Source organism: Triticum aestivum, chromosome 2B (genome assembly GCF_018294505.1).
Source record: "Triticum aestivum cultivar Chinese Spring chromosome 2B, IWGSC CS RefSeq v2.1, whole genome shotgun sequence".
NCBI classification, from domain to species: Eukaryota; Viridiplantae; Streptophyta; class Magnoliopsida; order Poales; family Poaceae; genus Triticum; species Triticum aestivum.
The window spans coordinates 66,466,241-66,527,188 of record NC_057798.1 but is presented as its reverse complement, the minus strand read 5'-3'; the positions used below and the strand labels follow the sequence as shown (position 1 = coordinate 66,527,188).

The window sequence follows — 60,948 nt, the reverse complement described above, 5'->3', positions numbered from 1 at the left end:
GTGTATATAAGCGCTTGTGTCTGTACTGATGTTCAAAAAAAAGTTAAAGAAAAGTTTATTTCCATTAGAGAATATATCTTGACATGTTAACAAATATTTGCTCTTTCAAGTTAAATGTAGAAAAATGTTTCTTATCATTTAAGAAATGTACACCATGTATTTGGAAAAATGTTACCATGCATTCATTTTTTAAAACACATATTTTTTTAAAATATCATGTATTATATTTGAAAAATGTCCAACATGTATACAAAAAAATGTTTCACATGTGCTCTAAAAATTTACGTTCTGTTCTAAAAAAATTACTCCCTTCGTTCCTAGATATAAGTCTCTCTAGAGATTCCAAAAGGGACTACGTACGTAGTAAAATGAGTGAATCTACACTTTAAAATATGTCTTTATACATTTGTATGTAGTCCGCATTGAAATCTTTAAAATGACTTATACTCCCTCCGTTCCACAATGCAGTGCCTATAGATTTTTTGAGAAGTCAAACTTTACAAACTTTGACCAAGTTTATAAAGAAAAATATTTATATCTATACAATAGCAAAAAAAAAAAAATGTGAAACTACATCTTATGATGAATCTAGTGATATATGTTTCGCACTCTAGATGTAAATATTTTTCTCCACAAACTTGGTTAAAGTTTGTGAGGTTTGACTTTTCAAAAAATCTATAGGCACTACATTATGGAACGGAGGGAGTAGACATGTGTTGAAAGAAAGTAAAACCGAAAAGAGCCAACAAAGAAACAAAAAGAAATCGAGAAAAACCAAAAAAGGAACAAAGAAAACCAAATGTGGAAAAGCGAGAGAAGGAAAACGAAAAAGGCTCCTACGATGCCTTTGGGTTGACCAGACATGGGCCGCAGCGGGCCCATCTCGGTACGTGGTTGGGCCTCCGACTGGTTCCGGTGAGCCCCACCCCCCACCGGCACGTCTGCGTTGCCGTACCCGCTTACCATAGTCGCTCTCGCCCCCTTTCGTCTTCACCTCACCTGCTCCCCCTGCGAACCAGTCACCAGTCCTCGCCGCCGTCGCCGCCGCCGCCGCCGCCGGCATCGAACCGCCCCGTCCCCGATGTTCGCGAAGCGCTTCTTGCTGAAGAAGCTGCACCAGGTCTCGCCCCGTCCCCTCTCCCACTCTATCCCGCCAGATTTGGGGGAACCCCTCCCCTGGGGTCGGCCAGATCATCTTCGCCGGGGCTGGCCGTCGGGGCTTTCCTCTGGCGCTGCCCGTGGACGTGGTGGTGATTCCGTGTGCTTTGGCTGTTGCTGCAGGGAGGAGGCGGAGAAAAAGGAGGAGGTGGAGGAGGAGGAGGAGGGGCGGCCGGCGATGTGGCCCAGCTGGACGCGCAGATCGCGCTCCACTACGGCGTCCCCTACGCCGCCTCCGTCATGGCGTTCGACCCCGTGCAGCGGCTCCTCGCCGTCGGGACGCTGTGAGTCCCCAACCTCCCTCCACTCGTCCCAACTTTGCCTACACTGCAAAATAAGTAAAACCGAAGCTGATATCTCTGTCAAGTTGTGTTACCACCCTCTGAATCCGAGCAACAAGCCATTTCTTGTGTCATATAGCAAGACATCCAAACACGCATGTAAATTAGGTCATTTGTAGTGTGCGGTCATGCGTTCAACTCTTAAGCTTGAGGCCTTATGCGGTTCAGATCGTTGCTCGAGTCGAGTGCTCAAGTTAATACAACATACCAGCAAGCCCTTGAGCACGCACATTTTCTGCGTCCATGTTATGTTCGCCTCATGTTGAATTGATGGTGACTGCGCTTCAAACTGCAGGGATGGCAGGATAAAAATCTTTGGAGGTGATAATATCGAAGGCATCCTCATATCGCCAAAGAGCATGCCATACAAGTATCTTCAGGTTTGGCACTCCATCCAATGACTGGTCATTCTCTACTTTCACAATGCGTGTGTGTAGACAATGAACTCCATGGAAAAATGTCGAGTCGTTTTTCCCCCTGTTTGGGTTGGTATGAAGTGGATGATGGTGTTCCTGTTCTAGTGAAGTCGATTTTATCTTTGACTGAAACTCTAGCCAGTACAGTCCTTGGGGTTCCTTCCATGTTACTTGCCTCAGTAAATTATACACTTTCACCGTCTGCCTTAATTATATAGTTCTCTGAAGCAACTGTATGCCACCAGAAGCTACTTTTGCATGTTACACTAGTAACTAGCTACTTTGTACTTGCTTGCGTTTTTCGTAATCTCTAAAACCATAAATCTGATTGCCAGTTGTAAAAGTGAGTAATGGATTGTTATGTATTGCAGTTTATACAAAACCAGGGGCTACTAATTGCAGTTTCTAATGAGAATGAAATCCAGGTATGGCATTGAGAGATAGCTCTTTGTTGTATTCAATTTTCTTTCCTTTTTCACCCTTCTGCTATTTTGAGAAAGTTTTTCCCTTTTACTTTGGAGGTTACCACTACTCTTATATGTACAAATAAGGTGTGCAATGCATTCATGCTCATGGATTGGTTCACCCACCAACTTTCCACATTATATGCTGTTTAAATACAACATGTGAAGATTCGAGGCTCATTTCAGCATGTCAGAATGCATTCTGCTTATTGATTTGGGGCAATTTTTCTGTGTCCCCACAAGGTCCTTGCCATCTTTTTATAGTGCCTAAAGTGCAGTTAGATATCGACAGTAATTCTTGTTAGAATATAATTCACCAAAAATATAGATAATCCTCAATCTGAATTGTGCAATATTGGGAAAGAGGCTCCGAAGGAAATAACTATTTATATGGTGCTGAAGAAGCGCATACGATACAAAAAAAATTGCTACATGCTCAGCCTATGTGACTTTGCAAAATCACTTGCACATCACCTGTACCTTTGACTAAATAGCATGTTCATAATGTTAAAATATTATGATGTTCATACAGTATGGTTTGCTCTATCTTGTTTTAGAAGTTTGCATGTAATATAAGTGTCCTTTTTACTCTTGTAGGTATGGAACCTTGAATTTAGGCAGCTATTTCATTCTTCCCAGTGGGATGCCAATATAACTGCTTTTTCAGTCATAGAGGGGACCTTTCTGATGTGAGCTCTGAACAGATTTTTGTTTGTTTCACATTCTTAAGTTAGTAGCTGTCTGGACCACTTTCTAACCTTTTATTCGTATCTTAAATTTGTCCATCACATTCAGGTACCTTGGAGATGAGAATGGCCTGCTTTCTGTATTAAAGTATGATGTATATGATGGGAAGCTTCAAAAGATGCCTTACAATGTTTCTATACATTCCTTAGCTGGTATACTGCTGTTTTTACGTGTCTCCCTCAACAGATGTTAAGTACCATTTTTTATATTTGCTTCTGTTTATGTATCAAAGTTCATGTTGATATTATAGCAGCATGAAGTCAAAATTGTGAACAAAACGCCATCAGTTCATCTCACCTTTTACATCTGGACTTGAAAGTGTTAAATAAACCAACACAACATATTTTTTGCCTATCTTATACTGCTTTGAGGCTTAATCATGCTTTTATTGGTCCAATTTCTTCACAGAAGCAGCTGGTGTTCCCTTGCTTGATACTCAACCTATTGTTGGAATATTGCCTCAACCTAACACCTTGGGCACCAGGTAAGATCATCATGAAATGGAACTCCTGGATTTTTTGTTATAACCGTGAACTATATGAGTTTTTTTATTAGTAAATAGTGTGCATGCTGATATTACATCATATTAGGATGGTCAATTATATGAAAAAACACAGATAGATTCTCAGCTACCTTCGTTACTATGCAAACAATTCGTGAATAATCAATGTTTTGAAGCAGAAAATTTGAAAGATGAACTTTCCATTGTTTTCATCAAATTCCTCTAATGAGAGGGACAAGTCATCACAATTCAGTTCGCCAATCTGAAACACATGAATGAACTGCTTTTTTATATGCTTCAGGGTGCTAATTGCATACGAGAAAGGATTCTTAGTTCTTTGGGATGTGTCAGAGGACCATGCAATTGCTGTTCGAGGCTACGGTGACTTGCATATGAAGGGTCAAGTCACTGGCGCTCAAACACATGCTAGTGAAGATCAAGTAGATAATTTTGATGAGAATGAGGAAGAGAGAGAAATCTGCTCTCTTTGTTGGGCATCGAGAGGGGGTTCAACTGTTGCTGTTGGCTATATAACTGGAGACATACTTCTATGGGATATGACTGCAGCATCCTCTAGACAAGGCAAACAAACTGATGTTTCGTCTAATGTTGTTAAGCTGCAGCTGGCTTCTGGAAGTCGCAGGCTTCCTGTTATTGTCTTGCACTGGTCTGCTGGGTCAGCAAAAGACACCACTAAAGGCGGAAAACTTTTTGTATATGGTGGCGATGATATGGGGTCTGAAGAAGTTCTGACGGTTTGTGTCTTGTTTCATTCTCATCCATTTTTTCTATTTCATGTAATCTTCTAGGCAGGCATGCAACTGATGCATCAAAAAGTGTACTCAAATATAGCTATTTGTTCCTTTACCAACTTGCAAAAAACTATTTCTTGCTCATCTGAACTCAATTAGAACACCCACATTTGGTTCATCTGGCTGTTGATATGTTAATGTAGAACCACTAAACTAATTTGCATGGCTACATGGCGTACACAGGTTAGGGCAAATGTTTCCCATATAAGATAATTTCCAGCGATAGCAAATATGGACATGAGTGTATGCCTTAAGAGGCAACCAATTTGGAGGTCGAAACAACTTGGTAGATATGTTTTGTTCAGATGCGAGCAATTATGTATCTAGATTTTGCTTTACAAATATATGTGTATCATATATCTAGCAAAGTTACTTTTCTGAGCACAGAAAAATAGTATGACATATTGTTTTTCAGCGGTTGACTGTGGAAAACTTTACCTTGTTCAATGAAAAATTGTATTCTCTTGTAGGTTCTTAGTCTGGAATCATCTAATGGACTAGAGTCAGTAAGATGCGCGTCGCGGGTGGACCTCAAGCTTGATGGATCCTTTGCTGATATGATTCTTATTCCAGATACTGGTGTTCCAGATAAAATACGAACTTCTGCACTTTTTATATTGACAAATCCTGGACAGTTAAATTTCTATGATGGTGGTGCTCTATTTTCTGCGCGGAAATCAGAAGAGGAATATGCTCAGCCTGAGGCACAGAAATTTCCAGTCGTAGTTCCTACAATTGATCCCAGCATAACAGTTACGAATATGTATTCACTAAATGGGAGAAAGCATCCAAGTATTTCACTGAAGGTACATTGTTGTGTGGATTCTCGACATTTTACTCTACTTAACTTAACTGCAACCTTTTTACCAGATCGTATATTCATGTTTTTTGGTAGAAATTTTGTGCTAGGCAAATTGTCGCACCTCCAATATCAGGGAATATGAAATGGCCTTTGACTGGTGGGGTTCCTAGTGAAATGTCACTGAAGAAAGATCATGCAGTTGAAAGAATATACGTTGCAGGCTATCAAGATGGTTCTGTGAGAATATGGGATGCAACTTTTCCCATTCTGATGCCAATGTTTGTCTTGGATGCAAAGGTCACTTCTACCGTGTTCTTAGTTGTTGACTGATGACTACTAGATCAATGCAAGAATACTAAAACTATTATTACTTCAGGTGCCTGATGTTATTTTGGATGGAGCAAATGCCTCTGTATCATCGCTGGCTTTTTGTTCATTAAACATGACTTTTGCTGTTGGCACAACAAGTGGTCTGGTTAGTCTACTATTAAAATTTATGGGTCAGTCCAAGTTATTGGTTGTCAGCAGCATATTCAATACTGTCTAGTATTTATTTTTGTAACATTGTAGGTCCGTATGTATAAACTTCAAGAGAACACTGGGGATTCCAGCTTTCACTTTGTGAGTGGATCTAAGCAGGAAGGTAAATACTGCACATGAAGGCATAAGTGCAAATTAAATTATATTTGCACTTCCTCTTTCTTTGTTTGTTTCCTCTCCATCATCCCGTATGTATTAAAAAAATTAGGTCAGTCAATACGAGACAACAGCGAAGTTGCCCTCATGATGTTGCCTTCTGGGCTTCCAGTTTGCTTTGATTGTCACACACTCTTTCTTGATGGTCAGTCTGAGAGATGGCAATATATTTGTAGAGGCAGTGAGGCACAGATGCAACCTGTCTATAGGCAGGAAACGGTCTCACCTGCACCATACTCACTGTCAAGCTATATGCAGAGAAAATAAATCTTTTGAGTGCTTAATCATTGTATAATGATAGTATAGGCCATTATATCCTACTCCCTCTGTACTGAGATATATGTCGCTGGAGTAGCTGATTCAGCTATCAGCTACTCCAGCGACATATATTTCGGTACAGAGGGAGTAGTAATTTTGCTGGTATTCTGGTAAAAATGTGTTTGGTGCTGCCTGTTTTACTATTCAACATCTGGTTCAGTCGCAATCCAAGTCTATGTAAAACCCTGATAACAAGATAATGCGTAAGTGCCATCTCGTAAAAGGACATATTTCCAAGTGTTCTTTTTTGTTCAAGATATATTTTCCATGTGCTCTTTTTGCTGCCAGATCCTTATGAAAACAAGTTCATGTCAAATTTGCCTTCTTTTGTTATGGTATAAGAGGCATCCATAAAACAGGACCTGCTCATGTTTGTGTTTACTTTTTTCCGTGCTAGAGAATCTCACCAGGGCAGTTATAAAAACCACTTCTGGTGGGTATGTCCGTATGTGGTTCATTTCGTTTTTCTTAACCTTCTGGTGTTTTCCTTTCAGTTCATGCTGTTCATCATGGGAGAGGGTTCCATTGCCATATTGCCTTTGTGGCATCAAATTCCCCTGTGCAATCTCTCAGATTTACATCTTCAGGAGAGGCCCTTGCAGTAGGGTATCAAAATGGCCAGGTATATTTTCCTTAAGGTCTCTGAAGTTTCACTATTTATTTGAAGCTTGTACGTACCATTTGCTATTAACTAATTATTATTATTATGTTTTGGTTTGTCTTCTCAAAGGTGGCAATGTTTGATGCAAGTCAACTGTCCGTGATGTTCTCTGTGGATTGTACATCAGGAACAAATTCTCCTGCGGTTTCAGTAAGCATCTACAGCGTAGGTGCATCTGCTGCAAAAGCAGGCCCATCCCAGAAAGAGATTGCTACAAGTGCAAAATTTCCAACAGATGTTGTACTTTCCTTAAGTAAGGATGCACGTCTTACTGTAGTTGACAGCACAAGTGGTTTGATCATAAATTCACTTCTGCTAGATGAGAAGCAATCTTCTGCACTTTTGATGTATGTCCTCATAGGTAAGTGATTTCTATTCACTATGCTAATTTCTACCCCCACCCCCCTAGATCAACTCATAATTTCTGCAAGTTCTGGGTTTAGATGGAGCTTCAGATGAAGAGCAAGCCCAATTACCAGAAGACAAGCTCCCATGTCAAAGTCAGACAGGGAAAGAAGAACATGTTCTTGACCAAAAGCAAGTACAAGGAGCCGAAACTAACAAGAAAAATGCTTCTCTACATCCACAGAGTGGCGGTTCAGATTCACTTCTTTTGGTCTGCTTTGAGGATGTGGTGCTTTTATTTTCTCTGGCATCATTGATTCAGGTGCATACTTGGCATATGCGAACTACTTCTTAGAAATTTCAAACTTCTAAAGCTTATTTGTGATGTTCTTTTTTCCATCAGGGAAGCAACAAGCATCTACATAAAACCAAGCTCACAAAAAAATGCTGCTGGTCAGCAATTTTCAAGAATAAGGATGATAAAGCTTGTGGGTTGATATTATTTTATCAGACAGGCATCATAGAATTGAGGTAGTTACTATTTTGTCATGTTATTGGCTTCGTATGCTAGAAATTTTGATACGAAGGTGTTTGCCATGTTGTCTTTATAATTACATATTATAATCATGTGGATTATCTAATACGACACTTATTGTCAAAGTATGATGGTGGAGAGCGGATCCCCCCTTTACATTTATATCCTCTTACTGCAAGTTTACATTGACTTCTTTTTTCACATGCTTGTCAAAATTTAGATTGCTAATAGTTAATAAATCTATAAAGTACAACCTGGTAATACGATCATCATCATATTTGTTGTTCCCTATGTCTCATGTGCATCACCATGAAGAATCTCTTGGGAATATGAGTTTGTTATAGATAAAAGACAGTCTTTGATTGTAAATCTTCACGGTATTGTTTCTTTTAGAACATCTTGGTATATTTTAAAGATTTCAAAAGGAAGACTTTTCAGGTGTCATCATCTGTTACCTGTAGGTGTGTACATCCATGCAAGGGCCTCGTGAAGTTATGCACATACCTTAACTGTTTTACGTTTCTCATGACAGATCTTTGCCAAGCCTAGATATTCTCGCTGAGAGCTCCTTGATGGAGTTACTAAGGTGGAGTTACAAGACAGGCATGGATAAAACCATGAGCTCCTCAAATGGACAAATTGCTCTGGTAAATTGTTCTGCTTGCTTAACTTGATGTTCAACTTTTGACTGTTCACTAAATTTTAGCACCACATTGTATCTTAACATTATTTTGGATTATGTTCTATACTAGTGTTGGTTTTCCACATCAATAGCTGGGTAACCTTAGCTTAGTTCTCCGCATAAATAGCCAGAATAACGGAGATAATCCACTTCTGAGCCCAGGCTCAGCTTGCACCCAGGCTGATGAAAAAGAATCAAAACAAATACAAGGAATATTAAAAAAATTCCAAAAAAAATTGTATGGTAGACAATTTGATGCGTGAGGTCCGCTCCAATTTTCAAGTCATTTGGACATCTGAGCAGCTCTCGGCAAAAAAGACAAATTCGGGGTCTGTAAAAAAGTTTACTATTCACGCAATGTTCTGACCCGATTTGTATTTTTTGCTGAGAGCTACTCAAATGTCTAAATAACCTGAAAATTGGAGCGGACCTCACGCAATAAATTTTCTACCACCCAATTTTTGTAGAATTTTTTAGAATTTTTTGTGATTTTTTTTCTGACCGGGTGCAGATGAGCCTGGGCGCCGAAACGCTGCACTCGAATAACGGTCCCTAAAATGAGTGACATGTTTTCTTTGTGGCAAGCACAGTTGAGGGTGCCCAACTTTGTTTCATCTCTATTCATTAATTCAGATTCGTTCAGTTATGTTAGCTTCAATTTCGACTGTGCTGTAAAATACCTCCCTCACTTTTCTCGTATGTCCCCCGCCACAGGTTAATGGATCTGAATTTGCAATCATCTCTCTTATAAACTCAGAGAATGACTTCAGGTACTTGAATTTTTCTTGCTTGCTTCCCACGTCTGGTTCAGTTTGAGTCTATTTAACTCAATAGTTCTGATGCCCGACCCAGTGGTATTAAACTAATGTTTCGTATCCATGATAATCATTTTAGGATTCCAGAATCATTGCCATGCCTTCATGATAAGGTACTTGCAGCAGCAGCTGAAGCAGCTATGAGCATCTCAATAGACCAGAAAGGAAAGCAGGTAGGCAATTGTCTAATCTCCTCAAACCTATATGATACTCTCTCCGTACCAAAATAATTGTCTCAACTTTGTACTAGCTTTAGTACAAAGTTGTACTAAGCTTGAGACACTTATTTTGGGACGGATGGAGTACTCTGTACAGTTTGACTTAACATGAAACTTCTGGTGCAGAATCCAGCAGCAGGAGTTATTGGTGGTATTATTAAAGGATTAAAAGGAAAAGCGGATGAAAATGCAAACCTGAGAAAAAGTTTCAATTCCCAAACCCCCAGTGAACTATTGGAGTCAATTTTCTTGAAAGGACCATATGTTGAACCATCACTAGCGAATCCTGATGATCAAATAGAAGAACTGTCAATTGGTCTCGCCCCCTCTCCTTGTTTTTGTAAAGCATTTGCCTGTAGTGCTGCCTATTTATCCAAAAGTGTTTCAATGCAGATGACATAGAAATTGATGATGAAGTGCCCCTACCCCCTCCGCCAGCATCATCCTCTGCTTCTCACATGAATAAGAAAGCAACAGGTTGGGCATATGTCTTGATTTTTGGAAACATGCCTTTTGAACTCTTCATGTTTATCAGTTTATGCCTACACTTCTGCAGTAGAGGACGAGAGAGCGAAACTGTTTGAAGGATCAAGTGATGCTGACAAACCAAGAATGAGAAGTACCCAAGAAATTCTCACCAAATATAAGTTTGGCGGGGTAATTCCATCAACATTGCGATTCGTCATGATCTCTCTCTCTCTCTCTCTCTCTCTCTCTCAGCTGACTCTTAAGGTCCTTTTGCAGGATGCAACAGCAGCAGCTGCCCATGCGAAGGATAAGCTCATGCAGCGACAGGAGAAACTCGAGGTAAAATAATGAATTCCGTAACGCACTCTTTACGCGCTAGTAGCCCCAGACTATATGTTTCTGATTTTCGTTGGTCAACTCGTCTTCTCTTGTAACCATTTCTTGAACAAGAAAAGCCTCATTAGCTAATCGCCTCTGTACCAGAGAATAAGCCAGCGGACCGCGGAGCTTCAAGACGGGGCGGAAAATTTTGCTTCGCTCGCCCAGGAGCTCGCGAAAACAATGGAGAACAAGAAGTGGTGGAAACTGTAACCTATTCGGGGTTTTCACATCACTGCATCCTACGCAAAGCACGTCTGTCCAGCTCTCGGTACTTGGGAATGCCTTATTTGCGGGTTGTTATTTATCGTGGCATGGTTCGGCCCATTCGGCCCCGTCTTTGTGCTGTGTATATTATGTTCATGGACAACAAGGTGATTGTCTACCTTGCCACTAGGTTGACAGACAGACAGACAGACAGCATGGCTTGTTTAGATGCATTAGCTTAGGTTTATGTTGTATATCACCATGTGATCATATGTACCATGGGTGGAAAGCGTGGGGCGGAACCTACTTCCCGTACATGATTTCTTTTGTGTGGTCATTCAGTCGTTCGTTCTGTCTGTAAAGGTAAAAGGAGACAATAAACCGAACGGCTTACATTGAGAAACTTCAGAGAGCCCGTGTGGCATTGTTAGTTGGTGGTATCTGATGTGGCACCTTCTGTTGACTAATACTCCCTCATTCCGGAAATACTTGTCCTCGAAATGGACGTATCTATAACTAAAATAAGTCTAGATACAACCATTTCGAGGACAAGTATTTCCGGACGGAGGGAGTACTTGAACTGTGGTTGTCAAGTTGCAATGTGTATGTTTATTTTTTGTTTCGATTCATTGATCGTCACGTGTGGGTGTGGGTGCGGTGCCATATACTCCTTCCGTAAAGAAATGTAAGAGCGTTTAGATTACTAGAGTAGTGATATAAACACTCTTATATGCGATAATTCATCCTGGAGCCCGGGCTCATCTGCTCCTGCTCAGTAAAAAATACTAGAAAAATTCAAAAAATTCCAAAATTTTTTGTGGTGAGTATATATAAAGAGCTACATGAACCTAAGGAGGTGTTTGATTCGTACATTTTCAGCCGTCATTTGATTACAGCGCAACCTCATGCCTTCAACTTTTGTTGGGTTCACTTTGAGCGGAAATAAATCCCCCGCAATCGAGTTCCATGGTAAGTCAATTTCGATACCGGTCGATCCCCTCAGGAAACAGATCACGGTTCTGCCGGTGATCTGATTCCAGTACCATTTACGTTAGAGCACTGCTTCATGTACGACAAAAACTGTCTGATTCCCATACGACTCAGGATGTGGAGCGTTGATTAGAAAGTGACGCAGCATCCTCACCTTTCATTGTACTATCATACATAAATCAGATGTGATTTTGTCGTGTGCATAGTAGTTTCGTTTACGTTAACAGAGTTGAACCAAACACCTCCTAAGAGTGAATTGAAGATTTATTTCAATTAAATGCATAGCTTCATTGGTGAGAACGTCCGTGCAGACGTCAACATTTATTTTCCTGGAATTTAGAGGAGCGCCTTGTTCACTTGAATGAACTGACACGACTAGCAAGAGAAAACATTATTGTATGTTGATGCTAGAACTTCAAATAACATGTAGCATAGTCCAGCATACATGACAGTTTCTCATCGACATTACAATCAACACTGTTGTAAGCATGACTTCCCTTCATGAGTTAAGATCATAAAATACCATTCGTCCGGCATGGCTTCCCTTCACGAGTTAAGATAATAAAATACCATTCGTCCAGCATGGTGAGGCCACTAAACTATCAGAATCAAAATTTTGAAACAGCATGTATATGCCATAAGTTCACTACTATATTTTCATGGTTGCATTTAGTGCCGCAGAGCTAAATTCAGTTTGTTCATGGAGCGGATCTGTCTGAATAACGTAACCTATACTGCTACCTACTCTTGACCTGCAAATTTGTTCAGGGGCTAAAAACAATAACCTTCAATGATGTAGACCAACTGAGCATATAACTTACTTTACTGAAACAACACAAGGAAAATACAAAAGGAAAGTCTAACAATTCTGTAATTCATACCGTTGTGCATGTAAAATTTAGGAGACGGCATCTCGTCCCTCTCACGTCCCTCCCGCGGAGGCCGAGGGGGAAAACCTAGCGCCGCCGGCCCCGCGCCCCTCCCCCCTCCTCTCCTCCTCGCCGCCGCCGGGGCGCGTCGCCGGGCAAAGCCCGGTCGGCGTCGGCGGCGGCGGGACCCTCTCTCCCCTCTGCTGGTGGGCTCGTCGGGCGGTCTCCTCGATGAGTGGCGGCGCTCTGGCAGCGGGGTGCGTTGGCGTGATCTCGGGCGGCGACGGCAGGCTCCTGTGCGCGGCCCATGGCCGCTGTGGCCCCTGGGGATCACGGGGATGGCTACACGCGGTGCCCGTGGTGCCCGCAGCCCTCGATCTGGCGTGGCCAGATCTGGTCGTTGGCATCTCGGGTGGCGCGTGGCTGCCCCCGGCGGCGGTGGCTGGCTTGGGCTGGTGGTGCTCTGGCTGGTCCTCGAGGTGGGGGCAGCTTTGGTGGTGGCGCTGGTTGTCGGTGTGGTCGCGGTGCGACGATTGGACTCGGCGGCGGGGTGCGGGGGGTGGAGGTGGCTCTGGTTGGTGGTGGCGGCGGGCCGGCCGGTCTCTTACCGGATCCGACCGGATCTGGCGTTGGGGGACGACCGGCGGCCCGTGGCACCGGTGGTTCGTGCCCGGTGGCTCCGGCGCTTGGAGCTCGTCGGGCGACGCGGGTAGGGCAGCGGCCGGGCGTGGCCGCTGCTCCGGCCATGGGCGGCGGCGTGGGGAGGTCCGGCGGTGGTGGCCTCCCAGTGGCGTGCCAGCTTCACGGTGGCTCGACGGTTCTGCTCGCGGCAGCGGCCGGCTTCTCCGGCGTCGGCTCGTCTGCGTTCAGACCATCTCGATCTTCGGCCCATCTCCTCGGTGCCCGAGCGCGGCTCCCATCAAAGGGCTGGTCCTCTCCCAGCTGCGGTCCACCGCTCGTCTCGCGCCCGGTGCTGCAGGACCGAGCTCGTCTCGCGCACGGTGCAGCAGGACCGAGCTCGTCTCGCGCACGGTGCAGCAGGATTGAACTCGTCCCCCTCTCTGTGCTGCAGGACCGAGCTCATCTCGCGCTCGGGGCAGCAGGACGGATCGGTGGATGCCAGCTTTGGCCGGCCTATTGGGTCTCGTCGTTGGGGGTCGCCCAGGGGTGCGAAAGGTGGGACCTTTCTGCTCGTCTCTTTCGCTGGGGTGCGGCGGGTCTCGGGCGAGGTGGTGTCAAGGTCGGGGATGCCGGGGCGGTGGCCCTGGTGGTGGTAGCGTGGTGCTCTTGGGCGGAGCCCGTGCCTTGGTGCTGCCTAGTCACCATGGCCGTGTGGGCAGCGTGGTGGCCGGGGTGTGGCGGTCGGTGGCAGTGGGTGTTGGCCGAGGTGAAAACCTGTTCTATCTTCGGACGGACCAGCGACGGCGAAGACCGTTCTCTTCTTGAAGGCGTCGTCGCGGTTCTCACTGCCCGGCATGTGGCTCCAGGGAAAACTATGATCCTCGGATCGGGCGGTGGTGGCGCTCCGGTGTCGTGTCCTTCCTGAAGGCGCCGCCTTGGAGCTCATGGTCCGTCATATGTAGCTTCATCTCCTCGTCGTAGTGCTAGGGGTGGTGTTGCTGCACTCAGCGCCTTTGTATCATGCTCTGCATGTGTGCGTGTGTTGCGGTGGCGTGTGTTTGTACTGGATGCTTGATAATCGGTGCTTTATATATAAAGCGGGGCGAAAACCTTTTTGGGTAAAATTTACTCATATTCATAGTAGTTGTTCTGGGATATGTAGTGTCATTTGCCTTCATGTTTTATCTTTGATCTTCCCTACGTTATTTCTGAAACTTGTGGTTCTTCTTTAGAAACGTGAAATTTAGTTGAAATCTTCCGCCATCCCAAGTTGTAGAAAAACCTTGCATGAAAGGCATATTTGCTAGATGCAAACCTCAAGAGCTTAGATTTTGGCTTGATGAGGTCCGAGTGATTCTTTTCCCTATAGCAACACACGAACATTTACTAAAGAAATGAACACATTTCCCTCTTTTACTTCTTTCTTCGCCGAACCAACCATATGTACCTCCTCCCCTCTCCCTTCATCATATTGATTCTTTACCCTCCTATTTCTGGGATTTTAGTCATCGGTTTTCTCTTAAAAACCGATGACTAAGAAAGAAGGGCGTGCCTGGTGCAGTGGCAGTCTTTCCGCTTGTGGCCTGGAGGTCTTGGCTTCGAACTGTCCTCCTTGCAGAATTATTATGCAAAGATAAGGTTTTTTAGATATTTCCTTCCTCAGACCCCACCTTTTGTGGGAGCTTTCAGCACTGGATACGCCACTTTTATCGGTTTTCCTAAAAAGCGCCTCAACTACCCTCCTTTTTATTGGCAAACCGAATAAAATTATGTTTTCTTTGTTAAACGAACAAGTGTTGACTCAACGGAAACACAGTTGTAGACAACCTACTAAAACAATTATGCCCCCATTGTAATGCATGTGCAATCACGTAGGCATGAATAATGGAGTGTGTGCGCGCGCGCATATTTTGATATCCTTTTGTTTTGCTAAAAGAGTTTTGATATCCTTAAATATCCCGGTTCCAATCTCAGAAGCTTATTGTCTAGCAACAATATCTTTATATACTTTCTAGTGTCTTATTAGATGTGGTTTGCCTCAGTAGAACCACCTCCCCATTAAAATGGTTTATGGATCTTAAAATAGACTTTATAAATGGTAATTATGTATTTTAACACATGCTGCCTTAAATTCAGAGTAGGTGGCAAGGTCGAAGTACTGACAACTTATGTATCTTAAATGGGAGGTAGTGAAGCAAACTACTGGAGAATAAGCCGTGCTTATGGATTTCATAACAATCAGAGTCTAGGCTTGGGGAGTTGACGCGTCCATTTTGCATCATTATTTCCTATTGTAGTTTATCTTATTTCAGTGTTATAGTTCACATTATAGTCCAATTCTAATGCATTTTCTCTCTTAAAATGCAAGTTATACAAAGAGAGGGAGTTTGCCGGCAGCTGAAATTCTGAACCTAAAATAACAACATAAGAGATAGCAATTCTCCGGAACTCAAACTGAAGCGTGGATTTTTGAAGAATTATTTGGAATATATAATGAATTATGGAGCAAAGATATGCCAAAAGTGGTCCACCAGCCACCACACATGGGCAGGTGGCGCAGCCACTCGACACGTCACCTAAGCTTGTGTGCCCCTAGTGGCTCTCCTCTTGAAGTCCTTTGGCCCTAAAATCCTAATTACCCTAGAAAAAAAATCAAGAGAACAATTTTGGGATTTTCTACCACCGTTTGCGAGGCGGAACAGAGATAGAGCATTTTTGCTCTATGGCCGATTGATTCCACAAGGGAAACTTACCTCCGAGAGGGGGAAATCGAAGTCTTCATCATCACCAACACTCCTCTCATTGTGGGAATCATCATCTTCACCAGCACCATCTCATCTCAAACCATAGTTCGTCCTTTGTGTTCAATCTTTGTACCAAACATCATATTGGTACCTAGGAGTGCTAGTTTTTTTTTGCGAAGTACCTAGGAGTGCTAGTTGACGGTGCAAAATACCGCCAGATCCCTCGGTAGGGTTCCAAGCGCAGTTGGAAGTCTCAGAGCAGAGGTCGCACAAAGGTTTTACCCAGGTTTGTGCCTCCGTAGAGTAATACCTTACATCCAGTTTGCTTTGATATTTCACGGTGGAGATTTACCTCGTGCAAGGGGATTACAATGGTGATTGATATTGCTACGGAGTTGCTATATGAGATTAGATGGGAAGGCGTTTTTTGACGCGTCAAAAAAACGTTTTATATTATGAATACGAAGGGAGTAGTACACATGCTTACTTGGTAGGTTTGGTAAAATATGATGTTTCCTCGAGTCGATGACCTCAAATTATTTAAGGAGATCATGATGTACAAAGGATGTTGGATTTCTCTACTTGCATCAACATTTTTTGGGATTCGGTAAATTCTGTTTATAATGGACTTGGAAGGGAATTTTTTGTTTCCACAATAAGATGGTCACGAAAGTAAACAAATGATCTGAAAAACTGGCTTCACTTTTGTATAAATTTAGGTAGTGGACACTGCAGGCTCTTCATCCTCTACACGATCCAGCAGACAAGGCCATTGTTGAAACAGCGCCATCTTAAGTCCGTCTTTCAAAGCAAAACAAGAAAAGGTATACGAGGGAAAAGGTTTAAAAACAGCCGGCTTATTTCTTGGCTTCATAAGTCGCGTCCGACACGGTCCGATCTCCCTGGATCGTACGGCGCGGAGCGCATCGCTTTCACCGCGCGAGGGAGTTCCATAGTCGCAGGTTTTGCGCGTGGTGGGGTTGAACGGAGATTGAAGCTCGCACAACACGTGAGTGGTCCATGTGACTACCCATTTTCATGTTTTTTAATGACTACTTCCTACGTTCCAAATTACTCCTCGCTGAAATGAACGTATCTAAAACTAAAATATATCTAGATACATTCATATGTGAGACAAGTAATTGAAAACGGAGGAAGTACTTTACATGCAGTTCTTTTGCCACCTAGCTACACGTGAGTGAGCCTGCGAATAACCTCAAGAGAAGCACGAACGAGTATCAAAGGATTTGGCACTAGCTACCAAGCTAATGGTTGCTTTGTATTTAGCCGGAAAAAGGTTGTGGCTTCGGTGGCCATTGTTCATGGAGATATTTGACTGCATTTTTACTGTAGCATCGGTCAGGCATCGCTGCAAGATGACTTACGCATGGAAATCGTTTAAAAACAACCGGACGATTTCTACAAGTAATCATCCGCCTCGGCTGGACGCCACACGTCGCGGTGGACGCACGACGTTTGTTCTTTTCTTTGGACCACTCGTTCGTTATCTTTTCTCTCGACGCGGTACTCTCCTACCTCTCTCCTTCTCTCACCTCTCCGCCGACCACCGCACTGCAAAACTGTACCTGTGCCCTGCGTGTTGTTGCACCCACGCGTTTTGCCGCGGGCACAATGCTGTAGACGACCGCGTTTGCAGTCGTGCATGGAGGAGTTTTTCAATCACTTCGCAGCAGTAGCAGTTGACCACTCGGCATTGCAGCAGCCGCAGCGGTAGTCGCAACATCCAGAAAGAAGTTGGGATGCCATCGCAGCACACCACGGGCATCCGGAGCATCTCGTCGTGTCATCGTCAGCACACCTCATACCATCGCAGCAGGCAACGCCAAGGGGAGCTGCTGCGTTGGTGGCATGGGATGCATGCTGTGCGAAGCAGGGTCGGCTTCTTTGACTAGCTGAGTTATGCATAGGCTAGCTACTGCCAACGCGCTAGCTAGCTACTACCAGCGCCGGCCACGTGAGGTGTGAACACATTTTCTAACTACTACAAACGCGTCTCTGCAAAGAAAAACGATTCGAGGTCTTAATCCAACCATCGAAAGCAGCCTAATCGAGCGGTGGGCGAGGCGGCTTACTTTCTCCTGGCATCAGCCGGATGATTTGTAGCAAGCGCCACGTGTATGAGATGTAGCAGATTTTTCCTACACTGCACTCGTTCATATTTGGTTTTGCTCATATATTGCACTAAATTTCTTTCAATAATCATCGATCGACGCAGCTACTCCAGAAGAAGAAAAAAAACCAACAATGATGCTGCTACAGGGTCTAAATAGAGAAAAAAGTAAGTATATGCCAATTATATCAAAATGCACCAACCATGCCATGCCTAATAGCTGATATAATAAGATAGCCTTATTACCAACAGATCTGCCAAAAAATAGTTGCTAGTTTCAGGGACCAGCGAAGGAGATAGATGCAACTAATCTGCAGATGCAGTGAAAAGTGTTTCAAATCGAGCATCTTATGGTAGTTGAAGATGTTGCTTCCTGCTCTGCATATATGCACTAACTGCATATTGCTGGGTACTAAGAATGCAACAGATGAATGAGCTATAGCCATTCCCCATATGCCAAAACTAGGGCACAAATCCGTTTAAAAAAAAACAAAAAACTAGGGCACGAACCAATCCCAGTAAAGAACCATTCGAGTAGAACGGATGTGCTAAACTTTGCGCTAAAATGAACAGTTTTGATCAAGAACTTTCACACCGTCAACTCTATCCCGAGCAAACTATTTAAATTTTCTTCCATAGATGAAACCGACAAAGACTGTCTCAGGCTTTACTGACGGGCGCGACGGCACACGCCTCCGCCCGCTAGTAGGCATAGTTTACCTGATACTTCACCACCACCAGTAAGAGAGGGCACTGCAAGTCTGCAATAGAATGCTAACATGGTTTCAAATAGACTAAAGCTGACCGGCATATATATGTACTCCCTCTGTAAAGAAATATTAGAGTGTTTAGGTCACTACAGCAGTGATCTAAACGCTCTTATATTTCTTTGCGGAGGGAGTACTGTAGAAAAAACTGACGGCGGAATAAGACATGATTCTAGTCAGAATATATTGGCAGGGTTTGAGCTTTTCCATCGGCATGTCATCAGGCATGCTTGTAAAGGAAGACATCTGGAACAGAGGCTGAATCCAGCTCATAGAAGCCGCTGAGCTTGCCGCCATTTTCTTCCGTCAGACAGAACGAGGGCACCCGGTGAGAGAACTTCAGATTGTGCCTTGTAGGTATCTCCACAACTCTCTTTCGCTTGCCAGGCTTGAACACCGCTGTGTAACCATTGACTTGAGTAAGAAGAGAAACTTTTGTGCTAGCTTCAGTGCGCTCGATGATCTCACCGATCCCAAATCCACAAGCATGAGGGCTCGAGGGAGTCCAGTCAGGTGTCCAGTCCATGTAGATGACCCAAATCTCACCTACTTGCGGAAAAATTTCAATCTGCTGCTTTGGGTCATGTCCGGTGCATACTAAATGAGAGAAAGTATCATTTGTTTCGTACATGGTTGTCCAGTTTCGAATTTTAAATTTACCACAGCTGACAGGTATATCCTGCTCCAACCACTGTTTCTCCTGCTCCGCTTGGGGACAAGCTTCAAGCCAGGTCAAATAAACTTTGAAAGGCTCTAGCTCGACTTTGCTTACCCAGCCATAGAACTTAGGAAAGTTGTCAACATCACTGTATAAAGCCCATATTTGTCCACGTTCAAACTTCTCACATGAGCGGCATTCTTCGAAGTTATAGAATTCAGAATCAGGATATGTATAAACTAAGGAGGGACTATTTTGCTCAGAGAAGTCACCTAAAGCATTAGGACCATTGGGATTTTTCTGCAAGGATGTCTTTGGTTCAGAAGAAATATGTTCATGTTTTCCTCTACTGCTTGCACTGCCAGTGCTCAAATCAATGGATGTGCTGCCCTCTTTCTTGCCAGGGGACATGTAGGAGTGAAGAGAAACACAAGGAAACGCTGCATCCAGGTCAATGGGGAGACATGCAGTGTCAAGTTCCAGAAAACCTCCAGGGACACCAACTTTCTCATTCCCATTTGTCCTATAAAACGGAACACTGTGAGAAAAACGAAGTAGCTCACTTGGTGCTACCACAATTTCAGATTTCTCCTTAACTGTCGCAAATAAACAGACAAAGCCTTCAATCCTGACCAATGGGACAACAGTAACGCCAGCACTAACTGAGAAATCTGACAGGACTTCCACGACTTCATATTCATAGGATCTATGATTATCTGCATCTGATCCCCACTGCATGTTCCATCCCTTATAAAGAGCCCAGACCTCACCCTTACTGGGATGTACTTCATATTTCCTTCGTTTGCCTTTTGTCCATGAAACAATATGCGAAAACATGAGTCTGTCTTGTGATATCTCTGTTGTTCCTAAGCTAAAGCTTCCACAAGCAACGGGCAGTTCTTCATCGGACCATTTCTCCTCTGCTTCATTCATTGCAATGCGCTCCAGCCAAGTGAGATGAACTTTAAAGTTGGACGCATCCAAACTTTTTATTCTAGCATAATATCTTGGCATGCCATCAAGGTTATCATAAAGGGCCCAGATCTGACCAGTTGCAAACAGACTAGCATCCCTCAACTTCTCAAAATCGAAAAAATCTGCGTCAGGGAAAGAAAGCTTCACAGAATAGCAAGGTTGACTCTGACCAACAGTATCTGTAACTTCTGCCCTGATATTGTCCTGATCACCTATATCTGGAGTTTTAGCTTCCTCTTGGATGTCTACTTTGCCAGACACGTCAGATGGAACAGATTGCCTGTCAGCGTTAGTGACATTATCATCAAATATTTGCTTCCCATTCAAGTCAGCATTCGCTGGAAAAGTATTCTTTCTTCGCTTCTTTTTGCTATTATAGCTGAGGCTACTACTGCCATCAGCATCTTGTGTCCTCCTAGCTGATCTCCGGAGAGTGGGGGATCCTGCAGCATTTAACACTGTAGATACATCCTCTATACCCGAGTTCTTTCTGTCAAAAACACCTGTCTTCATGTTTACAGTTTGGGCAGAAGATTTACTTTCAGTCTTTGCTGGAATTTTAACTTTCCCCTTTGTAGTATACGACTCGTTAGCTTCCTTCTCACCACTAGGGTTGTCATGCCCTTTTATATCGCGTTCTGCCACATTTATCCTTATTTTGGCATATGTGTTTACACTTGTAGATGAAAGCTTCGCAGGACCAGGGACATTCATCGCATTTGAAGCTGCAGATGCATCTGCTCTACCTGACTTTGGTCTGTCAATGATGCTTGGATCAGGAGGATTTGGTATTGACCATCCACCCATATGTTCATTTGCAGTCGGTACAGCAGGTTTTTCTTGACTCATTGCTGAAGATTGACTTTGCCCGCTTGTCGTTCTTGACTGACTAGGGACATTCATAGCATTTGAAGCTGCAGATGCATCTGCTCTACCTGACTTTGGTCTGCCAATGATGCTTGGATCAGGAGGATCTGGTATTGACCATCCACCCATATGTTCATTTGCAGTTGGTACAGCAGGTTTTTCTTGATTCATTGCTGAAAATTGACTTTGCCCACTTGTCGTTCTTGACTGACTAGCTTTCTCGCCCATGGTTGGCCTGCTATACCCTTTCATGTAACCGTCACACTGGGCCGCGTTCATCCTTGGATTCGGACCTGTGGTTTCCTGTGCAGAAGAAAGCTTCACACGGCGGCCTTGTTGACTTGGAAACGTCTTTGTTGGAACTTGAGAATTAGTGGGTACACTTGATGAAGTCGGCACATACTGTTCTTGCAAGTTGTACTTGTATGCAAAGAAATTATTTTCGCAGTTCAGACAGCGGATCAGAGTGTTTAGGACATGATTGTGATACTGATATCGCATCTGACAATGACCACATATGGTCCAAAAAGTCAGTTCATACCCAGGTACATCGCATTTGCTTGTGCCACTCTTCTTTTGTTGCTGTGTAGCTTGCTTCGGCACTTTTCTGGAAGCATACTGCCTTCTGATATCATAATGAGATCGCTTTGTTTGATCACACAATATTGAATGAGCTTCAGCAACCAACTTGAAAGCAGCTTCAGCACCAGGAAAACAGTTTTTATCGGGATGGAGTGAAAAGGCAAGCCTGAGGTATTGCTTTCTTATGTTAGCATGATCTGTTGTTGCCTCCACTTGAAGGATTGCATACCAGTCCGGCTCTCCATTCACCCTTGCCTCTGCTGCACAGTGTACAGTGCAAACACTTAACAGCTGAGATATATTTTCAAGCTCTGGAAATAGCATCTGAGCTTTAAGTGCAATCTTTCGGGCACCAGCGAAGTCTTTATCTTCCAACTTCTTTACAGCAATTTCCCTGGCCATGGAAGCCTCTTCTCTGTTGCACTCCATCATAATCACTGCCAAAAGAATACCACGAAGCTCTCACGTGAAGTGATATCAGCTGGAAATGAGTATCCTCTGACTCAAGGTTCACAGCAGATAACGGATGCGCACATCTGGATCAATTTCTCAAACAACAATATGGCTGAAAATTTACTGCATCAGGACCTACAAATTTAAGAAGTTAAGAATAATTCTTAGTAACTGAAAATTTAACACCTAAAAAAACACACATTTGTGGATTCCATAACAATAAGTCAAGATTGCTCAAGTGCAAAACCTAGTATACGAGACCACATATGATATATTCCTTCCGTTCGTAAATAGATAGTTTCCTAGAAAGCGTGCAGTCAAATTTGTTTAACTTTGACTAGCAGTAGATAAAATAATAGTTAGATTGGTAAGATGAAAGTAGAAATATTAGATTTTTCATGAAATATATTTCCATCATATTAAACTACAAGTTTCTACTAACATATACGCATGGTCAAGAATACATATTTGAGAACGAGTCAATGCTAAAACATCATCTATTTTGTGACACATCGAAAGGCAATACCAGCAACAACAAAAAAAGACATGTGAACAAGATTGACAAAAGATATATTTCACATCAACCTTATGCACTGATTAGAGTAAGGAAGAGCGAATTGTTATTTATCATCAGCTACGTGGCCAGCGTTCTTCGTAAGTTGTTTATGCAGTACCGTAGTTTGCTATCACCAGAAAATGTTTGTAGCAGGCTATTATCAGCTCGTCGATGTACAACACCATAGTATAGTTTGTATTGCATGTGATTTAGTGACAAAAGAATGACCGGAAAGGGGCATAAGCCACTAGAAACAAATAGAGAAGTAATGGATTATCTTGCAAAGTAAATACAGTGCCATTCTCGACAACTCTAGATGAAAAGGAAAAACTTGCCATGTTCCCATGTGCAGGAAGGAGTTTGATGAGCCCAAAGTAAGACGTGTGAAAACATGGGTTGTTCAAGGAAAATTTGAGGCATCTTGGCAGCGACTCAGATGGGCTGTCTCAGGTGTAAGAAGAGATGAGAACGACTAGAGAGCACTACTGGATTTGTAATACAAGAAAGTATCCAGGGAATTTCTAGATCCGGCAGATACTACATGCTTCGGGTTCAACCCTACATCCAGATTCCACCTTGGAGCCAGCCAAATAGACGACTTGCTTCAGGAGTCCGGTCCCATCTGGATCTGTTTCCGGATCATGTAAGGTCATTTCACGGAGATATTAAATTATGGTTAACTGCATTTGCATGGGTAGAGTACCTAAAAGGACAAAGCACTGGGCCGTCCATGTCAGTGCTATATAGATATACTTATCTATAAGAAAAACTCGAAGACATACTCACTGAGATGAGAACTACCAATATGACCAAAATACAGGCACATACCACAGGAAGCAGATGAAACTAGATATCTGCAGGCAAATTAAATTGCCACTCCATCATCATTACCATATCTCTCGGCAGAAACCTACTAAATCAATGCCTTCATTCATCATCACTAAACACACCAATTTCCTATGGCATCCTCTCAGAACAAGCATTGTACAGCCACTGCAAAGATTGTGGTAAGAAAAATGTTTGCAACCATATTCCTTCCTTCATTCCTTTCATTTACTTCAGCATAAAATTTAAATGCATGCATATGTGTAATTTCTAAACTATGACATAGGTACATCTCAGTACCATACCAACAGGATGTAAAGGGATCACGAGACTACAAGAGCACCCAAACAATCAGTGAAACATACAACCAACACTAACCGCAGCAACATCCAAACAATCAACAGCCAACAGAATGCAAAAATATGATGGTTGCATTGCGACAACCAGCACCATGTAGTGCATCCAAACAAGTGGCCAGTGCCAACAATGATTTGTAGGGCATTGCAGTTTTGTAAGAAAATCGTACTGATCCCCACTCTCCAAGCCCATGCTGCTGTCTGCAGCTGCCCCCCACAACCCAAATAAACACTACATATATCAATTTCGGAAATTACAGCGCGCAAACTCACCGATCGCATTCCCGGAAAAAAGCGGGAAAAAAAAACTCGCTGATCACATAAACGAGATTAGAGGGGCCAAACATTGCAGGGGTAGATGCAGTAAACTAGGGTTTGGGGCCGCGTGGTTCGGGAGAGGCAGCGGCCTGAGAGGAGGAAAGGGTTTGTGGGAGGAGCCCAGGAGGGGCTGCCGGAGGGGACGCAATGGAGACTACATCTTCTGCTCCTACCACGCCATAGGAACACTCGCCCATGCACAGGATTGGAATTCGATCAGCGCAGGAAGAAGAAACCAATCTAAAATCTAGTTGCATCCATTCATCCATTCATCCATCCATCGATCCATCTAGGAGGTAGATCAGAGAGGAAACATGCATCCAGTTCGTCCATTCATCCATCCATCCATCTAGGAGACAGAGTAGAGCGGCGGCAGAGAGGAGAGAGCTCACCTGAGGCGACGTCGGGCGTCGAGGCCAGTGGTCGGGAGCGGAGTCGGGCGAGGCGGGCGTCGAGGCCAGTGGTCGGGAGCGGAGTCGGGCGAGGCGGGCGTCGAGGCCAGCGGCCGGGGCGGAGTCGGGCGAGGCCGGGGCGGGCTGCGGGGCGGCGGCGGCGGCGCGAGCCCTAGTGTGGGGAGTTGGGGGATCGAGCAACAGAGAGGACGAGTCGTGCGACTCGTTTGGTGCGGGCGGCCACTAGTGGCAGTTTCTTAGTAATTTGCCTCTCAAATTGGGGTACTACTATACCTGGCCAGATGGGCCGGCCCGGCCCGGCACGGCCCGCCCTGAGTTAAACGGGCAAGGCACGGCATGGCCCGCCCAGGCACGCTTAGTACACGGGCCGGCACGCGTGCTGACCTCCAAGGCCCAGGCACGGCACTACTATTAAACGGGCCGGCCCATCGGCACGTTTAGCCGTCAACCCACCTAATTTTTAGACTATTTCCCTTGTAAAAATAAAAAAATAATCTAAATGGGCCGTGCCGGGCCCCCAGCCTCCAGGCCCAGGCACGGCCCTAGGCGGGCCATGTGCCGGGCCGGCCCACCACAGGCCATATACGCGTGCTAACGGGCCGGCCCACCATGCACAGCCTATTTGGTCAGGTATAGGTACTACCTTAACTCGAAGGGCACTATTAGGCGCCGGCGTGCCGGGCAAAAGTTTCGGCCAGTCGCCCCCCGTCGTTGATATCCCGAATCGTTTACCTACCTCTCTTAATGCTGGGTCAACGACTGGATAAAACACCACCTGCTCGCCTCTGCCAAGATAGCCGCACGCACGTCCAGTGTGAGCAAGGCGCGGCAGCAGCCTCGCGTTGCCGTCTCACCGTGGCATCGACGTTCAAGGGAAGCATGCCGACACGATAGTTGCACCTAGGGGCAGAGCATGCTGGTTCCAGCTCGTCCCCACACATGTCGTAATACCACCCCCTCCCATCGCCGGCTGCAGCTCTACTATGGGCGGTTGCAGCTCGCAGCCAAGCCGGTTCCAGCATTTCGCCCAGCCGGTCGTAGCATGACGTCGCCGTTTCAGCACCTTCCTCCTGCCGGTTGCAGCTCCGCCATGAAACGCCACAAAAAAATCAGCAAGAAAAATTATATTCACGGGTGGTAGCAAAAACCAGAAACTGTCCCAACAAAAAACAATACCAGTTTCAGCAAAAATGCGTTGATGCCGACCATCACAACAAAAAGAAAACTCACCAGATCCAGCAAAATGTTTGGCCGGTTGTAGCAAAACAAAAAGCCGATGCAGCAAAACGACTTGAATGGTCGTCCGATTGCAGCAGTGGTCATGTGTGGATGCAGCTTTTCGTCGACCAGTTCCAGCAAAAAAATTCACCGGTTGCAGCACGGGAGGTCGTCTTCTCCATCGCCGGCAGCTTTTGGTTGCAGCTTTGCGCCCGGTCGGTTCCAGCAACAAAAACTAGCGGTTTGTAGCACAAGGGTTCGTCATCTCCATCACAAGCTACCGCTGGTTGCAACGCCGAGCGACATGGTGCGACCGGTAGAAGATTCGGCCGGCATGTAGGCACAGAGGTTTTTCCTAAATCGAAACATTTTGTTTTGTTTTTGGGAGCGCCCGAAATCACCGGAAGCTTCCTAGACGATCTTCGATTGGAGTGCCGATTCTAATGATTTTCGATTGGAGTACCGATTCTAGCTATTTTCAGATGATTCTGGACAATCAGGTCGAGTTCTTTTAAGCTTTTGATTTTTCACACCAAGATTGTCCAAAATCGAGCCGAAAGAATTTGGCCTAAGTCCTAGGGCATTATTCACGTGGAATTACAAATGTACCCCTTGTTGTCAGATGACCAAATTACCCTTGAGGAGGAAGGCAAACAAGCCCATCAAGAGGGCCTAGGTATGCGGATCGGGCCGAAAGAAGCACGACTGGGGTCGTGCCTGTGCAGCGATGCGAGCCTCATGTGTCTGAACGGCCTATTTATTTTATTTTTTCTTTTAGTTTTTAGTTTTGTTGCATAGCCAAAAATAGAGTTAATTGCATGATGGTACCATTATCGGGCAGTCTCAACGAAATGGTACCACTTTTTTAAATTTTTTTTGCATGCGGGTACCAAGTCTCGGGCGCGCGGTCACAAATTAATCTAAATTGCGTATAAACATGTATTTTGATGGTGAAATTGTTGGAAATATGCCCTAGAGGCAATAATAAAAGGATTATTATTATATTTCCTTGTTCATGATAATTGTCTTTTATTCATGCTATAATTGTATTATCCGAAAATCATAATGCACGTGTGAATACATAGACCACAACATGTCCCTAGTAAGCCTCTAGTTGACTAGCTCGTTGATCAACAGATAGTCATGGTTTCCTGACTATGGACATTGGATGTCATTGATAACGGGATCACATCATTAGGAGAATGATGTGATGGACAAGACCCAATCCTAAGCATAGCACAAGATCGTGTAGTTCGTTTTGCTATAGCTTTTCCAATGTCAAGTATCCTTTCCTTAGACCATGAGATCATGTAACTCCCGGATACCATAGGAGTGCTTTAGGTGTACCAAACGTCACAACGTAACTGGGTGACTATAAAGGTGCACTACAGGTATCTCCGAAAGTGTCTGTTGGGTTGACACGGATCGAGACTGGGATTTGTCACTCCGTATGACAGAGAGGTATCTCTGGGCCCACTCGGTAATGCATCATCATAATGAGCTCAAAGTGACCAAGTGTCTGGTCACGGGATCATGCATTACGGTACGAGTAAAGTGACTTGCCGGTAACGAGATTGAACGAGGTATTGGGATACCGACAATCAAATCTCTGGCAAGTAACGTACCGATTGATAAAGGGAATTGTATACGGGGTTGCTTAAATCCTCGACATCGTGGTTCATCCGATGAGATCCTCGAGGAGCATGTGGGAGCCAACATGGGTATCCAGATCCCGCTGTTGGTTATTGACCGGAGAGCCGTCTCGGTCATGTCTGCATGTCTCCCGAACCCGTAGGGTCTACACACTTAAGGTTCGGTGATGCTAGGGTTGTAAAGATATTAATATGCAGCAAACCTAAAGTTGTTCGGAGTCCCGGATGAGATCCCAGACGTGACGAGGAGTTCCGGAATGGTCCGGAGGTAAAGAATTATATATGGGAAGTCGTTTTCGGCCATCGGGAAAGTTTCGGGGGTTACCGGTATTGTACCGAGACCACCGGAAGGGTCCCGGGGGTCCACCGGGTGGGGCCACCCATCCCGGAGGGCCCCATGGGCTGAAGTGGGAGGGAAACCAGCCCCTAGTGGGCTGGTGCGCCCCCCGCTGGGCCCCCCTCTGTGCCTAGGGTTGGGAACCCTAGGGGAGGGGGCGCCTCCACTTGCCTTGGGGGGCAAGTCTCCCCCCTAGGGCCGCCCCCCCTTGGGGTCCCTATATAAAGAGGGGGGTGGGAGGGCAGCCGCACCCTGACATCTGGCGCCTCCCTACCCCCCTTGCTTCACCTCCTCCTCCCGTAGTCGCTTGGCGAAGCCCTTCCGGAACCCTGCTGCATCCACCACCACACCGTCGTGCTGATCTTCATCAACCTCTCCTTCCCACTTGCTGGATCAAGAAGGAGGAGACGTCACGCTGATCATACGTGTGTTGAATGCGGAGGTGCCGTCCGTTCGGCGCTAGGATCTCCGGTGATTTGGATCACGACGAGTACGACTCCCTCAACCCCGTTCTCTTGAACGCTTCCGCTCGCGATCTACAAGGGTATGTAGATGCACTCCTCTCTCTCGTTGCTAGATGAACTCATAGATTGATCTTGGTGAACGTAGGAAATTTTTTATTTTATGCAACGTTCCCCAACAGTGGTATCAGAGCTAGGTCTATGTGTAGTTCTCTATTGCATGAGTAGAACACAAATCTGTTGTGGGCGTAGATGTTGTCAACTTTTTTGACACTACTAGTCTTATTTTGCTTCAGCGGTATTGTGGGATGAAGCGGCCCGGACCGACCTTACACGTACGCTTACGTGAGACAGGTTCCACCGACTGACATGCACTAGTTACATAAGATGGCTAGCGGGTGTCTGTCTCTCCCACTTTAGTTGGAGCGGATTCGATGAAAAGGGTCCTTATGAAGGGTAAATAGAAGTTGACAAACCACGTTGTGGTTATTCGTAGGTAAGAAAACGTTCTTGCTAGAACCTTTTTGCAGCCACGTAAAAGATGCAACAACAATTAGAGGACGTCTAACTTGTTTTTGCAGCAATTGTTTTGTGATGTGATATGGCCAAAAGTTGTGATGAATGATGAATGATATATTGTGATGTATGAGATCATGTTCTTGTAATAGGAATCACGACTTGCATGTCGATGAGTATGACAACCGGCAGGAGCCATAGGAGTTGTCTTAATTATTGTATGACCTGTGTGTCAATGATTTAACGCCATGTAATTACTTTACTTTATTGCTAAACCGTTAGCCATAGTAGTAGAAGTAAAAGTTGGCGAGTAACTTCATGGAGACACGATGATGGAGATCATGGTGTCATGCCAGTGACGAAGATGATCATGGAGCCCCGAAGATGGAGATCAAAGGAGCTATATGATATTGGCCATATCATGTCACTACTATATAATTGCATGTGATGTTTATTATGTTTATGCATCTTGTTTACTTAGAACGATGGTAGTAAATAAGATGATCCCTTATAATAATTTCAACAAAGTGTTCCCCCTAACTATGCGCCGTTGCTAAAGTTTGTCGTTTTGAAGCACCACGTGATGATCGGGTGTGATAGATTCATACGTTCACATACAACGGGTGTAAGACAGTTTTACACATGCAAAAACACTTAGGTTAACTTGACGAGCCTAGCATGTACAGACATGGCCTCGGAACGCAGAGACCGAAAGGTCGAACATGAGTCATATGGAAGATACGATCAACATGGAGATGTTCACCGATGATGACTAGTCCGTCTCACGTGATGATCGGACACGGCCTAGTCGACTCGGATCATGTAACACTTAGATGACTAGAGGGATGTCAAATCTGAGTGGGAGTTCATTAAATAATTTGATTAGATGAACTTAATTATCATGAACTTAGTCTAAAATCTTTGCAAAATATGTCTTGTAGATCAAATGGCCAACGCTCATGTCAACATGAACTTCAAAGCATTCCTAGAGAAAACCAAGCTGAAAGATGATGGCAGCAACTATACAGACTGGGTCCGGAACCTGAGGATCATCCTCATAGCTGCCAAGAAAGCATATGTCCTAGAAGGACCGCTAAGTGAAGCACCCATCCTAGAGAACCAAGACGTTATGAACGCTTGGCAGTCACGTGCTGATGATTACTCCCTCGTTCAGTGCGGCATGCTTTACAGCTTAGAACTGGGGCTCCAAACGCATTTTGAGCAACACGGAGCATATGAGATGTTCGAGGAGCTGAAAATGGTTTTCCAAGCTCATGCCCAGGTCGAGAGATATGAAGTCTCCGACAAGTTCTATAGTTGTAAGATGGAGGAAAATAGTTCTGTCAGTGAGCACATACTCAAAATGTCTGGGTTGCACAACCGCCTGTCCCAGCTGGACATTAACCTCCTGGATGAGGCGGTCATTGACAGAATCCTTCAGTCGCTCCCACCGAGCTACAAGAGCTTTGTGATGAACTACAATATGCAGGGGGTGGAGAAAACTATTCCTGAAGTATTTTCAATGCTGAAGTCAGCAGAGGTAGAAATCAAGAAAGAACATCAAGTGTTGATGGTCAATAAAACCACCAAGTTCAAGAAGGGCAAGGGTAAGAAGAACTTCAAGAAGGACGACAAGGATGTTGCCACGCCCGGTAAGCCAGTTGCCGGGAAGAAGTCAAAGAATGGATCCAAGCCTGAGACTGAGTGCTTTTATTGCAAAGGGAAGGGTCACTGGAAGCGGAACTGCCCCAAATACTTAGCGGACAAGAAGGCCGGCAACACTAAAGGTATATTTGATATACATGTAATTGATGTGTACCTTACCAGTACTCGTAGTAACTCCTGGGTATTTGATACCGGTGTCGTTGCTCATATTTGTAACTCACAGCAGGAGCTGCGGAATAAGCAGAGACTGGCGAAGGACGAGGTGACGATGCGCGTCGGGAATGGTTCCAAGGTCGATGTGATCACCGTCGGCACGCTACCTCTACATTTACCCACGGGATTAGTTTTAAACCTCAATAATTGTTATTTAGTGCCAAGTTTGAGCATGAACATTGTATCTGGATCTCGTTTAATGCGAGATGGCTACTCATTTAAATCCGAGAATAATGGTTGTTCTATTTATATGAGAGATATGTTTTATGGTCATGCCCCGATGGTCAATGGTTTATTCTTAATGAATCTCAAACGTAATGTTACACATATTCATAGTGTGAATACCATAAGATGTAAAGTTGATAATGATAGTCCCACATACTTGTGGCACTGCCGCCTTGGTCACATTGGTGTCAAGCGCATGAAGAAGCTCCATGCTGATGGACTTTTAGAGTCTCTCGATTATGAATCATTTGACACATGCGAACCATGCCTCATGGGCAAAATGACCAAGTCTCCGTTCTCTGGAACAATGGAGCGAGCAACCAACTTATTGGAAATCATACATACTGATGTGTGTGGTCCAATGAGCATTGAGGCTCGCGGAGGATATCATTATGTTCTCACTCTCACTGATGACTTAAGTAGATATGGGTATGTCTACTTGATGAAACACAAGTCTGAGACCTTTGAAATGTTCAAGGAATTTCAGAATGAAGTAGAGAATCAACGTGACCGAAAAATAAAGTTCTTACGATCAGATCATGGAGGAGAATATTTAAGTCACGAATTTGGTACGCACTTAAGGAAATGTGGAATCGTTTCACAGCTCCGCCGCCTGGAACACCTCAGCGTAATGGTGTGTCCGAACGTCGTAATCGCACTCTATTGGATATGGTGCGATCTATGATGTCTCTTACCGATTTACCGCTATCATTTTGGGGATACGCTCTAGAGACAGCTACATTCACTTTAAATAGGGCTCCGTCTAAATCCGTTGAGACGACACCGTATGAATTATGGTTTGGGAAGAAACCTAAGCTGTTGTTTCTAAAAGTTTGGGGATGCGATGCTTATGTCAAGAAACTTCAACCTGAAAAGCTCGAACCCAAGTCGGAAAAATGCGTCTTCATAGGATACCCTAAGGAAACCATTGGGTATACCTTCTACCTTAGATCCGAAGGCAAGATCTTTGTTGCCAAGAATGGATCCTTTCTGGAAAAAGAGTTTCTCTCGAAAGGAGTAAGTGGGAGAAAATTAGAACTCAATGAAGTACTACCTCTTGAACCGGAAAGTAGTGCAGCTCAGGAAAATGTTCCTGTGGTGCCTACACCGACTGGAGAGGAAATTAATGATGATGATCAAGGTACTTCGGATCAAGTTGCTACTGAACCTCGTAGGTCCACAAGGACACGTTCCACACCAGAGTGGTATGGCAACCCTATCCTGGAAATCATGTTGTTAGACAACGGTGAACCTTTGAACTATGAAGAAGCGATGGCGGGCCCAGATTCCAACAAATGGCTTGAAGCCATGCAATCCGAGATAGAATCCATGTATGAAAACAAAGTATGGACTTTGACAGACTTGCCCGATGATCGGCGAGCGATAGAAAACAAATGGATCTTTAAGAAGAAGACGGACGCGGATGGTAATATTACCATCTATAAAGCTCGACTTGTCGCTAAGGGTTATCGGCAAGTTCAAGGGGTTGACTACGATGAGACTTTCTCTCCCGTAGCGAAGCTGAAGTCCGTCCGAATCATGTTAGCAATTGCCGCATACTATGATTATGAGATATGGCAGATGGACGTCAAAACGGCATTCCTTAACGGCTATCTTAAGGAAGAACTGTATATGATGCAGCCGGAAGGTTTTGTCGATCCTAAAAATGCTAACAAGGTATGCAAGCTCCAGCGATCCATTTATGGGCTGGTGCAAGCATCTCGGAGTTGGAACATTCGCTTTGATGAGATGATCAAAGCGTTTGGGTTTATGCAGACTTATGGAGAAGCCTGCGTTTACAAGAAAGTGAGTGGGAGCTCTGTAGCATTTCTCATATTATATGTAGATGACATACTTTTGATGGGAAATGATATAGAACTTTTGGACAGCATTAAGGCCTACTTGAATAAGTGTTTTTCAATGAAGGACCTTGGAGAAGCTGCTTACATATTAGGCATCAAGATCTATAGGGATAGATCGAGACGCCTCATAGGTCTTTCACAAAGCACATACCTTGATAAGATATTGAAGAAGTTCAAAATGGATCAGTCCAAGAAAGGGTTCTTGCCTGTATTGCAAGGTGTGAGATTGAGCTCGGCTCAATGCCCGACCACGGCAGAAGATAAAGAAGAGATGAGTGTCATCCCCTATGCCTCAGCCATAGGATCTATTATGTATGCCATGCTGTGTACCAGACCTGATGTAAACCTTGCCGTAAGTTTGGTAGGAAGGTACCAAAGTAATCCCGGCAAGGAACACTGGACAACGGTCAAGAATATCCTGAAGTACCTGAAGAGGACAAAGGACATGTTTCTCGTTTTGGAGGTGACGAAGAGCTCGTCGTAAAGGGTTACGTCGACGCTAGCTTCGACACAGATCTGGATGACTCTAAGTCACAAACCGGATACGTGTATATGTTGAATCGTGGAGCAGTAAGCTGGTGCAGTTGCAAGCAGAGCGTCGTGGCGGGATCTACATGTGAAGCGGAGTACATGGCAGCCTCGGAGGCAGCGCATGAAGCAATATGGATGAAGGAGTTCATCACCGACCTAGGAGTCATACCCAATGCGTCGGGGCCAATCACTCTCTTCTGTGACAACACTGGAGCTATTGCCCTTGCCAAGGAGCCCAGGTTTCACAAGAAGACCAGGCACATCAAGCGTCGTTTCAACTCCATCCGTGAAAATGTTCAAGATGGAGACATAGATATTTGCAAAGTACATACGGATCTGAATGTCGCAGATCCATTGACTAAACCTCTTCCGCGAGCAAAACATGATCAACACCAGAACTCTATGGGTGTTCGATTCATCACAATGTAACTAGATTATTGACTCTAGTGCAAGTGGGAGACTGTTGGAAATATGCCCTAGAGGCAATAATAAAAGGATTATTATTATATCTCCTTGTTCATGATAATTGTCTTTTATTCATGCTATAATTGTATTATCCGGAAATCGTAATACACGTGTGAATACATAGACCACAACATGTCCCTAGTGAGCCTCTAGTTGACTAGCTCGTTGATCAACAGATAGTCATGGTTTCCTGACTATGGACATTGGATGTCATTGATAACGGGATCACATCATTAGGAGAATGATGTGATGGACAAGACCCAATCCTAAGCATAGCACAAGATCGTGTAGTTCGTTTTGCTAGAACTTTTCCAATGTCAAGTATCCTTTCCTTAGACCATGAGATCGTGTAACTCCCGGATACCATAGGAGTGCTTTGGGCGTACCAAACGTCACAACGTAACTGGGTGACTATAAAGGTGCACTACAGGTATCTCCGAAAGTGTCTGTTGGGTTGACACGGATTGAGACTGGGATTTGTCACTCCGTATGACGGAGAGGTATCTCTGGGCCCACTCGGTAATGCATCATCATAATGAGCTCAAAGTGACCAAGTGTCTGGTCACGGGATCATGCATTACGGTACGAGTAAAGTGACTTGCCGGTAACGAGATTGAACGAGGTATTGGGATACCGACGATCGAATCTCGGGCAAGTAACATACCGATTGACAAAGGGAATTGTATACGGGGTTGCTTAAATCCTCGACATCGTGGTTCATCCGATGAGATCATCGAGGAGCATGTGGGAGCCAACATGGGTATCCAGATCCCACTGTTGGTTATTGACCGGAGAGCCGTCTCGGTCATGTCTGCATGTCTCTCGAACCCGTAGGGTCTACACACTTAAGGTTCGGTGACGCTAGGGTTGTAAAGATATTAGTATGCAGCAAACCGAAAGTTGTTCGGAGTCCCGGATGAGATCCTGGACGTCACGAGGAGTTCCGGAATGGTCCGGAGGTAAAGAATTATATATGGGAAGTCGTTTTTCGGCCATCGGGAAAGTTTCGGGGGTTACCGGTATTGTACCAGGACCACCGGAAGGGTCCTGGGGGTCCACCAGGTGGGGCCACCCATCCCGGAGGGCCCCATGGGCTGAAGTGGGAGGGGAACCAGCCCCTAGTGGGCTGGTGCACCCCCCCGGCCCCCCCTCTGCGCCTAGGGTTGGGAACCCTAGGGGAGGGGGCGCCTCCACTTGCCTTGGGGGCCAAGTCTCCCCCCTTGGTCGCCGCCGCCCCTAGGAGATCCATCTCCTAGGGCCGGCGCCCCCCTGGGGTCCCTATATAAAGAGAGGGGGTGGGAGGGCAGCCGCACCCTGACATCTGGTGCCTCCCTACCCCCTTGCTACACCTCCTCCTCCCGTAGTCGCTTGGCGAAGCCCTGTCGGAACCCTGCTGCATCCACCACCACGCCATCGTGCTGCTGGATCTTCACCAACCTCTCCTTCCCCCTTGCTGGATCAAGAAGGAGGAGACGTCACACTGACCGTACGTGTGTTGAACGCAGAGGTGCCGTCCGTTCGGCGCTAGGATCTCCGGTGATTTGGATCACGACGAGTACGACTCCCTCAACCCCGTTCTCTTGAACGCTTCCGCTCGCGATCTACAAGGGTATGTAGATGCAATCCTCTCTCTCGATACTAGATGAACTCATAGATTGATCTTGGTGAACGTAGGAATTTTTTTATTTTATGCAACGTTCCCCAACAGAAACTGACCAGCTGAGCCTGCTTGTCAAGGGCCGATGTGGCATGTTTTCTTGCAGAAAAAAGCTTGTTCCATATTTAATGATGCAAATGCCATATGCGAAAGTCTTAAAAAGGGGGGGGGGGGTCGGCATAGCCAGGAACTACACCGGAGAGCCTTAGGTGAGTTAATTACAAGATAGTACCACATTTGGTGCGGTGGTGGCGAATTGATACCAAGTTTGATAATTTTTACGTGTTAGTACCAAGCTTGGGGTGAACCATTGCAAATCAGGCTAAACTTCGCATTTATACGTATTGACGCTGGAACTGACTGCCCGGGCCCGCGCGTCAGCTGCCACGCTGGCGAATTGGCACTCGCCCGGTCGCTCGATAGGTGTGGTCCGGCTCGAACCGGCCCGACCCGTGCTCCACTTTGTTCCTCCTTGCTCGTGCCCCCCTCCTCGCTCCTCTCTCGCCGCCCTTGTTGCCACCGGCAGCTTTGCCGGACCGGACCACCGCCGCCCGCCATGGTTTTCGAAGATGAAAGTAGTGAGGACACGTCCAGCCTGCCATACATGCACTCAACCCCATCAACGGACGAGCTTAACCAAGTGAGTTTCTTTGAGCTAGGTTTAGGGTTAGGGTTTCAGATTTGGGCCTTTTTGATTTGGTTGATTTCACTGGGTTTTGATTTGGGCATTTTGTTTGTACGAGCTTCTGTAGGTCCCTTTCAGCGTTGAAGATCCAGATTACCATGGGCTTGAGCTGGATATGATGTCCCCATGTGAGAAGCACGGCATGACATTTGAGAGGCTTGTCGCATTTGAAGGAACAGACACAGGCAGAAGGTTCTTAGCATGTGCAGAGCCGGTATGAATTGTAGGCTGATAGTGGGATATTATATTTAGGTTGACAGTGTCATATTATTGTTGGTATGACAGTGGGATATTGAACATCAGTACAAGGGCTGATTATTAGGGCATATTTAGGTTGGCAGTGGAATCTTTACTGTCATTTTGTTATGGCTGATTATTCACTTTTGCAACAGCAGTAGCTTGTGTAGTTTAAGTACAGTGGTACTGTTATTTTGCAGTGGCATTGTTCTTGCTATCATGTGAAATATTCAGTCTGGGACTTCTACAGGTTATATGTAGCTGTTGTGGCATTTTAGCTACTGTTCATTATGTTGCTGTTAATTTTGCTCCTGTTTGGTACTAAATATTGAGTGAACTGTTACTTTTATGTTGGGATGCACCTGCTTTTATGTATCTAAATGCTACAAATATTCAGTTGAATGGATAGTATGTACTGCATATGCTTTGGCAATTCACCAAGTTTGCAGTTTTAGCTTGCTCTTATTTTGTAGCTGATTACCAAAATATAGTTCAATTCTGTAGTTGAGTGGTGATGTAATTGATGGATGCTCATGCTGTTATTTAGTGGGTAGGTACAATTACCAGTGTAGTTGAGTGGTGCTGTAATTTGGAATAAGTGATGCATTTGTTATTACCAATGTAGAAAGGAAAAACAATGCTATTGCTCTTCTTCTTTATTTACCTATGGTATGAACTAACTTGTTATTTTTCTCTTTTTGCTCTTTTTGTAGGAAGGTGAGAATTGTGGGTTTGTTGAATGGGTTGATCACCAGTGGCCCTCAACAATGCAGAATGCATTGTTGAAGCTGTGGGAAGTGGTTGAAGATAGCAAGAGTGCTAGTGCGAGTGATAATCTTGAAAGTGCTTTGACTATTCACCATCTCACAGCAGAGAAGAACAAGCTGGAGGCCAACTATGACAAGTTAGTCCAAGATGTGCATGAGCTTATGAGCTTCCAGGAGGAGAGGGTGGTGGATTTCAGATATCTGCAGTCCAACATTACATATCAGCAGCAATGCAGAAGTGAACTGGTGGCTGGTATGAAGGCAGAGATGGCAAAGAAAGATGCATAGTCTGAGAAGCTTAATCAGAAGTATGAAGTGCTGTTGAACCTGACAAGAGCTCAAGCAACAGTCATCCAGAACTTGAAGTTCAAGAATATGACAGACAAGCAATTGCTTAGTGAAGCTAAGATGAACTTAGAGTTGAAGAATGCAGAGCTCACAAAGTCTGTGGAGAAGCTCACCCAAGATAAGCTAGAGTTGAAGTTTCAGGTTGCTGATTTGCTTAAGGGAAAGGAAAAGCATGTTGAAGAGAAGGGGCAGCTACAGCTTCAGATTGATGAGCTGATGAAGGCAGAGGACAAGCTAAAGGAGAAGATCAAGGGGATCCAGGCCATCTTAGAGAAGTGAAGAAGATGAATATGAGATTAGTGGGAAATGCTGACCTTTTGGGCATGATGGTTGTGTAGTGTATGGCTCTACTAATTGTGAAGTATGGCTGTGTATGTATGTAGTAGATATGCTTTTCATCCTTTTGTGAGAAAAGGATGAACTATGCATTTGAACTCCACTATGTATTGTGAACAATGGATGTGTACCCTATAATATGTTGAACTCCAGTAAGTATTGTGTTATGATTGTGTACCCTTCGAATTCTTAGATTATTATGCTATATAGTGACTCAATATTCTGTGCCATGATTGGTAGACTAAATGTTATGATTTCTCATGCACTAGGTTTTATATTAGATGATTATGTTAGCATTGGAAGACTATTTGATGGTTATGTTAGCACTGGAATATTAGATGGTTATGTTATATCATGCATTGGAAGCCTATGTTTAGGTTTTAGTGGTTCCGTCGACCCCGAGCCACGGTAAACCCTAATGGTTAGGTTTTACTGTTTCGTCGACCCCGAGCCACTGTAAACCCTAATGGTTAGGTTTTAGTGGTTCTGTCGACCCCGAGCCACCGTAAACCCTAATGGTTAGGTTTTAGTGGTTCCGTCAACCCTGAGCCACCGTAAACCCTAAAGGTTAGGTTTTAGTGGTTCCGTTGACCCCGAGCCACCATAAACCCAGATGGTCATGTTTTAGTGGTTCCGTCGACCCCGAGCCACCGTAAACCCTAATGGTTAGGTTTTAGTGGTTCCGTCGACTCGGGCCATCGTAAACCCTAATGGTTAGGTTTTAGTGGTTCTATCGACCCCGAGCCACCGTAAACCCTAATGGTTAGGTTTTAGTTGTTCTATCGACCACGAGCCACCGTAAACCTAAAGGTTAGGTTTTAGTGGTTCCATCGACCCCGAGCCACCGTAAACCCAAATGGTTAGGTTTTAGTAGTCCCGTCGACCCCGAGCTACCATAAACCCAAATGGTTAGGTTTTAGTGGTTCCGTCGACCCCGAGCCACCATAAACCCTAATGGTTAGGTTTTAGTGGTTCTGTCGACCCTGAACCACCATAAACCGAAACGGTTAGGTTTTAGTGGTTCTGTCGACCCCGAGCCACCATAAACCCTAAAGGTTAGGTTTTAGTGGTTCTGTCGACCCCGAGCCACCGTAAACCCTAAAGGTTAGGTTTTAGTGGTTAGGTTTAGGTTGGTTCATCCACATGAACAAATAGCAAACCAATGCCATTAACATAAACCATCTAGTTATCCACCCTAGTGACATCAATCCATGAACAAAATCCCCAACAGAACCATCAAGTTAACCATTTGCATTAGCACAAGTTGCTTTACTAGAATCAAACCCAAAAGAAAACAGGTTCTAGTGGCATCAAACTCTAAATAATACACATTGTATCATGAGCGGAAGTTTCTACTGTGGCATCAAAGCAAAATAAAGCACAATGTACCATCAACACAAGTTGCTGCAGTGGCATCAAACCAAAATAAAGCACATTGTAGCAGCAACACACGTTACTGGAGTGTCAGCAAACCAGAAGATAACATTCCACATTGTAGCAGGTGCACATTGTAGCATCAGCAGTTGTTTGCATGGCACATCATGACCTTATGCCACCTCTACTAGCAATGAACCAGGCCATCCATCCAGTGTGTGTACCATCAGTTTGTGGTGGAGGAGCACTAGAAGTTGAGGCACCATACTGCCTTGGGGCAGAGAATGGCCTTGAAGAATGAGCACCTCTCCCAGCAGAAGATTGAGCACTAGAAGATGCTCTTCCAGATCCTCTTCCACCACCATACCTTCTTCCACCACCTCAACCAGCAACACTTCCATTTCTTCCTCCAGCTGGAGCAGCTCTTGGTGTTGGTGCAGGAGCTGTAGGTGTTGGCGCAGGAGCTCTAGGTGTTCGTGTAGGAGCTGTAGGTGTTGTTGCAACAACTCTAGGTGTTGCTGCAGGAGCTGTAGGAGCAACACCTCTTGCTTGTGCATTCCCTGCAGCAGGCTTGGAAAACAATTCAAAGGAAACACAGTTAATAACACTACAAGTAAGAAATGTACAAGGGAGAAAGGTAATTTACAGAAACATCAAGCTGAAGAACTAGTTCAAAGAGCTTACCACATGTTTGTTCTTTCTCAAGGCCAACTCAGGTTTCAACTGTTTAAGGCATCTTGTGTATTTATGCCCTTGTAATCCACAATTGCTACAAGTTATAGTCCCCATTCTTGAGGTGGACTTTGGCTTTGGAACTTCAAATCTTCCCTTTATACTCTTCTCTTTCTTTCTTCCTTTCTTCACTTTAAATAGAGGTGGTTCTATGTCTAGACTTGGTGTCTTTGTCTAGCCATGCTCACCAGGGATAGAATATATCATTGGTTCATATGTTGCCAAGTAATATGGTTTCTTGAAAAATTTGCTTACAAAGTCCTCTGGAAACCTTTTTCCCTTGTTAATTGATGAGATGGCATGGTTACATGGGATGCCACTAAGGTCCCACTTTCTGCAACCACAAGTTTCAAGTTCCAAATTGACAGCATGTGTTTTCTCCCCACTAGTTACTTGCCACAAGTTAACACCTGCTTGAATGGGTTTGCAGTACCTGACCCTTTCCTTTTCTTTCTCCAACTTCTCAATGTAATGTGGTGTGATCTCCCATCTAGCTTCCTTTCCACTCTCTCTATTCCTGTGCCACCTAACCATCTACTTATTATTTATGCCATCACACATAGTTCTTGTTGGTTTTTCCTATGATCTAGGATGTACTTGTTAAACACCTCAGACAAATTGTTGACAACCAAGTCAGTCTTGGAATTTGTGTCAAATGCATGCCTAGCCCATGTTTTCTTGGGTATTTCACTAAGCCACTACCAAGCTTCCACACTCTCAGCTTTGAGATCATCCATTGCTTTATTAAATTTGTGTTCATTATAGGCATAACTGGCATTATCCATGCACTTCTTAAGGTCTTCCCCCCCTAAAGCTAGCATTTTGGAAGTTTTCATATATGTGTTTTAAGCAGAATCTTTGATGACTGCTAGGAAAAACTCTATTCACTACATACAGTAGCCCCTAGTGCACACAATTTAAACAACTAAGCTACTGTCTAATACACATGTAAACACATATTTAGCAGGCAATGCAAGGTGGATGCACATACCTTCTGTCTGCCAGACATTATAGCATAAGGACCATACTGTCCAACTTCTCCTCCAAGACAACTTTTCAGTTGGTGTAGAAACCAGCACCAGTTTGCTTTGTTCTCTTGTCCAACAATGCCAAATGCCAATGGGTATATGTTGTTATTGCTATCTCTACCAGTGGCATCAAGGATTTGTGCACTAGTGGTCAGCTTGATAAAACATCCATTAATACCTAAAACAGGAAGTAAACATAACATGTTAAATGCATTTATATGTGCAAACTATTGAAAGTAACAACATCAAAGTAGTGTACAAGCTCAAATAAGCTAACCAATGAATGGTCTACACCCCTGTAGAAATCCCTCCCTTGCTCCATTGATGCAGTAAAACATGGCATGGAATCTTGGTCCTGGATGTGGAATTTTTTCAGTGGCTCTTGGAGCTACAGTAGTGACTACAACTCTACTCCCAGGGTTTGTATCCATGATAGTCTCAGCATAGTCTCTCAGCCTTGGGTATTGCTTCTTATGATCTCCCAACACATCCTCAATAGTTTTTTTTTGCCCTATATGCCATAGCCTTGGGCACATCCACACCATACTTTTCCATGCAGGCATCAATAAGTGTATGTATGCTAGTAGTGACATCAGATCTGAATAGTGGCTCATATTGCTTTGCAAGCCACTTGGCACTTACCCTGGTTGTTTCAGTAGAACTAGGGCAAGTGTGTTGTATCCTCATCTTCTTAATTGCAAAAGTGTTTTCCCCTTTTATAACAACTGCCACAATGCAGAACTTGCATTGTGAATTCTTGCAATGCACAATGATTCTCTTGTTGGGTAACGCAGTAATTTCGAAAAAATTCCTATGCACACGCAAGATCATGGTGATGCATAGCAATGAGAGGGGAGAGTGTGTCCACGTACTCTCATAGACCAAAAGCGGAAGCAATATCACAACGCGGTTGATGTAGTCGTACGTCTTCACAGCCCGACCGATCAAGCACCGAAAGCACGGCACCTCCGAGTTCTTGCACATGTACAGCTCGATGACGTCCCTTGAACTCCGATCCAGTCGAGTGTCGAGGGAGAGTTCTGTCAGCACGACGGCGTGGTGACGATGGTGATGTTCTACCGACGCAGGGCGTCGCCTAAGCACCGCTACAATATTATTGAGGTGGATTATGGTGGAGGGGGGCACCGCACACGGTTAAGAGATCAATGATCAATTATTGTGTCTAGAGGTGCCCCCTGCCCCCGTGTATAAAGGATCAAGGGGGAGGGGGCGGCCGGCCAGGAGGAGGCGCGCCAGGGAGGAGTCCTACTCCCACCGGGAGTAGGACTCCCTCCTTTCCTAGTCCAAGTAGGAGAGGGGAAGGAAGGGAGAGAGGAGAGGAAGGAAGGGGGCACCGCCCCCCTCTCCTTGTCCTATTCGGACTAGGGGGGAGGGGGCGCGTGGCCAGCCCTGGCCGCCCCTCCTCTTCTCCACTTAGGGCCCATGAGGCCCATTAAACCCCCCCCCCCCGGGGGGGGGTCCGATAACCCCCCGGTACTCCTGTATACATCCGATAACCCCTGGAACTATTCCGGTGTCCAAATATAGTCATCCAATATATCAATCTTCATGTCTCGACCATTTCGAGTCTCCTCGTCATGTCCGTGATCACATCCGGGACTCCGAACTATCTTCGGTACATCAAAATACATAAACTCATAATATAACCGTCATCTAACTTTAAGCGTGCGGACCCTACGGGTTCGAGAACTATGTAGACATGACCGAGACATGTTTCCAGTCAATAACCAATAGCGGAACCTGGATGCTCATATTGGCTCCTACATATTCTACGAAGATCTTTATCGGTCAAACATCATAACAACATACGTTGTTCCCTTTGTCATCGGTATGTTACTTGCCCGAGATTTGATCGTGGTATCTCAATACCTGGTTCAATCTCGTAACCGGCAAGTCTCTTTACTCGTTATGTAATGCATCATCCCGCAACTAACTCATTAGTCACATTGCTTGCAAGGCTTATAGTGATGTGCATTACTGAGGGGGCCCAGAGATACCTCTCCGACAATCGGAGTGACAAATCCTAATCTCGAAATACGCCAACTCAACATGTACCTTTGGAGACACCTGTAGAGCTCCTTTATAATCACCCAGTTATGTTGTGACGTTTGGTAGCACAAAAAGTGTTCCTCCGGTAAACTGGAGTTGCATAATCTCATAGTGATAGGAACATGTATAAGTCATGAAGAAAGCTATAGCAACACACTAAACGATCAAGTGCTAAGCTAACGGAGCGGGTCAATTCAATCACATCATTCTTCTAATGATGTGATCCCGTTAATCAAATGACAACTTATGTCTATGGTTAGGAAACTTAACCATCTTTGATTCAACGAGCTAGTCAAGTAGAGGCATACTAGTGACACTCTGTTTGTCTATGTATTCACACATGTATCAAGTTTTCGGTTAATACAATTCTAGCATGAATAATAAACATTTATCATGAAATAAGGAAATAAACAATAACTTTATTATTGCCTCTAGGGCATATTTCCTTCAGTCTCCCACTTGCACTAGAGTCAATAATCTAGTTCACATCATCATGTGATTTAGCACCAATATTCACATCTGTATGTGATTAATACCCATAGTTCACATCGTCATGTGATCAACACCCAAAGGGTTTACTAGAGTCAATCTAGTTCACATTGCTGTGTGATTAACACCCAAAGAGTACTAAGGTATGATCATGTTTTTCTCGTGAGAGAAGTTTAGTCGACGGGTCTGTCACATTCAGAGCCATATGTATTTTGCAAATATTCTATGTCTACAATGCTCTGCACGGAGCTACTCTAGCTAATTGCTCCCACTTTCAATATGTATCCAGATTGAGACTTAGAGTCATCTGGATCGGTGTAAAAGCTTGCACCGATTTAACTCTTTATAATGAACTCTTTTATCACCTCCATAATCGAGAAACATTTCCTTAGTCCTTACTAAGGATATTCTTGACTGCTGTCCAGTGATCTACTCTTAGATCAAAATTGTATTCCTTTGCCAAACTCAAAGCAAGGTATACAATAGGTTTGGTACACAGCATATCATACTTTATAGAACCTATGACTGAGGCATAGGGAATGACTTTTCATTCTCTTTCTATTTTCAGCCATGGTCGGGTTTTGAGTCTTACTCAACTTCATACCTTTGCATCACAGGCAAGAACTCTTTCTTTGACTGTTCCATTTTGAACTACTTCAAATTTTTGTCAAGGTATGTACTAATTGAAAATTTTATCAAGCGTCTTGATCTATCTCAATAGATCTTGATGCTCAATATGTAAGTAGCTTTACTGAGGTCTTTCTTTGAAAAACTCCTTTCAAACACTCCTTTATGCTTTCCAGAAAATTCTACATCATTTCTGATCAACAATATGTCATTCACATATACTTATCAGAAAGGTTGTAGTGCTCCCACTCACTTTCTTGTAAATACAGGCCTTTCCAAAAGTCTGCATAAAACCGTATGCTTTGATCAACTCATCAAAGCGTATATTCCAACTCCGAGATGCTTGCACCAGTCCATTGATGGATCGCTGGAGCTTTCACATTTTGTTAGCATCTTTAGAATTGACAAAACCTTCTGGTTGCATCATATACAACTCTTCTTTAAAACATCCATTAAGGAATGCAATTTTGACATCCATTTGCCAGATTTCATAAAATGTGGCAATTGCTAATATGATTCAGACAGACTTAAGCATCGATACAAGTGAGAAAATCTCATCATATTCAACACCTTGAACTTGTCGAAAACCTTTCGCAACAAGTCGAGCTTAGTAGATAGTAACACTACTATCAGCATCTGTCTTCCTCTTGAAGATCCATTTATTTAACTTGGCTTGCTGATCATTGAGCAAGTAAACCAAAGTCCATACTTTGTTCTCATACATGGATCCTATCTCAGATTTTATGGCCTCAAGCCATTTTGCGGAATCTGGGCTCATCATCGCTTCCTCATAGTTCGTAGGTTCATCATGGTCTAGTAACATGACTTCCGTAACAGGATTACCATACCACTCTAGTGCGGATCTTACTCTGGAAGACCTACGAGGTTCGGTAGCAACTTGATCTGAAGTTTCATGATCATCATCATTAACTTCCTCACTAATTGGTGTAGGAATCACTGGAACTGATTTCTATGATGAACTACTTTCCAATAAGGGAGAAGGTACAATTACCTCATCAAGTTCTACTTTCCTCCCACTCACTTCTTTCAAGAGAAACTCCTTCTCTAGAAAGGATCCATTTTAGCAACGAATATGTTGCCTTAGGATCTGTGATAGAAGGTGTACCCAACAGTTTCCTTTGGGTATTCTATGAAGACGCACTTCTCCGATTTGGGCTTGAGCTTATCAGGTTGAAAAACTTTTTCACATAAGCATCGCAGCTCCAAACTTTAAGAAACGACAACTTTGGTTTCTTGCCAAACCATAGTTCATAAGGCGTCGTCTCAACAGATTTTGATGGTGCCCTATTTAAAGTGAATGCAGCTGTCTCTTATGCATAGCCCCAAAACAATATTGGTAAGTCGGTAAGAGACATCATAGATCGCACCATATCCAATAAAGTGCGCTTACGATGTTCGGACATACCACTACGATGTGGTGTTCCAGGTGGCGTGAACTGTGAAATTATTCCACATTGTTTTAAATGAAAGGCCAAACTCGTAACTCAAATGTTTTCCTCCACGATCAGATCGTAGAAACTTTATTTTCTTGTTACGATGATTCTCCATTTCATTATGAAATTCTTTGAACTTTTCAAATGTTTCAGACTTGTGCTTCATTAAGTAGATATACTCTATCTGCTCAAATCATCTTGTGAAGGTCAGAAAATAAAGATACCCGCCACGAGCATCAACACTCATTGGACCGCATACATCGGTATGTATTATTTCCAATAAGTCACTAGCTCATTCCATTGTTTCGGAGAACGGAGTTTTAGTCATCTTGCCCAAAAGGCACGGTTCGCAAGCATCAAATGATTCATAACCAAGTGATTCCAAAAATCCATCTTTATGGAGTTTATTCATGCGCTTTACACCGATATGACCCAAATGGTAGTGCCACAATTAAGTTGCACTATCATTATCAACTTTGCATCTTTTGGCATCAATATTATGAATATGTGTATCACTACGATCGAGATCCAACAAACTATTTTCATTGGGTGTATGACCATCGAAGGTTTTATTCATGTAAACAGAACAACAATTATTCTCTGATTTTAAATCAATAACTCTATTGCAATAAACATGATCAAATCATATTCATGCTCAACGCAAACGGAAAATAACATTTATTTAGGTTCAACACTAATCCCGAAAGTATAGGGAGTGTGCGATGATGATCATATCAATCTTGGAACCACTTCCAACACACATCGTCACTTCACCCTCAACTAGTTTCTGTTTATTCTGTAACTCCTATTTCGAGTTACTAATCTTAGCAACCGAACAAGTATCAAATACTCAGGGGCTACTATAAACACTAGTAAGGTACACATCAATAATATGTATATCAAATATACCCTCATTCACTTTGCCATCCTTCTTATCCACCAAATATTCAAGGCATTTCTGCTTCCAGTGACCATTTCCTTTGCAATAGAAGCACTTAGTTTCAGGCTTTGATCCAGCTTTGGGCTTCTTCACGAGAGTGACAACTTGCTTGCCATTCTACTTGAAGTTCCCTTTCTTTTCCCTTTTCTTGAAACTAGTGATCTTGTTTAATCATCAACACTTGATGCTTTTTCTTGATTTCTACCTTCGTTGATTTCAGCATCACGAAGAGCTTAGGAATTGTTTTCGTCATCCCTTGCATACTATAGTTCATCACGAAGTTCTAGTAACTTAGTGATGGTGACTAGAGAACTCTGTCAATCACTATCTTATCTGGAAGATTAACTCCCACTTGATTCAAGTGATTGTAGTACTCAGACAATCTAAGAACTTGCTCACTAGTTGAGCAATTCTCCTCCATCTTTTAGGCGAAGTATTTGTCAGAGGTCTCATACCTCTTGACACGGGCATGAGTCTGAAATATCAATTTCATCTCATGGAACATCTCATATGTTCCGTGACGTTTCAAAAACATTTTTGTAGTCCCGGTTCTAAGCCATAAAGCATGGTGCACAAAACTATCAAGTAGTCATCATATTGAGCTAGCCAAACGTTCATAACGTTTGCATCTGCTCCTGCAATCGGTCTGTCACCTAGCGGTGCATCAAGAACATAATTCTTCTATGCAGCAATGAGGATAAACCTCAGATCACGGACCAAGTCTGCATCATTGCTACTAACATCTTTCAACATAGTTTTCTCTAGGAACATATAAAAAAACACAGGGAAGCTATAACACGAGCTATTGATCTACAACATAATTTGCAAAATACTATCAGGACTAAGTTCATGATAAATTAAAGTTCAATTAATCATATTACTTAAGAACTCCCACTTAGATAGACATCCTTCTAATCATCTAAGTGACCATGTGATCCAAATCAACTAAACCAGGTCCGATCATCACGTGAGATGGAGTAGTTTTCAATGGTGAACATCACTATGTTGATCATATCTACTATATGATTTATGCTCGACCTTTCGGTCTCCAGTGTTCCGAGGTCATATCTACATATGCTAGGCTCGTCAAGTTTAACCTGAGTATTCCGCGTGTGCAACTGTTTTGCACCCGTTGTATTTGAACATAGAGCCTATCACACCCGATCATCACGTGATGTCTCGGCACGAAGATCTTTCACAACGGTGCATACTCAGGGAGAACACTTATACCTTGAAATTTAGTGAGAGATCATCTTATAATGCTACCGCCAATCAAAGCAAAATAAGATGCATAAAGGATAAACATCACATGCAATCAATATAAGTGATATGATATGGCCATCATCATCTTGTGCTTGTGATCACTGAGGTGTCCTGGATTAGGGGGTGTCCAAATGGCCGGACTATGACCTTTAGCCGGACTCCCGGACAATGAAGATACAAGATTGAAGACTTCGTCCCGTGTCCGGATGGGACCTTCCTTGGCGTGGAAGGCAAGCTTGGCGATACGATATGTAGATCTCCTCCCATTGTAACCGACTCTGTGTAACCCTAGCCCTCTCTGGTGTCTATATAAACCAGAGAGTTTTAGTCCGTAGCACGAACAACAATCATACCATAGGCTAGCTTCTAGGGTTTAGCCTCTCTGATCTTGTGGTAGATCTACTCTTGTACTACCCATATCATCAATATTAATCAAGCAGGAGTAGGGTTTTACCTCCATCGAGAGGGCCCGAACCTGGGTAAAAACATCGTGTCCCTTGTCTCTTGTTACCATCCGCCTAGACGCACAGTTCGGGACCCCCTACCCGAGATCCGCCGGTTTTGACACCGAAATTGGTGCTTTCATTGAGAGTTCCTCTGTGTCGTCACCTTTAGGCCCGATGGCTTCTTCGATCATCAACCACGACGCGGTCCAGGGTGAGACTTTTCTCCCCGGACAGATCTTCATATTCGGCGGCTTTGCGCGGGCCAATTCACTTGGCCATCTGGAGCAGATCGAAAGCTACGCCCCTGGCCATCAGGTCAAATTTGGAAGTTTAAACTACACGGCTGACATCCGCGGAGACTTGACCTTCGACGGATTCGAGCCACAGCCGAGCGTGCCGCACTGTCACGAGGGACATGATCTAGCTCTGCCGCCGGACAGTGCCCAGAGCACCGCTCAGGTGTCCGCTCCGACCCTTAGCTCGGAGCCGACTGCGCTGATCGAGGACGGGTGGCTGGACGCTGCCTCGGGGGCTGCAATCTCTACGGCGATCGAGCCGAACACCAATCTTGTCCTTCGCGAAGCTCGTGACTCCAAGGTGCCGGACTCCGTTCCGGATTCCGAATCTTCCACACCCCTCCCGATCGAACCCAATTGGGCTGCTATCATGGAGTTCACTGTCGTGGACATATTTCAACACTCGCCCTTTGGCGACATCCTGAATTCATTAAAGTCTCTCTTTTTATCAGGAGAGCCCTGGCCGGACTATGGTCAGCAAGGTTGGGATGCGAACGACAAAGAAATTTGAAACCCACCCACCACCCACTTCGTAGCCACTGTCGACGATCTAACCGACATGCTCGACTTCGACTCCAAAGACATCGACGGTATGGACGCTGATGAAGGAGACGACCAAGAACCAGCGCCTATAGGGCACTGGAAAGCCACCTCGGCATACGACATATACATGGTGGACACCCCAAAAGAAGGGGATGACGATGGAACAACGGAGGATGACCCCTCCAAGAAACAGCCTAAGCGTCGGCGTCAGCGGCGCCGCTCTAAATCTCGCCGAAGCAAAAACGACGAGTCCGGCAACGGAGACAATAACACCCCGGACAACGCCGAAGACAACCCCCTCCAGCAGGATTCAGCGCAGGAGGATGGAGAAGCCAGCCCTCATGAGAGAGCGGCAGACAGAGAGGTCGAGGACGATAATTACATGCCTCCCTACGAAGACGAAGCAAGCCTCGACGACGACGAATTTGTCGTGCCTGAGGACCCCGTCGAACAAGAGCGTTTCAAACACATGCTTATGGCCACGGCAAGCAGCCTCAAGAGAAAGCAGCAGCAGCTTAGAGCTGACCAAGACTTGCTAGCCGATAGATGGACTGAAGTCCTCGCTGCCGAAGAGCACAAACTCGAACGCCCCTTCAAGAGCTACCCAAAGCGCTGTCTGCTACCCCAACTAGAGGAGGAAGCAACTAAACCTACATCACCAGCGTATGATGCGGCTGATCGGCCACCCCGTGGCCGCGACAGAGAGGCCTTTTGGCCATCAACTCAAGCCGCACCCGGCGCCGCTCAAAAAGTACCAAGGCACGGGGAAACGCGCCAGACCTGCGAGACATATTGGAGGACAAGGCAAGGCAAACAAGATCGATCTACGGATCGCATGGGCGCCCCACGACACGTGACGATAACCGTCACGCCAAATATGGAAAATACGGCCAGGCCGAACACAACAGACAAAGCTCATCCGAGCTATGTCGTGATATAGCCCAGTACAGAGGCGCCGCACACCCACTATGCTTCACAGATGAAGTAAAGGATCATCAAATCCCCGAGGGTTTTAAACCCGTAAACGTCAAATCATATGATGGCACAACAGATCCTGCGGTATGGATCGAAGATTATCTCCTTCATATCCACATGGCCCGTGGTGATGATCTACACGCTATCAAATACCTCCCACTCAAGCTTAAAGGACCGGCTTAGCATTGGCTTAACAACTTGCCAGCAGAGTCAATTGGTTGCTGGGAGGACCTGGAATCCGCATTCCTGGACAATTTCCAGGGCACCTATGTGCGACCACCAGACGCCGATGACCTAAGCCACATAATTCAGCAGCCAGAGGAATCGACCAGACAATTCTGGACACGGTTCTTAACCAAGAAAAATCAAATAGTCGACTGTCCGGACGCAGAGGCCCTCGCAGCCTTCAAGCATAACATCCGAGACGAATGGCTTGCCCGGCACCTAGGACAGGAAAAGCCGAAATCCATGGCAGCCCTCACGACACTCATGACCCGCTTTTGCGCGGGAGAAGACAGCTGGCTAGCTCGTAGCAATAACATGACCAAGAGCCCTGGTAATTCGGATACCAAGGACAACAATGGCAGGTCGCGTCGCAACAAGCACAAGCGCCGCATTAACGGCGACAATACTGAGGATACGGCAGTTAATGCCGGATTCAGAGGCTCTAAACCCGGTCAGCGGAAAAAGCCATTCAAAAGAAATACTCCGGGCCCGTCCAGTTTAGACCGGATACTCGATCGCTCGTGCCAGATACACGGCACCCCCGAACAACCAGCCAATCACACCAACAGGGATTGTTGGGTGTTCAAGCAGGCAGGCAAGTTAAGTGCCGAAAACAGAGACAAGGGGCTGCATAGCGATGACGAGGAGGAGCCCCGGCCGCCGAACAACAGAGGACAGAAGGGCTTTCCCCCACAAGTGCGGACGGTGAACATGATATACGCAACCCACATCCCCAAAAGGGAACGGAAGCGTGCGCTCAGGGACGTATATGCGTTGGAGCCAGTCGCCCCAAAGTTCAACCCATGGTCCTCCTGCCCGATCACTTTTGATCGAAGGGACCACCCCACTAGCATTCGTCACGGCGGATTCGCCGCATTGGTCCTAGACCCAATCATTGACGGATTTCACCTCACTAGAGTCCTCATGGACGGCGGCAGCAGCCTGAACCTGCTTTATCAGGATACAGTGCGGAAAATGGGCATAGATCCCTCAAGGATTAAACCCACAAAGACGACCTTTAAAGGCGTCATACCAGGTGTAGAGGCCAGCTGTACAGGCTCAGTTACACTCGAAGTGGTCTTCGGATCCCCGGATAATTTCCGAAGCGAGGAGTTAATCTTCGACATAGTCCCGTTCCGCAGTGGCTATCACGCCCTGCTCGGACGAACCGCATTTGCAAAGTTCAATGCGGTGCCGCACTACGCATATCTCAAGCTCAAGATGCCAGGCCCTCGCGGAGTCATTACGGTCAATGGAAACACCAAACACTCTCTCTGAACAGAGGAGCACATGGCGGCCCTCGCGGCGGAAGTACAAAGTAGCCTCTCAAGGCAATTCTCCAGTCCGGCTGTTAAGCGTCCGGACACCGTCAAGCGCGCCCGGAGTAGCCTACAACAAGACCGTCTGGCATGTTCCGAGCTAGCATAGCAGTGCGGCCCCAACCCCAGCCCTCGCGAGATTGCGAAACCAGTACCACGCGTACATAATTACACTCTGGAAATACCATGGGCATAAGGGGAGGGGCACAACCACGGCATGCCCAGAATGCGGCTCAACCGCACTAGGGGCTCCTAATTTTGTAATTTCTCTTTTCTTACTTTAAGGACTCCACTGTCAGGAAGGCCTGTCCGGTAGTACAATCGCCGAACACATGATGCAACAGCCAGGGAGACAGCAAGCCACGTCGAACGTCCAGGTGGTCTCTATAACGAGCTAAATACCTGTCTTACTTAAAGTCTCGCAGCTTGCCCCTGGAGGGGGGACATGTCAAATAATCCCATCTCTTGCTTATCGCACTATTTGTATCGTTCTGCTTTCATAGCAGCCCTCTAATAAACAATACATAGCTCTTGTCTATTATTGCATTCATTTTTTCTATGTACATATCTTCAGGTATGACATTATGCAACCGTACACTTTGGTACGGCCAATACACCAGGGGCTTAAGTTCCCCAAAATACGGTGTGAGAAGACCGAACACTCTCATGAGTGCGGCACCCCAAACTTATAGCATTATATGCATCGGCTCCGAATCATGTCTTGGGTCAATAGTTGAGTTTGCCCGGCTCCCATGTTTTGGTACCTTACGTTCCGCTATATCGGCTAAGGTAGCGCTGGGAGAACTACTGCGATTGTGCCCCAGTTGAGCTGGGTTAACACCTCAGTAGAGAAAGCTAAAACTGACCGTCATGATAGGGCGAGAGCCGGTCGCTGTTTGCGAGGTTTTTTGAGTCCTTAAAGACTTATGCCGCTTAGAGCGAGGAGCTGGCTTTGTCCGGCCTAGGCGTGGATAGCGCCCCGAACTCGGTCTTCCGAATACTAGGGGCTTCGCCGAAATTTAAAATTATAGAATTCTATGGCTAAGTGAGAGTGATAAAGCATTATAAGTCCGATTGCCTTGTTCGTTGTGCTGAGTGCCTCCCTCGAAGGACCCAAGAATGGGAACAAGAGCGCTCAGGTTTATCCCGAACACCCCAGCACTCGCGGCATGGGGGTAGAAGCCAACGACTTGCATCTCTCAGATTTAATAAACGGCCACACAGAAGGTAATATTTTAAATTCAAAAAGCGTTGCTTAGCGCATATGAACAAGTTTTCAGCGCACAGGATAAACACGAGCGAGTTTACTCAAAAATTACATCCCTGGTACATTCATTCGCCACAAGGCGGGCACCCTTCAGGACGCCCTCATAATACATCTCGGGCCTGCGATGCTCCTTCCCCTCCGGTGGCCCTTCTGTCACCAGCTTCTCAGCATCCAGCTTGCCCCAGTGCACTTTAGCATGGGCAAGTGCCCTACGGGCGCCTCCGATGCATACGAAGCGCTTGACGACTTCAAGCTACGGATAGGCATCCACCAGCCTGAAGTAGCTTTCAGGCAGGACCTCCCCAGGCCACAGCCGGCCTATAAGGCCCTTAATGGCCTGTTCGGCCACCTTATGGAGCTCGACCAGCTGCTTCAGCTGGTCGCTCAAGGGCACCGGGCGTCCGGCCTCAGCATACTGGGACCAGAACACCTTCTCCGTCGAGCTCCCTTCTTTGGCTCGGTAGAATGCGGCGGCGTCGGACACACTGCGGGGCAGATCTGCGAATGCTCCTGGAGAGCTCCGGATTCGGGTAAGTAACACGTAATTCACTTTCACATGCTTGCTTTGCATAAATAATGCCTTACCCGCCGCTATCTTTTTCATCGCCTCAATCTCCTGGAGGGCTTTTTGGGCTTCGGCCTTGGCAGATTTGGCGCTTTCAAGTGCCGAGGCAAGCTCGGACTCTCGCGTCTTTGAGTCAAGCTCTAAACCCTCGTGTTTCTTCACGAGAGCATTGAGCTCTTGCCGCACCTCCGCCACCCGCGCCTCTTGCTTCTCTCGCTCGGTGCGCTCCATGGCCGCATTATCTTCGGCCTTGGACAACGCTTCCTTTAGGGTCGCCACCTCGGTTGTGGCCCCTGTTACATTCACGTTGGTCCTGTCACTATTTGCAACCATGTATTTTTTATATACCCTTACACAAGGTACTACCGATGTTCCTTGTCCTCGAGCTGCTTCTTGGCAAGGCCGAGCTCGTTCTCGGACTGCTCGAGGCTCTGCTTCAATGCATCAACCTCCACAGTCAGTGCGACAGAGGTCAGCAGCGCAGCCTGCATCCCCATATTGACATTTTTATGTTAGACTCCTGCGTATATCTTTTTAGATCGTCAGTCCGGCTTTTCTTTCCGAACACCAAACTGAGCATCAGGGGCTACTGTCTATGCGGTAACATTTTTACATGTTTTAAATACATACCTCGAAGCCTGTTAGAAGGCTGGCACAGGCTTCTGTCAGCCCACTCTTGGCGGACTGAACCTTCTCGATCACCGCACTCATAACAGTGCGGTGCTCCTTGTCGATGGAGGCGCCGTTAAGCACCTCCAGCAAATTGTCCGGCGCCTCCGGTTGGACGGAGGCCGCCGGCGTCGTAGGCTTGCCCTTCTTGCGAGGGGGGCGCCTGCCAGACTCCGGAACCACTGACGGTTCCGGTGCGGTGTCCGGCCCAGGGCCGGACTTAGATCCCTCCGGGGTTTTATCCCCTTTGGGCCTGGAGTCCGGGAGGTTGCCTTGCTGCGCCTCCGGGACCGCCTCCTCCTGGCTCAGCTCCTTTTGGGACTCCACCTCGGCTTCGTCCGTAGGGCGAGGGAGGAAGCCGTCGGGAGTGAAAGACTATTCATATCCGACGAGTCCAGGGATCCACTCAATGAATCATCGAGCTGAGCCTTGGGCGGACTGCATAATTATATTCGGCGTCAGAAGGTGCCGTGCACTAAAGGAATGCCATGAGTTATTCTAGTATCCGGATACTTATGATGTTGCCAGGGGCTTGGCCCTGGTTGGCCACTCCTCTCCGCCATCTTCGGCGTCGGAGGCGTAGTCCGGAAGAAGGGTCTTCCCCTTCTTGGACCCTCTGGCCTCCCAAGTTGGGGCGGCCTTCCTTTTCTTTCCTCCTCCCGTTGGAGGGGGAGAGGCTTCTTCTTCCTCCTCCTCGTCTTCAGAGGAGGAGTGCGCTTCGGGGTCGTCGGGCGATGGGTCCGACACCACCAGTCGCCGGGAGCTCCTTCGAGTTCCCGTGGCCTTCTTCTTGGCCTTCTTCTCTGGCACCATGTGAGGTGCCGGAACCAGCAGCTTTGCCAAACGGGCGTCTGCTGGGTCTTCGGGCAAAGGATCTGGACAGTCGATCTGTTCGGACTTCTTCTGCCAGTCCTGTTAAAGGAATGGGAGCTTAGATCCCGCATAGAGTCAAACTATGAAAAACAAGTACCCTGTAATAGGTAAACTAAGCTTACCGCACTGGCTTGGCGCTTCGCGCAGAATCCGCGATCCTCGGTAGTGGGAGGGTGAACCTCGGAGCTCTTGAAAAGCACCTTCCAAGCATCTTCGTGCATTGTGTCGAAGATCCTGGACAGAGTTTGGTGGTGGGCCGGGTCGAATTCCCATAGATTAAAAGCCTGCCGTTGACACGGGAGGATCCGGCGGAAGAGCATGACCTGGACTACATTGACGAGTTTTACCTTCTTGTCCATCAGGTTCTGGACGCAGGTTTGGAGTCCGTCGCCTCTTCCGGATTACCCCACGATAGGCCCGTCTCTTTCCATGAGGTGAGCCGTGTGGGGATGCCTGATCGGAACTCGGGAGCCGCTGCCCATTCAGGGTCGCGCGGCTCGGTGATGTAGAACCACCTCGATTGCCACCCTTTGATGGTTTCCACAAAGGAGCCCTCGAGCCATGTGACGTTGGCCATCTTGCCCACCATGGCGCCTCCGCACTCCGCTTGTCGGCCGCCCACAACCTTCGGCTTGAAATTGAAGGTCTTCAGCCATAAGCCGAAGTGGGGCTGGATGCGGAGGAAGACCTCACACACGACGATAAACGCCGAGATGTTGAGGATGAAGTTCGGGGCCAGATCGTGGAAATCCAGGCCATAGTAGAACATGAGCCCCCGGACAAATGGGTGAAGAGAAAAGCCCAGTCCGCGGAGGAAATGGGGGAGAAACACGACCCTCTCATGGGGCCTGTGGGTGGGGATGAGCTGCCTCTCATCTGGGAGCCGGTGCGCGATGTCGTTAGACAAGTATCTGGCTTTCCTCAGCTTTTTGATTTGCCCCTCCGTGACGGAGGAGGCCATCCACCTACCTCCCGCTCCGGACATGATTGGAGAAGGTTGAGGTGGGAAGTGCGGGCTTGGGCGCTGGAGCTCGAGTGCGCAGGAATGAATAAGCGAAGGAGGAGGAAGGCGTAGATGGAAAGGGTGGATTCTTATCCCCTTATATGGGCGGCCGAAACTATGTGCCCCCACCAGCCTAGTAAAACTCGCTTATCTCCCAAGCGCCGCGATTAATGGCGCGGTTGGGTTGCCCACGCCCGTATTGATGAGAATCCCGTAATAAGGGGACACGATCTCTGCTTTGACAAGACGTGCCAAGGAAACCGCCTCGCTAAACACGCTGAGGTGGGACAGTAAAACGATTCTAATAAAGGCTTGGTTGTGGCATGATGTCACGCTACGAAATACGTCAGCAGATTAGATTTGTGCGAATATTATTCTCTCTACGGTGGTATGTGGAAACTATTTTGCAGAGCCGGACACTATACTTGGGTTCAACATCTTCTATGAAGTATTCGGAGGAGGAACCCGCCTTGCAATGCCGAAGACAATTTGCGCGCCGGACTCGTCGTCATTGAAGCCTGGTTCAGGGGCTACTGAGGGAGTCCTGGATTAGGGGGTGTCCGGATGGCCGGACTATGACCTTTGGCCGGACTCCCGGACTATGAAGATACAAGATTGAAGACTTCGTCCCGTGTCCGGATGGGACTTTCCTTGGCGTGGAAGGCAAGCTTGGGGATACGATATGTAGATCTCCTCCCATTGTAACTGACTCTGTGTAACCCTAGCCCTCTCCGGTGTCTATATAAACCGGAGAGTTTTAGTCCGTAGCACGAACAACAATCATACCATAGGCTAGCTTCTAGGGTTTAGCCTCTCTGATCTCGTGGTAGATCTACTCTTGTACTACCCATATCATCAATATTAATCAAGCAGGAGTAGGGTTTTACCTCCATCGAGAGGGCCCGAACCTGGGTAAAAACATCGTGTCCCTTGTCTCCTATTACCATCCGCCTAGACGCACAGTTCGGGACCCCCTACCCGAGATCCGCCGGTTTTGACATCGACAATCACCATCTCCGAAGCACCGTCATGATCACCATCGTCACCGGCGCGACACCTTGATCTCATCGTAGCATCATTGTCGTTTCGCCACCTATTGCTTCTACGACTATCGCTGTCGTTTAGTGATAAAGTAAAGCAATTACAGGGCGATTGCATTGCATACAATAAAGAGACAACCATATGGTTCCTGCCAGTTGCCGATAACTTGGTTACAAAACATGATCATCTCATACAATAAAATGTAGCATCATGTCTTGACCATATCACATCACAACATGCCCTGCAAAAACAAGTTAGACGTCCTCTACATTGTTGTTGCAAGTTGTACGTGGCTGCTATGGGCTCAGCAAGAACCGTTCTTACCTACGCATCAAAACCACAACGATAGTTCGTCAAGTTAGTGATGTTTTAACCTTCTCAAGGACCGGCTGTAGCCACACTCGGTTCAACTAAAGTTGGAGAAACTGACACCCGCCACCCACCTATGTGCAAAGCACGTCCGTAGAACCAGTCTCGCGTAAGCGTATGCGTAATGTCGGTCTGGGCCGCTTCATCCAACAATACCGCCGAACCAAAGTATGACATGCTAGTAAGCAGTATGACTTGTATCGTCCACAACTCACTTGTGGTCTACTCGTGCATATAACATCTACGCATAAAACCAGGCTCGGATGCCACTGTTGGGTAACGCAGCAATTTCAAAAAAATTCCTACGCACACGCAAGATAATGGTGATGCATAGCAACGAGAGGGGAGAGTGTGTCCACATACCCTCGTAGACCGAAAGCGGAAGCATTATCACAACGCGGTTGATGTAGTCATATGTCTTCACGGCCCGACCGATCAAGCACCGACAGCACGACACCTCCAAGTTCTTGCACACGTATAGCTCGATGACGTCCCTCGAACTCCAATCCAGCCGAGTGTCGAGGGAGAGTTCCGTCAGCACGACGGCGTGGTGACGATGATGATGTTCTACCGATGCAGGGCTTCGCCTAATCACCGCTATGATATTATTGAGGTGGATTATGGTGGAGGGGGGCACCGCACACGGCTAAGAGATCAATGATCAATTGTTGTGTCTAGAGGTGCCCCCTGCCCCCGTATATAAGGGATCAAGGGGGAGGAGGCGGCCGGCCAGGAGGAGGCGCGCCAGGGAGGAGTCCTACTCCCACCAGGAGTAGGACTCCCTCCTTTCCTAGTCCAAGTAGGAGAGGGGAAGGAAGGGAGAGAGGAGAGGAACGAAGGGGGCGCCGCACCCCTCTCCTTGTCCTATTCGGACTAGGGGGGGAGGGGGCGCGCGGCCAACCCTGGCCGCCCCTCCTCTTCTCCACTTAGGGCCGATGAGGCCCATTAACCCCCGGGGGGTTCCGGTAACCCCCCGGTACTCCGGTATACATCCGATAACCCCCGGAACTATTCCGGTGTCCGAATATAGTCGTCCAATATATCAATCTTCATGTCTCGACCATTTCGAGACTCCTCTTCATGTCCGTGATCACATCCGGGACTCCGAACTATCTTCGGTACATCAAAATACATAAACTCATAATATAACCGTCATCTAACTTTAAGCGTGCGGACCCTACGGGTTCAAGAACTATGTAGACATGACCGAGACATGTTTCCGGTCAATAACCAATAGCGGAACCTGGATGCTCATATTGACTCCTACATATTCTACGAAGATCTTTATTGGTCAAACCGCATAACAATATATGTTGTTCCCTTTGTCATCGGTATGTTACTTGCCCGAGATTTGATCGTCGGTATCTCAATACCTGGTTCAATCTCGTTATCGGCAAGTCTCTTTACTCGTTATGTAATGCATCATCCCACAACTAACTCATTAGTCACATTGCTTGCAAGGCTTATAGTGATGTGCATTACTGAGGGGGCCCAGAGATACCTCTCCGACAATCGGAGTGACAAATCCTAATCTCGAAATACGCCAACTCAACATGTACCTTTGGAGACACCTGTAGAGCTCCTTTATAATCACCCAGTTACGTTGTGACGTTTGGTAGCACACAAAGTGTTTCTCTGATAAACTGGAGTTGCATAATCTCATAGTTATAGGAACATGTATAAGTCATGAAGAAAGCTATAGCAACACACTAAATGATCAAGTGCTAAGCTAACGGAACGGGTCAAGTCAATCACATCATTCTTCTAATGATGTGATCCCGTTAATCAAATGACAACTTATGTCTATGGTTAGGAAACTTAACCATCTTTGATTCAACGAGCTAGTCAAGTAGAGGCATACTAGTGGCACTCTGTTTGTCTATGTATTCACACATGTATCAAGTGTCCGGTTAATACAATTCTAGCATGAATAATAAACATTTATCATGAAATAAGGAAATAAACAATAACTTTATTATTGCCTCTAGGGCATATTTCCTTCACCTCTGATCTGAGTTCCTGTGATACTTGAAGTCTCTACACTGAGTGATGTTGAAAGGCTCGAGAAGAGGTGTCTAGAGGGGGGGTGATTAGACCCTCAACAAACAAAGTCTGAAGTTTTTAAGTTTTTCAAGTTGAGGTGATAGATTAGCACAATTTCAAGCAAACACTTAACAATTCAAGCAAGCATGCAAAGAGTATATGAGCAGCGGAAAGTAAAGAATGCAACTTGCAAGAAAGTAAAGGGATGGGATTGGAGTGTGCAAACGTAATTGGAGACACGGATGTTTTTGGCGTGGTTCCGATAGGTGGTGCTATCGTACATCCACGTTGATGTAGACTTGAACCCACAGAGGGTAATGACTGCGTGAGTCCACGGAGGGCTCCACCCACGAAGAAGCAACCTTGTCTATCCCATCATGGCCATCGCCCAGGAAGGACTTGCCTCACTAGGGTAGATCTTCACGAAGTAGGCGACCTCCTTGCCCTTACAAAAATCCTTGGTTCAACTCCACAATCTTGTCGGAGGCTCCCAAGTGACACCCAACCAATCTAGGAGACACCACTCTCCAAAAGGTAATAGATGGTGTGTTGATGATGAACTCCTTGCTCTTGTGCTTCAAATGATAGTCTCCCCAACACTCAACTCTCTCTCATAGGATTGGATTTGGTGGAAAGATGATCTTTGTGGAAAGCAACTTGGGGAAGGCTAGAGATCAAGATTCATATGGTAGGATTGGAATATCTTGGCCTCAACACATGAGTAGGTGGTTCTCTCTCAGAAAATGTATGCTAGAAGTGTAGGTTTGTTCTGATGGCTTTCTCTACGAATGAATAAAGGGTGGAGAGGTATATATAGCCTCCACTCAAAATCTAACCATTACACACAATTTACCAATCTCGGTGGGACCGAATCAGAAAACTTGGTCGGACCGATTCGGTTCATAATGTGACCGTTAGGCATTTCGGTGGGACCAATACGTCAACTCGGTGGAACCGATTTCATTAGGGTTAGGGCATAACGTAATCTCGGTTTGACTGATTACACAAACTCGGTGTGACCGACTTTGGTAATAAGTTAACCAGAGAGTTGGTCAGGAAAACTCGGTGTGACCGATTCGCTCATCTCAGTGGGACCGAAATGTTACGAAGAGGAAACAGAGAGTTTGCATTGCAAACTCGGTGGGACCGATTGCTTCATCTCAGTTAGACCAAAATGTTACGAAGGAAAACAGAGAGTTTGCAATCCCATCTCGGTGAGACCGAGATCCCTATCGGTGAGACCGAAAAGACTAGGGTTTTTGGCAGTGGCTATGTCAAATGAACTCGGTGGCGCAGGATAGATCAAATCGGTGGGGATGAGTTTGACTTTTGGTTTGGGACATATGTGGATATGAGAAAGTGGTTGAGGGCTTTGGAGCATATCACTAAGCACTTTGAGCAAGTAAGCCATTAAGCAACACCTCATCCCCTTTTAATAGTATTGGCTTTCCTATGGATCCAATGTGATCTTG

The 60,948-nt window shown here is 45.7% G+C and overlaps 2 protein-coding genes across 5 annotated transcripts; one reads left to right on the top strand and one right to left on the bottom strand.

Annotated features, from left to right (window-relative positions):
• The first annotated feature begins 962 nt into the window (after positions 1–962).
• Positions 963–11,005, top strand: LOC123043515 (syntaxin-binding protein 5-like). Of its 4 annotated transcripts, none has more exons than XM_044465987.1 (24): positions 963–1,120; positions 1,282–1,442; positions 1,795–1,879; positions 2,287–2,340; positions 2,977–3,068; positions 3,175–3,278; positions 3,538–3,610; positions 3,930–4,383; positions 4,911–5,246; positions 5,336–5,539; positions 5,619–5,717; positions 5,813–5,885; positions 6,751–6,878; positions 6,987–7,278; positions 7,361–7,584; positions 7,666–7,793; positions 8,330–8,444; positions 9,194–9,249; positions 9,374–9,467; positions 9,639–9,828; positions 9,906–9,989; positions 10,069–10,169; positions 10,257–10,319; positions 10,464–11,005. In XM_044465987.1, the coding sequence occupies exons 1-24, from the start codon at positions 1,082–1,084 to the stop codon at positions 10,569–10,571; spliced, it is 3,357 nt and encodes a 1,118-aa protein (XP_044321922.1). In that variant the 5' UTR covers positions 963–1,081; the 3' UTR covers positions 10,572–11,005. The 4 variants fall into 4 exon arrangements, with proteins under 4 accessions (XP_044321922.1, XP_044321923.1, XP_044321921.1 ...); XM_044465988.1 differs by having other exon boundaries at positions 3,535–3,610; positions 10,072–10,169; XM_044465986.1 differs by having other exon boundaries at positions 3,535–3,610.
• A 7,519-nt stretch (positions 11,006–18,524) lies between these two features.
• LOC123043514 (uncharacterized) lies at positions 18,525–24,910 on the bottom strand. Its single transcript, XM_044465985.1, has 3 exons — positions 24,780–24,910; positions 24,670–24,738; positions 18,525–22,357 (listed from the first exon to the last, which is right to left on the bottom strand). The coding sequence occupies exon 3, from the start codon at positions 22,199–22,201 to the stop codon at positions 18,908–18,910; it is 3,294 nt and encodes a 1,097-aa protein (XP_044321920.1). The 5' UTR covers positions 22,202–22,357; positions 24,670–24,738; positions 24,780–24,910; the 3' UTR covers positions 18,525–18,907.
• Positions 24,911–60,948: the final 36,038 nt, after the last annotated feature.

Bases quoted from the DNA above. Each gene is read 5' to 3' on its own strand.
- LOC123043515 (XM_044465986.1), top strand. From the start codon at position 1,082: ATGTTCGCGAAGCGCTTCTTGCTGAAGAAGCTGCACCAG. The intron at 3,611-3,929 runs GTAAGATCATCA...TATATGCTTCAG, and splicing joins CCTAACACCTTGGGCACCAG to GGTGCTAATTGCATACGAGA. The intron at 9,829-9,905 runs GTCTCGCCCCCT...GTTTCAATGCAG, and splicing joins AATAGAAGAACTGTCAATTG to ATGACATAGAAATTGATGAT.
- LOC123043514 (XM_044465985.1), bottom strand. From the start codon at position 22,201: ATGATGGAGTGCAACAGAGAAGAGGCTTCCATGGCCAGGGAAATTGCT.